At 44.7% G+C, this 72,089-nt stretch overlaps 4 protein-coding genes across 7 annotated transcripts in view; 2 read left to right on the top strand and 2 right to left on the bottom strand.

Annotated features, from left to right (window-relative positions):
* Positions 1-4,543, bottom strand: part of tmprss4a (transmembrane serine protease 4a) — an 18,487-nt gene extending 13,944 nt beyond the window's left edge. The window contains exon 1 of one of the 2 annotated variants that reach the window (XM_052525466.1): positions 4,307-4,543. Coding sequence is in view for 1 of the 2 variants with exons in the window: in XM_035772958.2 (XP_035628851.2) it covers positions 590-595 (6 nt within the window). In the remaining variant the exon portion in view is untranslated. Of the gene's footprint in view, positions 1-589; positions 1,155-4,306 lie in introns of those variants that run through there. The other variant, XM_035772958.2, reaches the window with a different exon arrangement.
* Positions 4,544-19,186: 14,643 nt separating this feature from the next.
* On the bottom strand, positions 19,187-23,466 carry il10ra (interleukin 10 receptor, alpha). Its single transcript, XM_035772964.2, has 7 exons — positions 23,225-23,466; positions 22,467-22,593; positions 22,087-22,262; positions 21,823-21,968; positions 21,506-21,674; positions 21,291-21,409; positions 19,187-20,909 (listed from the first exon to the last, which is right to left on the bottom strand). The coding sequence occupies exons 1-7, from the start codon at positions 23,277-23,279 to the stop codon at positions 19,950-19,952; spliced, it is 1,752 nt and encodes a 583-aa protein (XP_035628857.1). The 5' UTR covers positions 23,280-23,466; the 3' UTR covers positions 19,187-19,949.
* Positions 23,467-31,949: 8,483 nt separating this feature from the next.
* On the top strand, positions 31,950-49,462 carry LOC118385795 (transmembrane protease serine 13-like). The gene is made up of 13 exons (XM_035772970.2): positions 31,950-32,115; positions 39,210-39,384; positions 41,460-41,573; positions 41,920-42,096; positions 42,276-42,402; positions 42,773-42,868; positions 43,140-43,183; positions 43,314-43,476; positions 45,237-45,415; positions 46,266-46,364; positions 46,839-46,981; positions 48,608-48,763; positions 48,892-49,462. Exons 1-13 carry the CDS (start codon positions 32,098-32,100, stop codon positions 48,904-48,906), a joined length of 1,506 nt encoding a protein of 501 aa, XP_035628863.1. The 5' UTR covers positions 31,950-32,097; the 3' UTR covers positions 48,907-49,462.
* A 13,483-nt stretch (positions 49,463-62,945) lies between these two features.
* Positions 62,946-72,089, top strand: part of LOC118385806 (FXYD domain-containing ion transport regulator 6-like) — a 14,165-nt gene continuing 5,021 nt past the window's right edge. For 2 of the 3 annotated variants that reach the window (XM_035772976.2, XM_035772988.2), the window contains exon 1: positions 62,946-63,450. The gene's annotated coding sequence lies outside the window, so the exon portion shown is untranslated. Of the gene's footprint in view, positions 63,451-63,909; positions 64,327-72,089 lie in introns of those variants that run through there. The other variant, XM_035772981.2, reaches the window with a different exon arrangement.

A 72,089-nucleotide genomic window follows, 5' to 3' on the forward strand; every position in this document is an offset into this window, starting at 1 on the left:
CTTTAGAGAAGTTACTTGTGAGTTTTAATCTCCAGCAACAAACACAGAGACACATTCATGCATACACACGCAAATGCACGCCAGTTCCGTACACGAACTGATCGCTGATCACTTAGTCTTTCTGGCACCAAGGCACATCGTCTTCCCTACGTCCTACGTAATGCTGCAGGCTGACCACAAAAACTACAGACGTGTACAATCCCAATGACCCGAATCTACGTCTATTTCACACATATCGATCTCACAAGAATCTAGACATTGTCAGAACAGTCGCCTCAAAATGAGACTTTAAAACTTCAACATGGCAATACTTTAAAATGCACTTGAGGATCGCTTTGCTTTGCAAGGGACTATTTGCATATATAACAATTGTTCGCTAAACACACGGACTGTACATTCATAGACAGGTACACATGGCCATGTCATCCCATATGTTTCGTTTTTCTCTAAAGTCTCACCCCTGTGAACCTGTAATCCACTACCGTACAAGTCCACAGTAAGAGCTGAGTGACAGGTGATCGATGCTACTCCACCAGGCGATTGGCCTGATCCCCTATCTTCACAGACGGTGGTCTCCATCTCTACTCACACTCATGGTGCTGAAGTCCCCTCTCAGCTGGCCCAGACTCACAGGTCACAGGGTACAGAGGATGCACTGCCCTTCGGTCTCTGGAGCGAGTAGAACTCCCTTCGACAGTCTCCCTTCCCCTTCGTCTTGTGCCTCCTCTCCCTCTACCTCCACAGTTTTACCTCTCACAACTCTGTCCCAGTCCGTATGGTTGTTCTCTCTTCCTTCTCTCTCTCTCTCTCTTTCTATCTTTCTCTCTCGCCCTCTCGAAACCCTGTTCTTTGTCCCTCAATTCACCGGCGGTGAAACTCGATCTGTCCTGCAGGCTGCCTAACTTGCCCTGCTGCTGTAAAAGTATGCTGCTGTATTAGCGACTGCCGGTGTGTTCCTGTGCGTATCCGTGCTGCTGTAAATCCACAGGGATTTGTTGTGAGTGACCCAGCCCCATGCCCGCCAAACAACACCAAACCATTATCTGTAATAGGACACCTTATGCCCTCCTCTCTCTGCATGTGTACTTCCTCTATCTCTCTCCTCACACAAACTAGCTCGACTGATCTGGTGGCGCTATCTCGCTCTTTTTCTGTTCCCCTATCTCTCGTCCATGAATGTATGAAAAAATGCACGCGCACAAATAAGCGCGGACACACAGGAGCAGACACACGCAGACGGGCAAAGACACACGCGCGCGTACACACGCGCACGCACACACTCAAACACCAGCACCTGGTGTGTGTAATGAGTCGCCTTCAGGTCAGGGCGTGGGCCAGTCCTGTCCTGTTGTTTTGACTGAATAATTAGGAGTCTGTAGAATCAGTCGTAGTTCCAGTCCGACGATGCTCTCTGAGCCAGAGGACATATGTCTCATAACCCAGGAATGCATACGTGATCACAATCATATTTTGGGACGGAGACTTGTTTTTTCTACTGTAACAAAAAAACTCCTCACTCGGGAATTTGGCAATCGTATTGCCACAAAAGCTTGATATAATATCCCTCCACCCCTCAGGCTAAGTGTGGCACAGGGGTGACATTTCTGGAAATGTTTTAATTGTGTCACTGGAGTAAATAATCGGTCCGTTTCCTTCTGGGTTCTCAATGTTTCCTTCCTTCCAGTCAATGGTCAACAATAGGTCCATTTTTCTTTGATGTCAACTAACAGCTTGCATACTCTAAGTGATTCATAACCCAATAACTTACTTCACTGTGAGCCCGACTGTTTCCTCATTGAACAATGCTAACAAAAGAAACTCTGACTTCAATACAGATCTGTGGATTTGTGGTCATGCTACACAAAAGCATCAAGGAGTCATACCTAAGGTTGACAATGTACCCAAGGGATCAACACAGTCAAAACCAGTCTATGTTCGTGCAAATTGCCTGGTTTACTTTTGCAGAACCTTTGTGGTCTCGCGTTTTCACGAGAGGTTATGTGAGAGTGAGCAAGAGAGAGGGACAGTTAGAGAGAGAGAGAGAGAGAGACAAAGAGAGGACAGGATTAAAGAGAATGGTCCTCTGTTGAGAACAGAAGCTGATTGTAATCCACGATGACCCACGGTGTGACCCCTGGCCCTCTCATCACACTACTGTTTTCCAACTTCAGAACAAGGAAGTAATGCAAGTGCAGAGCTTTCTATTGGTTTCAAAGTTCGCCTCCGTTAAAAATGAGCCCCGCCGAACCCAAATATCTTCTGAATAAGACGTTAATATGTAGATAACAAAACACTGTTCCATAGTACAGTACGATCGACGTGTCACCATGAACTGTTCATGTTATTGCCACCCAACTGTGATTTAAAAAAAAAGTTCAGACACGGAAATAAAGAGTCTGAATGGAGGGAGACAGAGACAGTGAGTGAGGGATGCAGAGCGAGAGAGAGTGTGAATTTGTGAATTTGAATCGTCTCCACAGCAATGACAGTGTCTGACGGTGTCAAACCAAAGAGGATTTGACCGTCAAAAATACCCAGTCAACATATAGGAGCTATCCAAACCAAATTAGCTGCTTGTGAGTGTTCCTGACCAGTGGATATTTGCATAGCTAAATTACAACAGACACAATTTCCACGAGGTCGATTCATGGGATTTGGACGGCATTTTACAAGTACACTATGTATGCATAGTCTGTACAAAATTGTCTGGGATTGGTTAAATATTATCCAGACTGACACTGCTGAACTAACGTTACCCTCAGGGCTCTATCTCTGTGTGGAGTGGTTTATTACGTTTGCTTTAGTGTCCCAATACCTAACCTTGAGTATCTCACAATCACTATATTTAAATCTTAGTGCAAGCTCAATCAAAATGGACATTGACCATCCCTCTTACCGAATATAATTTTGATCAATGTTCTCTCCTGACCTGGCGTGGCTTCTGTTACAGACACACCAAACATCATGAGGTTCTACAGCCATTGTTCACTCTCAACACTGTCATATAGAAATACAAAAAAGCCTGCACAAGCAATGGTGCCCCCACATAATTGCATCACATTAAAATGCACAATAATGCACAGCCTGGCCTCATAGACTAGACGTAACATAGTAAATGTAAATCTGGGACACTCAAATTAGTATGATATGTTACGTTTGGTATGGTTACACGAGACAGAAGGTTACTTAATGCAAAATCAAAAGTGGGGTGGTTGAACGGGGTGAATGGGTAGGTGTATAAGTAAACATCTAACAAACCAAATGTTTTGTATTCATCAAGGACAACTTTAGCATTTTAGCTAATTACCACTTTTAGCTACTTTGCAACTAACCCTTCCCCTAAAGCCTAACCTTAACAATTGAACCTAACTCCTAACCCTAACCTTAACCCTAACCTTAACATTAATCAGCCACACAAATTGGAATACGGAACATATCATACATTTTGTAAATTCGTAACGTTTATATGAATTGAAATTCATAAACTATTGAACGAATTGCAAATCGTAACATATCATACGAATTGTAATTGTAACATATCATACAAAATGGATGTACCGTATGTACCATACGAAACATAACATATCACAATAATTGGAGTATCCTGGATTTCATTTTACTATGTTACGTCAAGCCCTGAGTCCAGGTTGCAATACACAACAATACACAACACAACGTGGCTTATTGAACCTCATAGAGCCTATTGACGTACCGGTGCATCAATCTAAGTAACATAATCAAAAGATCCCCATCAAAATCTGTCAGTTTACGCTCTAAATATCTGCAATCTGTGGCAGCCTTCTGCATTTGCGTGGAAGGTGGCTGAGCTACAGCGGTGTTTGTCAGACCATGAGACGTCCCAAAAATGTGTCTTCTCACAAAAAACATCTGTAGTGTCCGGACGGTTTGGCCTACAGATTATTATGTCCATTCTATGGAAAAGGGGGACTGTCAATAACACGACCCCCACGAGTGTGAAGGTAACCGGTACTATATTAAAAAATAATAATGGAAGTATGAAGTTAGTTCTGTGCCTACCCCACTGTATATATATATTCCTTTCTTATATTTCCTAAATATTGGACAAACACGTCAAAACCTTATTCCTCATTATTTCTTTTTTGACTGTCTTTTATGAATGTGCTATTCAACGCATTTCTATGGGCTATATATTTAATAAAATACGTTTTGATAATTATTTGCATACCTACAATTCAAAAATCAAATAGCTAAATGATTTTAAAACAAGATGGTCATTCCACGGTTTAGAATCGTAAGAATTAAATGATCAAATTGTGTCACTTACATGAGGTTAACCAGATTACTATTGCCTGTCAGTCTTTCACCCTCGGTCCTAATCAGGTGGTCTCTGGTTGTTGGAGTCGGTGTTTGCCTGGTGGTCTTTAGGGGTCCACCTGGATCCGTTATAGTAGGACTGCAGAGGTAGAAGTGAGGCTTTGAATATGCTTGCATTTCTCCACACCTCCTCTGTCCCTTTGACTACAATGTTGAATATAACGTTTTTACATGCCAGAATCTACTCTCTCTTCCTGCTTCCTTCCCTCTCTCCTTGTTTGTGTTGCTCAAGCCTGTGTACCTAGGGAGAAACCTTCATTTTATGCCATCCCGCCTCTCTCTCTCTCTGTTAAAAAAAAAAAAAACATATTCAGACTCGTTTCTGGTCAGTGTGTTGTGTCCTCTCACTCTCACGTTACACACCACCTCCCGTCTGAGTGCTTGGAGGTTTTGGATATGAGGAAGCAGTTCAGGGAAAATCCTGCTCTGTGAGGAAGATTTCAAATGGAATTGGATCGATAACATTTTATTAAGTTGTCGAACATCAAGGTTAAAATAGATAACAGGCAGGTCATGCACGATGCTCATACTCTCTCTGTGAAGCTTTTTTTCTGCGCCACCTCAAGGTGTCCCCTCTATACACAGCGGTGTAGGTGTATGTAGTAAACGGTCAGACCCCTACCCCCGATACCAACACTATTGATCAGTAACTATGGGCTCAGAGATGGGAACACAGTCTCAATAGTCTCATTTAACAGTCGTCAGCTCTGTGTAAATGCTGTGTCGACAGTGCCTTGTCTTTTTTTTTTTACACATTTTGTTGTGTTACAGCCAGAATTTAAAATGTACTAAATGTAATAAAATACTGTCACAGGCCTAAATACAATACCGCATAATGTCAAAGTGGAATTCTGCCCCCCACAATTTTTTTTTTTTTTTTAAATAGTACAAAATGTAAAGCTGAAGTTTCTTGAGTCAATAAGTATTCAACCCCGTTGTTATGGCGACCCTAAATAAGTGCAGGAGTAAACATTTGCTTAACGAGCCACGAGATAAGTTGCACGGTGTCACACCCTGATCTGTTTGAACTGTCTTGTAGTTACCGCCATCCTCCTCCAGGTTTCGCCCATTTCCCCCATCTTCCACTGTGCATTTATACCTGTGTTTTATGTTTGTCTATTGCCAGTTTGTCTTGTCTCCTCAGGCTTACCAGCGGTTTTCCCGCACTACTGGTTTTTATCTCTAGTCCCTGTTTTCTAGTTTTCTGGGTTTTGACCATTTTCCCTGCCCTGACCCTGAGCCTGCTGTTCTGTACCTTGTGACACTGCCCTGGATTACTGACCTCTGCCTGCCCCTTGACCTGTCGTTTGCCTGAACCCCTGTTTTTGTATTTAAAATAAAACCGTTCAACTGTCTGCATCTGTGGTCAATAATAGCTTTTAACATGATTTTTGAATGACTACCTCATCTCTGTACACCAAACATACAATTATCTGTAAGGTCCCTCAGTCAGGCAGTGCAATTCAAACACTGATTCAACCGCAAAGACCAGGGAGGTTTTCTAATTGAAGGGTACTTACTGGTAGATGGGTTTAAAAAAAAAAGAAAGACATTGAACGTCCCTTTGACAATAAATTACACTTTGGATGGTGTGTCAACACACCCAACCACTACGAAGACACAGGCCTCGTTCCTAACTCAGTTGCCAGAAAGTACGTAAACGGCTTTAAAACAGTTGCAGAGTTTAATGTCTGTGATAGGAGAAAACTGAGGATCAAAAACATTGTAGTTACTCCACAATACTAACTTAATTGCAGTGGTGGAAAAAGTAGCCAATTGTCATACTTGAGTAAAAGTAAAGAGAAAAGTAAAAGTGAAAAGACTCCCAGTAAAATAATAGAGTATGAGTCTAAAAGTGTTTCGTTTGAAATATACTTAAGTATCAAAAGTAAAAGCATAAATCATTTCAAATTCCTTATATTCAGCGAACCAGACGGCACAATGTTCTTGTTTTTACATTTACGGATAGACAGAGGCACCATTTAAATCTATTATTATGGTTAGTCAAGGGCACACTCCAACACTCAGACATCATTTACAATCAAAGCATTTGTTTTTAGTGAGTCCGGTAGATCAGAGGCAGTAGGCATGAACAGCGATGTTCTCTTGATAAGTGCGTGGATGGGTGCATTTTTCTGTCCTGCTAAGCATTCAAAAGCACACAAAAAATATATGGAGTAAAAAATACATTCTTTTCTTTTTGAATGTAATGGGGTAAAAGTTGTCAAAAAATATAAATAGTAAAGTAAGGTACAGATACCCAAACAAACTACTTAGGTAGTACTTTAAAGTATTGTTACCTAAGTACTTCACACCACTGCCTAATTGACAGAGTGAAAAGAAGGAAGCCTATACAGAATAAGCACATTTCAAAACATATATCCTGTTTGCAACAAGGCACTAAAGTAATACTGCAAAAAATGTGGCAAAGCCATTCCCTTTTTGTCCTCAATACAAAGTGCAAATCCAATACAACACATTACTGAGTACCACTCTCCATATTTTCAAGCATAGTGGTGGCTGCATCATGTTATAGGTATGCTTGTAATTGTTAAGGACTGGGGAGTTTTTCAGGATAAAAAATAAACATAATGGAGCTAAGCATGCAAAATCTTAGAGGAAAACCTGGTCATGTCCTCATTTTGCCAGAAACTGGGAGAATAATTCACCTTTCATTAGGACAATAACCTAAAACAGAAGGCCAAATCTACACTGGAGTTGCTTACCAAGAAGCTAGTGAAAGTTCCTCAATGACCGAGTTCCAGTTTTGACATGAATGATCAACTACCAATTTGACAGAGCTTGAAGAATTTTGAATTGGCAAATCTTTCACAATCCAGTTGTTGAAAGCTCTTAGAGGATTACCCAGAAAGAGTCACAACTGAAATTGCTGACTCGGTGGTGTGAATACTTATGTAAATGAGATACTTCTGTATTACATTTGCAATACATTTGTAAAAACAAATTGTCCTAAAAACACGTTTTCACTTGGTCATTACGAGGTATTGTGTGTAGATGGGTCGAGAGAGGAAAACATATGTCATCACTTTTAAATTCAGACTGTAACACAACCAAATGTGGAACTAGTCAAGGGTCATGAATACTTTCTCAAGGCACTGAATATCTCCTGGGCACTGAATGGGCTCGGGGCTTTGTGTGTAATCTATATTTGTGTGTCTTTTGTGGTTGACGGGAACCAGTTTATTGAAATCATTCATTACACAGCCTCGGTTTCGTGTGTCTTTCAACCCACCTTTCTCCATTATTATTGTATGTCATACATATCACATTGTCTTACCAAAAACGTCTCCTTCCTGGTGTGAGGTAAATCACTACTCTCCCTTACTGGCAGCCGTGCCTATCTTACCCAGAAATGAGCCAGAAGGGGAAATGCTCCGATGATTAGCATGTAGCCTAAGAGTCTTCCTGAGGGGGAACCGTTACCTCATTCTCAGGCTCGTCTCTTCACCCTTTCTATCCCTCTTCTTTCTATATCTATCCTCCCACTGTGCTCTACTGAGCAGCTCTTATTAGCAGAGGCAGCTGTGGTTGCCAAGGAGAATACAGCTCCACCAAGGCAATAAAACACAAAAGACTATGAATTCATTTTCAACTCTTTCCAATGGTGTTGTGCAATGATTAGTCAATCATTTGGGCCATGCTCAAGGAAGGATGTGATGATCACACAGCATTGGGGATCATTCTCGAAAGCTTCATGGGTTTGGTGAGTCGGGGTTGGTGACACAAAGGTTCCGCGGAGACAACACAGACAGGAGTAAAAAAAGACATAGAAGTTAACGGAGACAGGACTTTTGGGTTGAATTGTTTGGGTACAAATAAAAAATAATTTTTAAAAAAGCTCCAAAATGCATGTGTGTAGGTGGTCAGCATAGGAACTTGGTAATGAGGGGTTAAAGCCCTCTCCTCTTTGGGAAAACCTTCATTCATTACAGGGGTATGAGGGTTATCTCTCCTTTCTCCCCTTTGTGGGTTTAAAAGGAAATTACAGGTATGTGGAAACTCCCACTAGCCCAGGCCTACGCCAATGCAATGCTTCAACTGTGTGGAGCGCAGTGAACAAGTGCACACTTCAGGACAAAGGAGATATTATTGAGATGCAACAATGGAAATTCCGACATCAAATCACAGATGCACAACGTGCAGTATCACAGTCAGCCAGCAGGTGTCTCCCTTACATGGACTGTGAGTAAGGTGGCAGATACACCGCTGTGTGTCAAGCCTACCATTGAAGCCTCTTGTCAACGGAGTGTGAAATGAACAAACCCCAATGCTGCCCTACCCTTAAGACAAATAGTATATGCGAAGAGGATGTTAAGGGAATACATGCATGGGATCATTTTCAAGGCACGTTGTAATGTTCAAATTATTGCAGGCAAGGTGTTTCTGGCCTGAGTCTGAAGGCTACTCACAGCTCTAAGATGGCTGCAACGTCTTTGACATGTCAATGCCTCTGTTTCAGTGACGAATTTGTGGTACTCCATTTTAAAAAAATAAAACGTAACGTTTTTAAATGACCGCTAAAAGTGACCTGAACTTTTAGAGGAAGATAATGAATGCCAGATGGCATTGCTTACCCGTTCACATTGTCCCAAGTTCAAGAGTGAAACAGAGGACACAGAGGAGAAGGGAGAGATAATTTCTGCATGTGGTGCTGAATAAAGAGAGTGAGGATCAGGTGATTAAATGTCACATGCTAAAAGAATAAACGGATAATTGGATAACGATGGACCCGTTCCCAGGGGGATCCTAGCTGCGAAGGAGCTGGGAACTAATTGAAATACACATGACAAAACATTAGAGTCGATTCCCCGGTCCAAACGTCTAAGGACAAGGGTTTAATAAAGGACACGTGTGCCAAACGCGAATCAAGTGATTGACAGACCATTCACGAAAAGGAGAAGAGAGGAGAGGAGCGAGAGAGGGGGACATCCAAAATGAAAGCTTGGCAATTCAGCGATGGAGAAGAAAAATCTAAGCCACTAGCTTCTACTAAAGGAACATAATGGTTCAAATGTTGACTGTGGTGTGTGTTTACTTCCTTTACTACAGTATGTGGCCTAAAGTGCCCAGTATATTCAACTTTATTTCTGCTACTCTTAAAACTTTAAGTACGTTGTTTTCTGAAACTGTTGGTGATTTACTGCTTTTGAGTTGTCAACTCCACAGATGTTTAGTAATACCTGTAGAGTAGCGGAGAGAAGTTCCACAGGACACGTCTTTGCACTTTTACTGAGCGATTCAGATTGTTGGCTAATTGTTCTTTTACCGCTCGAGCACGGAAGCTTGAACTCTGTTGGTCAGGTTTCCGGGATTACACAGCCATTCATTGAGCTGCTGCTATTGTGTCTGTCACACATTAGCCTTGAAAGCTACTCAAACATAAACAGGTACATAAACAGGTACATTAACACTTAGCTGCCATCAGCTGATGTAACTCTTCATGTAAAAGTCAAACAGGGAAACATTGAGGGGCTCCTGGGATGTACACTGAGTAAACACTGTCAGTGAAGTGTAACTCAGAGTGCGTCTATGAGTCTTTCCCCATCTAGAGTTGTTGATGTGGGGATAATACATTTGTTGGGTGGTTAATATACTGCCTGTCCAGTGTTTCTCCTCTCAGACCCTGATGGGAGCTACGAAGATGGTGGTGTTTGGGTGTCCATTTGCTGGTCTTCCCAGCCAACTAATTCCGACCAGATTTAAATGTGACTGGGCTGTGTGTATGTGTGTGTGTGGGTGTGTGTGTGCGTGCGTGCGTGCTCAGCATTTAGCAAATGATTGATTTACCCATTCATCTTCAGACAGCTCGTTCTAAATCAATAAGAAAGTAGTTGAAGATTTGGGTGGTCAGGAAAAAATGATCCGTGACCTTGACTTGACCTTGTGATCGGTAGTGTGTGAGTAAGCAATAATGTACTGTTACTAACTGTAACTTTTACCTCCTCCACGAGATTGTTTGGCTCTGACCATCTCCACGAGCATGTCACAAGCATGTGGCATTCACCATATTCTCTCTCTCTCTCTCTCTCTCTCTCTCTCTCTCTCTCTCTCTCTCTCTCTCTCTCTCTCTCTCTCTCTCTCTCTCTCTCTCTCTCTCGAGCATCACTGAAAGACAAAGTGTTTACGTAAATGTGTTGACAACCAGTTTACTAATGGGGATAGTGATGGTGGTAAATCGTTCCTCTACAGAACGGCACTCCCTCTTGTGTGAGCGTTTGTGTGAGAGCTGTGTTGTTTATTAAATGACCTGATGTGTGTGTCCACAGGACGGTAGACCTAAAGAAGTCTCCCCCTCCCTTCTCCATCAGCGGCTCTATGAAGTTGAGGACCTGCGTCACACGGGAGAACATCTCTGTTGACTACAGTCTCTCGCTTTCTGTCTCTCGCACTCTCTTGCTCGCCGGTATTGATCTGACCGTCGTCGTGTGTTTGAACATAAAACGGTGTCTCCTGTGAATATGCTGCGGTACGCCTCTGTAGAGGGGGCAGCAGTAGCCTTGAGGTTAGAGAAGTGGGCCAGCAACCGGAGGATTTGCCGGTTCAAATCCCAGGGCTGACGGGGAGGGAGCTGGTAAGAAGAGGGTTTCTTTCTGGCACCAATATCTCAGGTGCCACCTACCGCTAATGTTCCCTTGGAACTTAACCCCGTAACTCTTTATATGGTTCCTGCGCTACGGTTGCCAAGTGCTCCAGCCTCTCTAGCCATGTGCACATATATCAAGGGGTTGGATTTTAAAAAAAGCAGATGACAAATGTTCGTCTCGTGTGGACCAATAAAGTTGACCTTGGACTTACATAGCATAACCTTTGTGTCGCTTGAGTGTGGCACTGTAGGCTGATGCAGAGTAACGGAGGAGGGTGTGTTTTAAAGCATGACCCCCTTGTACGCTCACATAAGACGGAGCATACCAGTTATCTCCATGTTCCTAATGCTCTCTCTCTCTCACTCATATCTCACCACACAAACCTCAAACAACCCATTCTCTCTTCACGGCCTACGCGAAGCAGAGTTAATACAAAACAGGGAGTTCATTTGAACTTTGGAGCAATACCACATTTTGTTTCCGTCGCTATACAAAAAAATAAATAATAATACATGTAACTACTATTCCACCGTCGCTTTGTCCTCTTTGGATTAACCCCCCCCCCCCAAAAAAAAAAAAATGTGTGGTTTCGGGTGTCTCTATTGATAGTGGGAAAACGTGGAGAAGTGTGAGACTAAGGGGTTGGTTGTGGAGGAAAGAGTGATGATGACGAAAAAAAGAGAATGGCGCCTCAGCTGCTCGTCAACAGGTTCACCACAGAAAGTCGCACATCTCCTTTCTTATAAGCCGGAGGTGACATTCCTCTGGAGTCTCCTATCAGGTCGGTTCGATCGCTTATGCATCATTCTTTGCCTTGGTTTTTCCCACGTACCTGTCTCTCGGAGATGTGTTTCCATACCCTGTTCTGTTATTTGGATTCAAGCGTATTCGTTAAGGACAGATAACACTCATTTGTAACACGCATTGTGTGACTGTGTGTGTGGGTAAAGCAATTAACGTGCTGAGGATATTTCTTTTGAAGTCTCGGCTCCTTTTGTTGTTGAAATATGTTTTGCAAATATTTCCCTCTCTGATATTAACTGGCTATCTCTTCCTCTAGGATCTTTTGGCCTGTCCCCTCTGTGTGTGACAGAACAGAGATCGGACTGGCTCAGAACATATGTACGGAACTTCATGGAACACTGGATGAGTGACGATCGGTGTCCACGGAGTCACAGTAGGCAGATCCTCAGTTTGCTCTGACGAAGGAGACGGTCTCTGATCTAAAAGCAACTTGTGCGTGGCAAATAGTGCACGACGTGTCACCAGTGCGTTTCCATACTCATGGCCTATCCCGATACCACATGATATATTTTAATCCGCGTGTTTCCCCCCCAACCCCCGCACACTCTGCTGGACCTCATAAGATATTGAAAAGAAAATAGTGTTTTTTTGTTTTGTCCTTAATCTGTGGTTGAGCTCGTGTTGGAGCGATATCCCTGTGATGGTGAGAGTTTAATGAGGCGGTGTTTACCATCACAGGTGACACTGCAGAGTGCAGGGTGATATATCAGGTAATCTGAGGAGGAGATTTAAAAAAAAAAAATTGGGGATCTCTGCTCCCTTTTAGAGCAGACAAGAGTTCCTCGGCCTCGTGGTCACAGATCACAGGTCACAGATAGCCCTGGTGGTTTTCAATATAGGTCCTATGGTTCTCAGTGTGTGGGACAAAATAAGAGAGAAATGATTTCATGTGTTTGATACATGTGAAATGATTCAATATTGAGTCAATATTCGGCATGTGAAAACTACATTGATTCTGATAATGTCAAGTGTCTTTTTTTTGGGGGGTCGGCTCTTGATTTTAGTGAGAACGTGCACATACCTGTACAATATTCTTATTTCAATAAAACTAGGTTATAATGTGTAAATGGTATTGCATGAAACTGTATGTTGGTTGATGAATACAGCTGGAGTTGTCTGCTTATCATTTGATAAGGTGTTCCCCTGATAAAAAAAAATTCTGAGTAGTGTTCGAGACTGAAAGAGGAAGTGGCTATCTATTTTGGCCCCCTTCTAACCGCCAATCTCGTTTAGAATCTAGTTTGGGAAACCACTAATCTAGTTAAGATTTCCCCAGTATCAATATTGGCTCAGGGGTGTCCTGATTTGGCCGTGGTAGGCCGTCAATTTGAATAAGAATTTGTTCTTAACTGACTTGCCTAGTTAATTCAAATCTTTTTTTTTATGATTAACCCCATTCACATATTGTTTGTCTGTTGAACTGTAAGTCTGTTTAACCCCATTCACATACTGTATGTCTGTTTAACCCCATTCACATACTGTATGTCTGTTTAACCCCATTCACACACTGTATGTCTGTTTAACCCTATTCACACACTGTATGTCTGTTTAACCCCATTCACATACTGTATGTCTGTTTAACCCCATTCACATACTGTATGTCTGTTTAACCCCATTCACATACTGTATGTCTGTTTAACCCCATTCACACACTGTATGTCTGTTTAACCCCATTCACATACTGTATGTCTGTTTAACCCCATTCACACACTGTAAGTCTGTTTAACCCCATTCACATACTGTATGTCTGTTTAACCCCATTCACATATTGTATGTCTGTTTAACCCCATTCACACACTGTAAGTCTGTTTAACCCCATTCACATACTGTATGTCTGTTTAACCCCATTCACATACTGTATGTCTGTTTAACCCCATTCACATACTGTATGTCTGTTTAACCCCATTCACACACTGTAAGTCTGTTTAACCCCATTCACATACTGTATGTCTGTTTAACCCCATTCACATACTGTATGTCTGTTTAACCCCATTCACATACTGTATGTCTGTTTAACCCCATTCACATACTGTATGTCTGTTTAACCCCATTCACATATTGTATGTCTGTTTAACCCCATTCACACACTGTAAGTCTGTTTAACCCCATTCACATACTGTATGTCTGTTTAACCCCATTCACATACTGTATGTCTGTTTAACCCCATTCACATACTGTATGTCTGTTTAACCCCATTCACATACTGTATGTCTGTTTAACCCCATTCACATACTGTATGTCTGTTTAACCCTATTCACACACTGTATGTCTGTTTAACCCCATTCACACACTGTATGTCTGTTTAACCCCATTCACATACTGTATGTCTGTTTAACCCCATTCACATACTGTATGTCTGTTTAACCCCATTCACACACTGTATGTCTGTTTAACCCCATTCACATACTGTATGTCTGTTTAACCCCATTCACATACTGTATGTCTGTTTAACCCTATTCACACACTGTATGTCTGTTTAACCCCATTCACACACTGTATGTCTGTTTAACCCCATTCACATACTGTATGTCTGTTTAACCCCATTCACATACTGTATGTCTGTTTAACCCCATTCACACACTGTATGTCTGTTTAACCCCATTCACATACTGTATGTCTGTTTAACCCCATTCACACACTGTATGTCTGTTTAACCCCATTCACATACTGTATGTCTGTTTAACCCCATTCACATACTGTATGTCTGTTTAACCCCATTCACACACTGTATGTCTGTTTAACCCCATTCACACACTGTATGTCTGTTTAACCCCATTCACACACTGTATGTCTGTTTAACCCCATTCACATACTGTATGTCTGTTTAACCCCATTCACACACTGTATGTCTGTTTAACCCCATTCACATACTGTATGTCTGTTTAACCCCATTCACACTGTATGTCTGTTTAACCCCATTCACACACTGTATGTCTGTTTAACCCCATTCACATACTGTATGTCTGTTTAACCCCATTCACACACTGTAAGTCTGTTTAACCTCATTCACATACTGTATGTCTGTTTAACCCCATTCACACACTGTAAGCCTGTTTAACCCCATTCACATACTGTATGTCTGTTTAACCCCATCCACATACTCTACGTGGCGCTGGAGGAGATGGCTGCCTTATTACAGGCTCCCAACCAGTTGTGCTATTGTGTGTGTTTTTTCTCGTTATTTGTAAATTATTTTGTACAGAATGTTTCTGCCCCTGTCTCTTGCGACTGAAAAGAGCTTCTGGATATCATGACAGCGATTACTCACCTCGTACTGGACAATGGCTTTTTTTATTTAACGAGTCAGACGCAAATCATTTATTTCAGACACCCGTCAAGGCCCAAATCCCTGTCATTCGCATGAAGAAGAGACGGAGATATCGGGGACATAGGTCGGGGTGCCTTGTAAGGATCCGACGGCGAGTCTGTAATCCCTCTCTTCCATCAGTCCTATTAGCCAACGTACAATCATTGGATAACAAAATGGATGAGCTCCGATTAAGACTATCCTACCAACGGGACATAAAAAACTGTAATATCTTAATGTTCACCGAGTTGTGGCTGAATGACTACATGGATAACATACAGCTGTCTGGGTTTTTGGTCCATCAGCAAGACAGAACAGACGCCTCCAGTAAGATAAGGGGTGACAGTCTGTGACGATTTGTAAATAACACCTGGTGCACGAAGTCAGAGGGAAAAAAACTCTACACCACCTATACTCCACACATAGAGATGCGTACAAAGCTCTCCCTTGCTAACAACATCAGCTGTTCCGGACGACTGTGTGGTCGAGTCTGTAATACCAAATACATTTCAAGCAGACCACAATTGCGAATAAAATACCATGTTTCTTCACTCTAGTTAGCCCTGAGGAGTCACTTACAGCAGTCACTGACAATGTCAACGGTTGATTACAAAGTGATGTGCGGCAGGACGAAAACAAGGGGTTGAGCTGCTTTTCAAAACGGCAGACAGCTGTTGCCTGCTGGCTGCTGTTGGTTGGTGGGTTTGAGCAGGAGGTTTGAGCAGGAGGTTTGAGCAGAAGGTTTGAGCAGGAGGTTTGAGCAGGAGGTTTGAGCAGGAGGCGGAAAGCCCCCTTTCTGACACCCCTTCACCCATTTCAACTGACAAGAAGCGTTTCACCACAAGTGAAACAAGTGTGGGAGGATAAGGAGAGAAACAGTTCTGACTTGGTAGACGGGGTTGATTATAATGACAACGCAAAGACGATCATTGTAAAGGACTCTCCATGCTCTCTGCGAGTACAAGTTACACACACACACACTATAAGAAGCCAACACTGTGTGCACCATAAATGAGAGGGCTCTTTTCTAACGGGTGGTTCATAGGTCAATTATTACTAAGAACTGCAGCTACTGAAAGCCCGAACAGAGTGTTGTTTGGCCTGTAGTCCACTGACCTTAGCTGTGAAAATGTTATTAACGTGTTAATCTGAAGTAATGTTCTATTTTGTCTTGTGGTCTTTTTCTGAGGAAGGATCTGAAATGTGTATATATTCATCTCAGTATGGAAAGATCATACACACAGTGTGTGAATGGGGTTAAACAGACAGACAGTGTATGAATGGGGTTAGACAGAGAGACAGTGTGAATGGGGTTAAACAGACATACAGTATGTGAATGGGGTTAAACAGACAGACAGTGTGAATGGGGTAAAACAGACATACAGTGTGTGAATGGGGTTAAACAGACATACAGTATGGGAATGGGGTTAAACAGACAGACAGTGTGAATGGGGTTAAACAGACAGACAGTGTGAATGGGGTTAAACAGACATACGGTATGTGAATGGGGTTAAACTGACATACAGTATGTGAATGGGGTTAAACAGACATACAGTATGTGAATGGGGTTAAACAGACAAACAGTATGTGAATGGGATTAAACTGACATACAGTATGTGAATGGGGTTAAACAGACATACAGTATGTGAATGGGGTTAAACAGACATACAGTATGTGAATGGGGTTAAACAGACATACAGAATGTGAATGGGGTTAAACAGACATACAGTGTGTGAATGGGATTAAACAGACATACAGTATGTGAATAGGGTTAAACAGACATACAGTATGTGAATGGGGTTAAACAGACATACAGTGTGTGAATGGGGTAAAACAGACAGACATTATGTGGATGGGGTTAAACAGACATACAGAATGTGAATAGGGTTAAACAGACATACAGTATGTGAATGGGGTTAAACAGACAAACAGTATGTGAATGGGGTTAAACAGACTTACAGTGTGTGAATGGGGTAAAACAGACAGACATTATGTGGATGGGGTTAAACAGACATACAGTATGTGAATGGGGTTAAATAGACATACAGTTCAACAGACATACAGTATGTGGATGGGGTTAAACAGACATACAGTGTGTGAATGGGGTTAATAAGACATACAGTATGTGGATGGGGTTAAACAGACATACAGTATGTGAATGGGGTTAATCAGACATACAGTTCAACAGACATACAGTATGTGAATGGGGTTAAACAGACTTCAGTATGTGAATGGGGTTAAACAGACAGACAGTATGTGAATGGGGTTCAACAGACAGACATAATGTGAATGGGGTTAAACAGACAGACAGTATGTGAATGGGGTTAAACAGACATACAGTATGTGAATGGGGTTAAACAGACATACAGTATGTGAATGGGGTTAAACAGACAGACAGTATGTGAATGGGGTTAAACAGACAGACAGTATGTGAATGGGGTTAAACAGACATACAGTATATGAATGGGGTTAAACAGACATACAGTATGTGAATGGGGTAAAACAGACATACAGTGTGTGAATGGGGTTAAACAGACATACAGTATGGGAATGGGGTTAAACAGACAGACAGTGTGAATGGGGTTAAACAGACAGACAGTGTGAATGGGGTTAAACAGACATACGGTATGTGAATGGGGTTAAACTGACATACAGTATGTGAATGGGGTTAAACAGACATACAGTATGTGAATGGGGTTAAACAGACAAACAGTATGTGAATGGGATTAAACTGACATACAGTATGTGAATGGGGTTAAACAGACATACAGTATGTGAATGGGGTTAAACAGACATACAGTATGTGAATGGGGTTAAACAGACATACAGAATGTGAATGGGGTTAAACAGACATACAGTGTGTGAATGGGATTAAACAGACATACAGTATGTGAATAGGGTTAAACAGACATACAGTATGTGAATGGGGTTAAACAGACATACAGTGTGTGAATGGGGTAAAACAGACAGACATTATGTGGATGGGGTTAAACAGACATACAGAATGTGAATAGGGTTAAACAGACATACAGTATGTGAATGGGGTTAAACAGACAAACAGTATGTGAATGGGGTTAAACAGACTTACAGTGTGTGAATGGGGTAAAACAGACAGACATTATGTGGATGGGGTTAAACAGACATACAGTATGTGAATGGGGTTAAATAGACATACAGTTCAACAGACATACAGTATGTGGATGGGGTTAAACAGACATACAGTGTGTGAATGGGGTTAAACAGACATACAGTATGTGAATGGGGTTAATCAGACATACAGTTCAACAGACATACAGTATGTGAATGGGGTTAAACAGACTTCAGTATGTGAATGGGGTTAAACAGACAGACAGTATGTGAATGGGGTTCAACAGACAGACATAATGTGAATGGGGTTAAACAGACAGACAGTATGTGAATGGGGTTAAACAGACATACAGTATGTGAATGGGGTTAAACAGACATACAGTATGTGAATGGGGTTAAACAGACAGACAGTATGTGAATGGGGTTAAACAGACAGACAGTATGTGAATGGGGTTAAACAGACATACAGTATATGAATGGGGTTAAACAGACATACAGTATGTGAATGGGGTTAAACAGACAGACAGTATGTAAATGGTTTTAAACAGACAGACAGTATGTGAATGGGGTTCAACAGACAGACATAATGTGAATGGGGTTAAACAGACAGACAGTATGTGAATGGGGTTAAACAGACATACAGTATGTGAATGGGGTTAAACAGACATACAGTATGTGAATGGGGTTAAACAGACAGACAGTATGTGAATGGGGTTAAACAGACAGACAGTATGTGAATGGGGTTAAACAGACATACAGTATATGAATGGGGTTAAACAGACATACAGTATGTGAATGGGGTTAAACAGACAGACAGTATGTAAATGGTTTAAACAGACAGACAGTATGTGAATGGGGTTAAACAGACAGACCGTATGTGAATGGGGTTAAACAGGTGTGTGAATGGGGTTAAACAGACATACAGTATGTGAATGGGGTTAAACAGGTGTGTGAGTGTGTTTAAACAGACAGACAGTATGTGAATTGTTTTTTTAACAGACATACAGCAAATAAAATAACACTTAGGGGCTCTCCAAAATAACATTTTATTTGTCACACGCACCGAATACAACAGGTATAGGTAGACCTCACAGTGAAATGCTTACTGACAAGCCCTTAACCAACAATGCAGTTTTAAGAAAAAAGTGTTCAAGAAAGTGTTTCCTAAAATGACTACCGGTACTAAAAATGACATTTTTAAATGAAGATGAAAAAAAGTATACAAATAAAAAATAATTTAAAGGAGCAACAATAAAATAACAGTAGCTAAATACAGGGGGTACCGGTTAGTCTGGGTAATTAAGGTCATATGTACATGTAGGTAGAGTTCGCGGAGAGAACAGTCAATGACTAGAGTAGCTGGAGTATTTGGCAATGTTTTGGGCCTTCCTCTGTCACTGCCTCGCATAGAAGTCCTGGATGGCAGGAAGCTTGGCCCCAGTGGTATACTGGGCCATATGCTCTACCCTCTGTAGTGCCTTGCGGTCAGAGACCGAACACTTTCGATACCCGGCGGTAATGCAACCAGTCAGGATGCTCTCGATAGTGCAGCTGTAGATCTTTTTAATTAAGGATCTGAGGACCGATGCCAAAAGGCTCCAAACAGACTTAAATAGCCACAAATAGAATTAGGATTTTGCTGATCTTTTCAGTTAGGAAAAGGAGTGTTTACTTGAAATTACATAAAAAGGGTTTGTAGACATATTGCATGACTCCCCGCAGTCTAGAGTGCTAAACAAACCCTTGTGTGTGTGTGTGTGTCTCACAGTGTCCTCCGTTTGTGGACCTTGTCAATCAAATATCACTTCCAAATCACCAAGAGAAGGAGGCATAGTGTTCACGCTGCAGTTCAGTCCTCCCTCCGCTAGGGGCAACTCTGATAAAGCTTCCAGGAGCGGAAAGGACTCCCCTATGCATGTAGGCAGGTAGGAAAAGGTTACTGAGTCCTCCAAGTTTACCACTGTGTCTATGTGGAGATTGTTATTTTTATAACTAGAGCTTGTAGATTCCATCTCACACATGTCTCCTGTGAGATTGCTGCAGTTTAGCTGCTCCTCTGTCAAACTAAACAGGGGTACAGACTGTCCATCGACACTCCTCTCATTGTGTCTTCTTGTCTGGCACCAAACACATTGGCTTGCCCCTAAACAAACACATGCCACGTGACCAGACCTGTATCCCACAACAGGATCAGCCATAACTGTTTCGCATGAGAGTTGTTGAAAACTCTGCTCTGTCTCAACAACATGGGCGTCCACCGAAGAGGGACTCTGGCTCTGGTAGCCACCCCCTGTGACCATTACCATCTCAGGCAAGATTCCACAGTCGTCCCCCTGTAGACTCCCAGCACACCTTAACTGGCAGCCCAGCCCCACCCCACTGTCCTCTTTCAGGTCGGTGTCGGTGTTCGTCTTCCCATCCAGCAGGGGTGGCTCTCCAGTTCCACTCCTGCTGCTGATGGCACTCTCTGGTGCTCCCATGCTTCCACAGCCACTGTCTTCTTGCTTTGCCGGACTCCCTCCATTTCCATTCCCAGAAATGTGTGATTCGGTGCAGGCCCCACTGTCCAGACCCGCTCTTCTGTCCTCTCCTTCTTCCTGCTCTCCCTTGCCTGCTGTAGTTGTCCTCTCGTCAGCCAACCAGACCATGGCATCAGTTCTTGCGGTGTTCATGAACCAGCCTTTGTCTGTGACTATCTCCACTGGGTCGCCTCCCACACAGAGAGGCTGCCAGCCGCTGCCTGAGGATTTCTGAGGTAAAAAAGGACCAAAAAAAGGAAGTGATTGATAACAGAAATAGAATGATAGTAGGCCCTTAGTTTTTATTAAGATCGTCAGGGTAAACAGACAGTTTATATGAAGACTTATTAAAAAAGCCTGGGTGTTTTCCATCTGTGGAGTTGCAGGAAATTAATATACTGTATGTGGTAGAACAAAGCACCACTGAGCCATTCACTTTGTGTTCGTATTCTTATATTTGATTATTGTGATTATTTCTTATTGTTGTTTGATTATAGAGAAGGAACCTGCAAGTAAACATTTAGCTGAAGTGTCCTTTCCCTCAAGTGTCTTTTCCCAGAAGTGATAGACATATTCAGTTCTGGATGAGTGAAACTGTTCAAAGAAACTTACCAGTGCAACAGGTATTTTCTCAGGGCGCCTCAGGAAGTAGCAAAGGCAAAGGGACAGGATGACCAGGACCCCCATCGCACTTAGGATGGAGAAGGACACCACAGCAAGGATATACCACTCTGATGAGAAACAGAGCATGTTTTTAGCCGCATGACACATCAAAATGTCGAGCCATATATGGCCATGTAGGGCTGTGTAGTCTGAGTTGTATTTACCTTGCTCCGGCAGCAGGAGGCACTGTTCAGGGGAGAGCTCACTGGTGAATTCTCCTCCGTTGCCTGCCACTTTGAGGCTGACACAGTACTCCTGTCCCCAGTCAAGAGACGCAAACTGAACCTCTGCCTTATCCTCGTCGTCTTCGTCCTTCAAATGCCGGATGACGGTCTGCAAGCCAATAAATGAAAAAGGTCAGTCAATAGAGTAACAGGAACAGATTAACTAGGATGAACCGCAGGTCATAATAAATGCTATTACATTAGAAGTACCGTTACTGGTATGTTTTAAGTGTGATCTGTGTTTTACTGTCCTTTACCTTGTGGCCCTGACCTTTTCCCTGTAGGTAGATAGTGTAAGTCAGGCCAAATGGGAAGATCTTTTTAAGTAATGGCTTCCTGTGAACACGGACTGTTACTGAGCTGGAGGTGGCCAACAGCGTACTGGAGGGATGCTGCAGTTTACCTGGGAGAACAGGGGTAGAGGAGAAAGGTAAGCAATGGACGAGCTTTTGGCAGTGTGTCACTATAAGGAAGAAATGAGCACATACCCGGCCACTAAAACGTCGCTGTGCTTGACTTACTTTCTCTGGGGTTGAACTTCTTCGACCGTGACCATGCAGAAATGCTGTTCTCGGTGACCAGTTGGACCCGGACCTTGTAGACCATGAAGAAGTCATCGATAAGGTAGGACAGGTCACAATATGTCAGCTGGGTCCTGTCACAGCTGGTCACGTTGGTCCAATTAATATTGCCATACCTGAGGAAAGACACATGAACGTAGCTAGATGTTTTTCAGATATGAGGAGAAGGTGGTATGGAGGAATGATTGAAAAGGAGAAAGGGGATTGTGCGGATCGGGAGGCCTCTAAGATGGATGCAGGCTGAAGTGAGGTAGCTAAGTGACACGTCTGAGGATGAAAGGATGAGTGAATTAGTCGGAGGTAAGGAGTATGGGTTATACCTGGCCATCTGCACCTGGTACTGAGACAGTGGCGGGGCCCCTTCAGGGGGGTCCCAGAGCAACGTCACCTCCCCGTCCCATATGTCCACCATCAGATTGACTGGCATCATCAGTAGGTCTTCTTCACCTGTCACAGTTAAAACATTCCAAATGTTAAGGAATATCCAGGCATATTTTTTTTATGAGATTTTGAAAGTACAAACAAATTTATAGGAAGACCGGGTGTACAGAAGACCAATAAGTTGTTGGCGTGTTTCCCAAAAAGGACAGAGTTTCATCAGGGGTTTTCTAAACCAGTTTCGGTATGAAATGTCACAATGTGTTTATTATTAATACATTGTCAAATTAGAACTACATCACAGGATGCCAATTGAACGACACATTTTCTCTGTTGACTCAAAGTTGAACTAGGTTAACATTGACTAATAATTGAATTATCAATCCCATTCAGAACTTAGTTCGTTGTTCACGTAAATGGGCATTTACACGTTTAAAATCGAAGTGTGTCCAGAAACATGTTCCATTTTGATAGGCAGGACACGTACACACTGAAATAATGTACATCATGCTGCGTCAAGCACTCTTGAAAGCCAGACTAAGATGTACATTTCAAAGTGCAATATTAAAGTGGAGACATGTTTTTAAATATATAAATGCCGCATGTGTAATGTTCTTACATTTAGAGAGTCTATTAAGAGAACGAGACAGCCTTAAGCCTTAACCAGCCATTTAAAATACCTGGTAAAAGCTTTCATTACCTGACACACAGTCTGAGATGACCAGGAGAATGGAAATCCAAAAGGTCCAATCCATTTCCAAAGTCTTTTTGGGTTCTCAGATAACCAGGGTCATACTACTGTAGATGATGTCAGCACACGTCTGGCGTCCCTCATCAGCTCAGCCTTCTCTCTGACTACAGGAGACGGGAAGGCTCAGTTGGACTCCTACGTTATGATCGGGGAGGCTTTACTCAAGCTACAGTTAATAGTTGACCTGATCTGTGTGACGGTGTGAGGAGGACGTGTGTTTTATTTCCCCTTATGACCTCCCAGCTCTCTCTCTCTCTCTCTCGCTCTCGCTCAGCTGACAACGGGCTTCCTGTTCTGACTGTAGCACGGCACTTCCCTCCTCTCGCTCTTCGCCCCCCTTTCTGATTTGTCTCTCCCTTCCTCCTTTCTGACAGCCACCTCTTCTTGTTTAGTAGCATACTGATGCCACATGGCTTGGGGATAGAAGCTGTTCAGGGTCCTGTTGGTTTCACACTTGGTGCACTGGTACTGCTTGCCATGTGGTAGCAGACAGAATCATCAATGGCCTTTGTGGCCGGAGTCTTTGACAATTTTGGGGACCTTCCTCTTACACTGCCTGGTAAAGAGATCCTGGACAGCAGGGAACTCAACCCCAATGATGAACTGCACCGTACACAGCACCTTGTGGTTAGATGCCGAGCAGTCTTAGATTCATTCTTTTAGATTAGTGTGTGTTGTTGTGAATTGTTAGATCCTACTGCACAGTTTTTTAAATAATTTTTATTTATTTAACTAGGCAAGTCAGTTAAGAACAAATTCTTATGTACAATGACGGCCTACCCCGGCCAAACCCTAACCCGGACGACGCTGGGCCAATTGTGCAGCGCCCTATGGGACTCCCAATCACAGCTGGTTGTGATACAGCCTGGAATCGAACCAGGGTCTGTAGTGACACCTCCAGCACTGCGATGCAGTGCCTTAGGCCACTGCGTCACTCAGGAGCTAGGAACACAAGCATTTCACTACACCTGCAACAACATCTGCCAAATATGTGTATGGACCCATGACAAATATTCTCCAGGATCCAGTTGCAGAAGGAGGTGTTCAGTCCCAGGGTCCGGAGGCTGGTGATGAACTTGGAGGGGACTATTGTATTGAATTCTGCGTTGTAGCCGATGAACAACCTTCTTACATTGTTTTTCTTTTGTTCAGGTGGGAGAGGGCAGTGTGGAGTGCAATAGAGATTGCATCATCTGTGGATCTGTTGCAGTGGTATGTGAATTGGAGTGGGCCACGGTGTTTAGGATTATTGTGAGCCATGACTTGAGCCATGACCAGACTTGTAAATCATTTCATGGCTATAGATCTGAGTGCTTTGAGGCGATTCTCATTTAGGCAGGTTACCTTGGCGTTCTTGGGCACGGGTACTACGGTGGTCTGCTTGAAACAAGTTTGTGTTACAGACCGGGTCAGGGATAGTTTGAAAATATCAGTGAAGACACCCACCAGTTGGTCAGCGCATGCTCTGAGTATGCATGCTGGTATTCCGTCTGGACCCGCGGTCTTGCGAATGTTAACCTGTTTAAAGGTCTTATTCGCATCTGCTACGGAGAGCGAGATCACACAGGCTATCGTCAGAGAGAGGATGCGAAGTCTGAGTTTTCTGACAATGTACAGAAGAGAGAAACTGCTTTCTCAGAATCAAAAGCATGACTAGAAAACAGAAGTGATAAGGGTGAGCATGTGGAAACTGAAATCCCCTGAATTTCCTTGTTCAAAGAAGTAAAACCATAATGGTGTGAAACTAAACATTGTGAGCTTTTTGGTGTATGATTCTGCATACAGCCGTGTTGTGGGGGTGATGAGTGGGTAGGTCTAGGGACAGTTTGGGCCCCTTGAGGGGACACAGCTCCAAGAGCGGACAAATTGTCCAAAAACCCCACACTGATTTTAACATGTTCAAATGCGTCAGGTACAGTTTTATTGCATAAGGGCCCCACCATGTGGGCTTAGGGAATACTACACCCCCTGAGAGAGTAGCAACCCAAGTAGCAACTCTCAAATCGCTTTCAATGGAAATGCACAGAACTGTGGTCCTCACATAAAGGGCCGGAGAGGTCATGACTGCCCAAACAGGCTTGTTGAGACTCGACGAGACTCATTTGGTGCATAAAGAAACACACTGCTTTCCCAATACAGAAAATACAAAAAAAACATTGTTTTTTATTTAAACCTTTTCTGGTGATCATGTCTGTGGGACACATTTTCAATGTTTACTACAAGAAAAAAGGATGCAATTAACGATGAATTCAACCTGAAACTCATTGGCCTTGCCTAATGTTCTGTGATGAACATGTAAAAGAACACCATTTCGTTGAGTGCATATGTGCATGTTCGGGTCCACTGGTAACAAAAGTGTGGAAAAGAGTGTGTGTGAAAACAATTCAACATTTCACAAAAATATTTGCTGTGTGTCTTCACTCTGTCTTCCTCCTCCCTGGGCCTGCCGTTTCAACATAGCACCAAGAACCTGTCTGCCTGTCTCTCACTTTTCTCACACTCTTTACCAACAGCTGCACCATTGAGAGCATCTTGACTGGCTGCATAAAATCAAAATCAATGTATTGGTCACATACACATATTTAGCAGATGTTGTTGCAGGTGTAGTGAAATGCTTGTGCTCCTAACTCCCAAGTGGCACAGTGGTCTAAGGCACTGCTTCTCAGTGCTTGAGGTGTCACTACAGACGATTCCAGGCTGTATCACAACCGGCTGTGATTGGGGGTCCCATGGGGCACTGCGCAATTGGCCCAGCGTCGTCCGGGTTAGGTTTTGTCGTTGTACATACAAATGTGTTCTTCATTGACTTGCATTGTTAAATAAAGGTAAAACTAAAACTAAAAACAGTGCAGTAGGATGTAACAATTCACAACAAATCTAAAAGGATGGATCTAAGACTGCTCGGCATCTAACTGCAAGGTGCTGTGTACGGTACAGTTCCTCATTGGGGTTGGCAAGTGGTACCAGTGCACCAAGTGTGAAACCAACAGGACCCTGAACAGCTTCTATCCCCAAGCCATAATGACTACTAAACAAGACTCCTTAAATGGCTAAAGAAATGGTTACCTGGACTACCAGCATTGACCCTTTTTTTCCCACTAACTCTCTTGCACTGACTATGTTCACACACTGGACTCTACTCACACACACACACACATACATACACTGACACACCAACACACACACAGACACACACACACATACACATACATACACTGACACACCAACACACACACAGACACACACATACTTACACTGACACCCCACACACACACACACACACACACACACACACACACACACACACACACACACACACACACACACACACACACACACACACACACACACACACACACACACACACACACACACACACACACACACATACTTACACTGACACCCCAACACACACACACACACAAACACTACATACACACACACACACACACACACACACACACACACACACACACACACACACACACACACACACACACACACACACACACACACACATACTTACACTGACACCCCACACACACACACACACACACACAAACACTACATACACACAAACACACACACACACGCACACTTTCACAGTCACCATATACACTGCTGCAATGGCATATTATCTCCAGTAGCAAGTAGCAGTAGCACTAGATACCAGCGCAAGCGGCGAGCGTGCAGTTTTCACCACCTGAATGGCAGAATGGCCAACGCTACCAAAAATGTTGTGGACGTTTTGCTGAAGAACCACTTTCATTCTCTGGGGTACACAGGACAAAGTGTGAATTAAAAGCGAGGGTGGACCTCTGCCTGAGATCAGTTTCATGAATAAGGGTGAGAAGGTGAGAGCGTTCAAGACCAACTGGTATCAAAAGGTGGTTAAACAGGGAGCCTTTCATCAAGCCGCCTGTATTGCTGGCCTCTCCTGCTTTTTGGAAAGTCTTGAGCTTTGGGTGAAAGAGGTGTACAGTAACCTGAAGAACATCGATCATTCAGCTAAAATGCATAAAAAAGCAGGAAGCATATAAATGCCCACATCAGAATCAAGCTTCTGGGAAAAAGCCGCATTGATCATAAACTCATATAATTTGTAAAAATCCAAATAACTTCACAGATCTTCATTGTTAAGTCTTTAAACACTGTTTACCATGCTGGTTCAATGAACCATAAACAATTAATGAACATGCACCTGTGGAACGCAGTCATCAAGACACTAACAGCTTACAGACTGTAGGCAATTAAGGTCACAGTTATGAAAACTTAGGACACTAAAGAGGCCTTTCTACTGACTCTGAAAAACTTCAAAAGAAAGATGCCTAGGGTCCCTGCTCATCTGCATGAACATGCCTTAGGCATGCTGCAAGGAGGCATGAGGACTGCAGATGTGGCCAGGGCAATAAATTGCAATGTCCGTACTGTGAGAGCGGTACTTGTGAGACGCTACAGGGAGACAGGACGGACAGCTGATCGTCCTCGCAGTGGTAGACCACGTGTAACAACACCTGCACAGGATCGGTACATCTAAACATCACACCTGAAGGGACAGGTACAGAATGGCAAGAACAACTGCCCAAGTTACACCAGGAACGCAGAATCCCTCCAGCAGTGCTCAGACTGTCCGCAATAGGCTGAGAGAGGCTGGACCAAGGGCTTATAGGCCTGTTGCAAGGTCTGTCCTCACCAGACATCAAAAGTGCTCTTCACTGACGAGTCGCGGTTTCGTCTCACCAGGGGTGATGGTCGGATTTGCGTTTACCATCGAAGGAATGAGCGTTACACCGAGGCCTGTACTCTGACCCTCCAGCATGACAATGCCACCAGCCATACTGCTCGTTCTGTGCGTGATTTCCTGCAAGATAGGAATGTCAGTGTTCTGCCATGGCCAGCGAAGAGCCCGGATCTCAATCCCATTGAGCAGGTCTGGGACCTGTTTGATCGAAGGTTGAGGGCCATTCCCCCCAGAAATGTCTGGGAACTTGCAGATGCCTTGTTGGAAGTGGGGTAACATCTCACAGCAAGAAGTGGCAAATCTGGTGCAGTCCATGAGGAGGAGATGCACTGCAGTACATAATGCAGCTGGTGGCCACACCAGATACTGACTTACTTTTGATTTTGACCCCCGTTCAGGGACACATTATTCAATTTCTGTTTGTCACATGTCTGTGGAACTTGGTCAGTTTATGTCTCAGCTGTTGAATCTTGTTATGTTCATACAAATATTTACACATGTTAAGCATGCTGAAATTAAACCCAGTTGAGAGTGAGAGGGATGTTTCTTTTTTTGCTGAGTGTATAATGGATGAAGGTCTGCTCATTCAAAATGTGCAACACAAGGAGAAAGTACGAAGAAACAGGGATGTTCTCAAGCGGTTGATCAACACCGCCGGGTTTTGGGACGTGCAAGAACTGTCAGTTTGACATGGGTTTCATCCTCCCCTGGGCCAGGGTTTTTTTAAAACCGTGTGACCTGATTAGGAAAAACTGCCCCCATCATAGCCCATAAGAAAGCCATTTTGCAATTGATTAATCAATGTCATCCCTTTATAGTGTCCAGAGTTTTCCTGGTTAGGTTAACAGACAAGGAAAAACTCTGGGCCCCAGGGCGTAACAATTTCCCCACCACTCTGGGACCTACGTTGCCACCGGTAATGGAATGTATCTGCCATTTGTAAGTCCCCTCCTGTTCCCTGAGTAAGAGGTGATGGCTACTCCACTCCACTACCATTGTCGACTTTCTTCTGACATGAACTGAAGCCACGTCTCATGTGTCCGCTCATCCACTGTTACATTTAATGTTTCCTCTCCAAGTACTGTGAGTCCCCCTATCAATTGCGTCTCATTAATGTATGTAGAGTCAATCACACACATGAACACAATCACATTATTACACATCAGTGATTTTACTCCTTGCTTGGACAAAATCCTTTTGTCTAACTGTGTAGTGTGTTGTGTGATTGTTTTTAGTCTTCCCAGTCAAATCCTGTCCTGCCCTCGGTGGAAGAGCTGAGCTCTTCTCTAACACCATCCGTCCACGATGAGCCTGTCTTGCACTGAAGCCTACAGTATGAGCACCTCAACCCCTGTCCTGCACTGAAGCCTACAGTATGAGCACCTCAACCCCTGTCCTGCACTGAAGCCTACAGTATGAGCACCTCAACCCCTGTCCTGCACTGAAGCCTACAGTATGAGCACCTCAACCCCTGTCCTGCACTGAAGCCTACAGTATGAGCACCTCAACCCCTGTCCTGCACTGAAGCCTACAGTATGAGCACCTCAACCCCTGTCCTGCACTGAAGCCTACAGTATGAGCACCTCAACCCCTGTCCTGCACTGAAGCCTACAGTATGAGCACCTCAACCCCTGTCCAGCACTGAAGCCTACAGTATGAGCACCTCAACCCCTGTCCTGCACTGAAGCCTACAGTATGAGCACCTCAACCCCTGTCCAGCACCTCAACCCCTGTCCTGCACTGAAGCCTACAGTATGAGCACCTCAACCCCTGTCCTGCACTGAAGCCTACAGTATGAGCACCTCAAACCCTGTCCTGCACTGAAGCCAACAGTATGAGCACCTCAACCCCTGTCCTGCACTGACGTCAAGCCTCTGAACACCTCAACTCAGGCCTCACACCCTCATTCAACCGCTGCTGTGAACTCTTCCCAACACAGTGTGAGTAGCCCTCTCATTCCCATTCCCCATCATTTTGTACTACAAATGTTTTTATTAAATTCCGTGGGTCTCCCATCCTCCTCAATTTTTCAAGTCACCAACCTCCACTGATGTACATACAGTAGATACCTCAACTTCCTATTATCCCCCCTGCACATCGACTCAGTCCTGGTACAAGTTATTTTTAGCCCTTATTGTTTCGAGTTATTCAATGTGTATTTATTCCTCGTCAAAATGTATATTTTTTTTATTTAATTTTGTATCTTTATCTTTAACTCTGCAGAAAAGGACCCGTGAGGAAGCATTTCACAAATCATGTGACAAATACAATTTCATTTCATTTGATGATTCTAACCTCTACTGTCTCTCACGCTCTGTCAACTCTCCACTTCCCTTTTCTAGTAATTCAACATCGGTACTATTTCTCAATCGGTCTCTCAATTGGTTTCTCTTCTGAGAATGGACACCACTACTCAAATGCAGCTGAGGTGAGTTGAGACAACAGTGGTCTCACCCATAACAATGAGCTCTCCAGCGGAGAGTAGCAGATTGAGAGATAGCAGAATGGAGGTACCATGCACTATCACCCTCTAGTGGCGATAAGTCGGTAATGTAAGTGAATTGTCAAGCTGAGGGTCACGTTTGCAATCTTTTGATACGCTTTTTAAGATGCACTCTCCTGGAATGTCTATGTCTATATGTCTATGTCTTGTGAACAGACACATGTTCACTTTTGATGGCTATTACATTAGCCAACCGGATGAACCCATCCTCAAGGTCTGTGTTCATTGCCTTGTATTAACATACTGTACTATTAGATCACAAATCAAATCAAATTTATTTGTATAGCCCTTCTCTTACATCAGCTGATGTCTCAAAGTGCTGTACAGAAACCCCAGCCTCAAACCCCCAAACAGCAAAGCAATGCAGGTGTAGAAGCACGGTGGCTAGGAAAAACTCCCTAGAAAGGCCAAACACTAGGAAGAAACCTAGAGAGGAACCAGGCTATCACCTCTGTAAATGCTGATTTGAAGTCTGCTTCATATTCTGCTGAAAGGTGTCATAATTTGTTATGGTGAACTTGACCATAGATGACGGTTGGAAGCTCTTCCCTTAGTGGAGACATTCAGAATCGCTTGTTTACTTTACCGGAGTCCGTCCTTTTCTGTTTGTTTCTGTTTGGAAAGGTGTAGAAGGAGGAGGTGGTTGATCCAATGAAAATAAGCAACCTTCTCGTCCGAGGATTTCTAGGTTGATCCTAAGATCATTTCACTTGGCAAGTTGTGTGTGGGCGCGCATGTATGGGTGGGCGTCTGCATGCCTGTGCTTTCTCTAGGAGAAGGAATGCAGTCCCAGCTCATTCGGTACACCTTGACCTCACGAATCAACTGTTTGATGCATAATGAGTAAGATATCGGGAAGGTCATGAACTTCGTCGACACGGCGCCATTCTATTTGTTTTCCTGAGCACGGTTAATTCCGTCGACATCCCTGTGTTACTGTACGTGACTATGAAGATGAAGTTTGTGAACGGGCAGCAAGATTTTGCTCCGTACATTTCTTTGAGTTTCATCGATGTTTCAACTCAATATTTCAATATAATGTCGACACACTTGATTGGATCCACTGCTATGTACTTGGAACAAACTCTGCATCGCACAAGTTGCGACTTTGCTGACTGACAGAATTTTTGAAACTGAAGACATGAGAAACATATCAGCCACCAATGTAATGTGGCTGTCTGAGAGGGCGCCGTTTTTTTTTTGTCCCTGGCTCTGATTGCCCAGCTGGTGTCACCTGAGCTGGAATGGAGCAGGCCACACTGTGTGAATCAATCCTTGTCTCTCCCTGGCTACAGTGAAACCGGTCTGGTAGGTGGGAAAGTAGCGCACTGGGACACACCCATTTCTGTGAAGAGGAGATGAGAGAGGGAGGGGCTGGATGGAGGGGGGGCAGTCCCACCTGTGCGGGCTAAGTTGGAGGGGGTTCAGGGACAGACAGTGAGAAGAAAGGAGGAGGGGAGTGTCAAATGTGGCGTCAGCATGCTCTGATCACTGTTCCGGGACTGTTTGAGTGGCCCTGTGAAAAGCCTCTACGACCAGGTCTCACCTCCACTCTCCTCACTGCTCCCCCAGCGTCCGATGGCAAAGCATGACCCGGTAAGTTCTTCCTTTATCCTCTCCTCCTTGTTCTCTGCTTGTCTGGTTCTATCACCTGCCTCCAAAACAACACTATTTTCTTTCTCAAACACACTGAACATACTATACTCGTACTCTCACTGTCAGGCTGTTTTTTTTGTTTTTTTTTTAAGTAAAAGTTTCCCTCATGTATGGCTGGTGTTCTCAAAGGTTGTGCTTTTTGCCACATCATGGACAGATTGCAGGTCATGTGAACGAATGCGTTGGTATGCTACTAGGAGCTAAGCTAGAGGCACAGGGTCAAGCTGGTGTGTAGCTGGAGCCCCATATGACCTCATTGCGGTGGCCTCCTGTCTCCGATCTCTACTGTGTTGCTTCGCACGGTGTGTTGAATGTATGTCGAAATCCCCCATGTGGAAAGTATTGTGTTGGACGTCGGGGTCCTTCGTCTAAATGGTGTGTGGATTTATGTCTCAAACGAGTCTATTCGCCCAGGTTTGTGGAACCAGAATACGGGGGCAGAGAGCTAAATAAGACTCGAGGTGAAAATGGCCCCCGATAGGCCCACTCCGCCCTGCTACTGTTGAGTTCCGTCTGCAACAGAGGATTTATCTGTCTCGATTAGTGGATCAACAATCAACGTGGGCTGGTTCCGTTTGACCTCTTTGTCTACTATTTTAAGCTCTAAGGGACTCTTTGGAATTGACGTTCAAAGTTACCGTATTTAACAACGTTATTGTTTATAAGTACAGTCTGCCATTTGAAATGTAACTGAAACCTAAAACCTCATCATTTTACAGTAAATACTGGAAAATGCCAAAGGGGGAACAATGTCTATTGACCTCTGTCGATTCCGTTGGGAATTCAGGCTAACCCGGCTCTTACACTAACTGAACATCCACGTACAAGTACTCTGGTTCATTTGCATTGGCGTTTTGTGCCTATGGTCATGAAACTGGAGCCGTTTACCAGAGAAAAGGTTTAGGTTATAAACCGGTATTACTACTGACTGAGCCAAGGAGTCTACTCTATGTCACCGAGACAGATAACAGTAAATCCCATCTTTGTTTATTGTTGTGCTTGGGGAGGTATCAGGTATATTGTATACATTTATGGAAATATAGGAGGAATGACCATGACAGCACACAGATGTATGTTAAACCGTCACATAGTTTGGGGGAACTAATGATAGAAGTTCATGAGAGGAACCCTTTCTGTGCATACTATGGATTCAGGTCAAATGGCAACTTCCATGGACTTCCTGATCAAATACAGCCAATGTTTTCAAATGGAGATGTAGGAGCTTATAAACCAGACAGTGGGTGTTTTGGGGATTTTCAGATAGAGAAGACACAATATGGTACATGCCAGCCTCTTGGCTTCCTATGGAGCGTGGTGGGTCTGTGTGACGGTTCTTCTGATTCGGGAGGGTGTTTCTGAATGTATTTATAGTGCCTCTGGTCCATTCTCTAGGGTCAGAGAGTTAGTGGGCTTGACCGAGATGCCCTGTAACTGACTGAGTTCTTCGGAAAAAAAAACAGTCAAAAATAATATTAGTGTTGACAAGTTACCATGGAAACCCCAATGTAGACACAAGTCATTTTTGGTTAGCACTCTTTATCCTCAACCAGACGAACACTTCAGTATGATCCAGACCAAGAGGATGTCATGACCTTTTTGACCCTTGGGATCATCACTACAGCCTAGCCCCTACGAAATCAAAACTCTGACTGCAAATCTTGTAATATTGTGTAAAGGTTGTGTCCCCACCAATCCTCAGCACGTCTAGATGCAGAGCAGAGCACACTACTAATCTGTTGTGGGAATCAGTGTGGAGGTCATGCATGTTGTACCAAGAGGAAGCAGATTCTTTCCATGTCGGTCATCGGAAACATAAACATAGCCAATGGCAGATCAGCCAAAGTCCCAACATCCGAACTAGTTAAACGCAATGTCATCCCTCCCAAGTGACACAGCGGTCTGAGGCACTGAATCTCAGTGCTTGAGACGTCACTGCAGACACCCTGGTTCGAATCCAGGCTATATCACAACCGGCCGTGATTGGGAGTCCAACAGGGTGGCGCACAATTGGCCCAGCGTCATCAGGGTTTGGCCCAGCGTCATCAGGGTTTGGCCTGTGTAGGCTGTCATTGTAAGTAATACACAATGTAAAGTGAGAAGCCATCAATGAAAAGAGAGACAGAACTCAAAACCAATATTGACACCCTGGCTATCTGTCATCCAGCCCCAGGGAGGGAAAGCACACTATCAGACTGACCGACCTGCACCTGTGTGGATGTGGGTTACAAATCAGCTGTGTGGATGTGGGTTACAAATCACCTGTGTGGACGTGGGTTACAAATCACCTGTCTGGATGTGGGTCACAAATCACCTGTGTGGATGTGGGTTACAGAACACCTGTGTGGACGTAGGTTACAAATCACCTGTGTGGACGTGGGTTACAAATCACATGTGTGGACGTGGGTTACAAATCACATGTGTGGACGTGGGTTACAAATCACCTGTGTGGACGTGGGTTACAAATCACATGTGTGGATGTAGGTCACAAATCACCTATGTGGACGTGGGTTACAAATCACATGTGTGGACGTGGGTTACAAATCACCTGTGTGGACGTGGGTTACAAATCACCTGTGTGGACGTGGGTTACAAATCACCTGTGTGGACGTGGGTTACAAATCACCTATGTGGATGTAGGTCACAAATCACCTATGTGGACGTGGGTTACAAATCACCTATGTGGACGTGGGTCACAAATCACCTATGTGGATGTGGGTTACAAATCACCTGTGTGAACTTGGGTTACAAATCACCTGTGTGGACGTGGGTTACAAATCACCACGTGGGTTAGACATCACCTGTGTGGATGGGTTAGACATCACCTGTCTGGATTGGGTCACAAATCACCTGTGTGAACTTGGGTTACAAATCACCTGTGTGGACGTGGGTTACAAATCACCTGTGTGGATGTGGATTACAAATCACCTGTGTGGACGTGGGTTACAAATCACCTGTCTGGATGTGGGTCCCAAATCACCTGTGTGGATGTGGGTTACAGAACACCTGTGTGGACGTAGGTTACAAATCACCTGTGTGGACGTGGGTTACAAATCACCTGTGTGGACGTGGGTTACAAATCACATGTGTGGACGTGGGTTACAAATCACCTGTGTGGACGTGGGTTACAAATCACATGTGTGGATGTAGGTCACAAATCACCTATGTGGACGTGGGTTACAAATCACATGTGTGGACGTGGGTTACAAATCACCTGTGTGGACGTGGGTTACAAATCACCTGTGTGGACGTGGGTTACAAATCACCTATGTGGATGTAGGTCACAAATCACCTATGTGGACGTGGGTTACAAATCACCTGTGTGGACGTGGGTTACAAATCACCTATGTGGATGTAGGTCACAAATCACCTATGTGGATGTAGGTCACAAATCACCTGTGTGGACGTGGTTTACAAATCACCTGTGTGGACGTGGGTTACAAATCACCTGTGTGGACGTGGTTTACAAATCACCTGTGTGGACGTGGGTTACAAATCACCTGTGTGAACTTGGGTTACAAATCACCTGTGTGGACGTGGGTTACAAATCACCTGTGTGGATGTGGATTACAAATCACCTGTATGGATGTGGGTTACAAATCACCTGTGTGGACGTGGATTACAAATCACCTGTGTGGACGTGGATTACAAATCACCTGTGTGGACGTGGATTACAAATCACCTGTGTGGACGTGGATTACAAATCACCTGTATGGACGTGGATTACAAATCACCTGTGTGGACGTGGATTACAAATCACCTGTGTGGACGTGGGTTACAAATCAAATGTGTGGACGTGGGTTACAAATCACCTGTGTGGATGTGGGTTACAAATCACCTGTGTGGATGTGGGTTACAAATCACCTGTGTGGATGTGGGTTACAAATCACCTGTGTGGACGTGGGTTACAAATCAAATGTGTGGACGTGGGTTACAAATCACATGTGTGGACGTGGGTTACAAATCACCTGTGTGGACGTGGGTTACAAATCACCTGTGTGGATGTGGGTTACAAATCACCTGTGTGGATGTGGGTTACAAATCACATGTGTGGACGTGGGTTACAAATCACCTGTGTGGATGTGGGTTACAAATCACCTGTGTGGATGTGGGTTACAAATCACCTGTGTGGATGTGGGTTACAAATCACCTGTGTGGACGTGGGTTACAAATCACCTGTGTGGACGTGGGTTACAAATCAAATGTGTGGACGTGGGTTACAAATCACATGTGTGGACGTGGGTTACAGATCACCTGTGTGGACGTGGGTTACAAATCACATGTGTGGACGTGGGTTACAAATCACCTGTGTGGATGTAGGTCACAAATCACCTATGTGGACGTGGGTTACAAATCACATGTGTGGACGTGGGTTACAAATCACCTGTGTGGACGTGGGTTACAAATCACCTGTGTGGACGTGGGTTACAAATCACCTATGTGGATGTAGGTCACAAATCACCTATGTGGACGTGGGTTACAAATCACATGTGTGGACGTGGGTTACAAATCACCTGTGTGGACGTGGGTTACAAATCACCTGTGTGGACGTGGGTTACAAATCACCTGTGTGGACGTGGGTTACAAATCACCTGTGTGGACGTGGGTTACAAATCACCTGTGTGGACGTGGGTTTCAAATCACCTGTGTGGACGTGGGTTTCAAATCACCTCTGTGGATGTGGGTTACAAATCACCTGTGTGGACGTGGGTTACAAATCACCTGTGTGGACATGGGTTAGACATCACCTGTGTGGACGTGGGTTACAAATCACCTGTGTGAACTTGGGTTACAAATCACCTGTGTGGACGTGGGTTACAAATCACCTGTGTGGATGTGGATTACAAATCACCTGTATGGATGTGGGTTACAAATCACCTGTATGGATGTGGGTTACAAATCACCTGTGTGGACGTGGGTTACAAATCACCTGTGTGGATGTGGGTTACAAATCACCTGTGTGGATGTGGGTTACAAATCACCTGTATGGATGTGGGTTACAAATCACCTGTGTGGATGTGGGTTACAAATCACCTGTGTGGATGTGGGTTACAAATCACCTGTGTGGACGTGGGTTACAAATCACATGTGTGGACGTGGGTTACAAATCACCTGTGTGGACGTGGGTTACAAATCACATGTGTGGACGTGGGTTACAAATCACATGTGTGGACGTGGGTTACAAATCACCTGTGTGGACGTGGGTTACAAATCACCTATGTGGATGTAGGTCACAAATCACCTATGTGGACGTGGGTTACAAATCACATGTGTGGACGTGGGTTACAAATCACCTGTGTGGACGTGGGTTACAAATCACCTGTGTGGACGTGGGTTACAAATCACCTGTGTGGACGTGGGTTACAAATCACCTGTGTGGACGTGGGTTACAAATCACCTGTGTGGACGTGGGTTACAAATCACCTGTGTGGACGTGGGTTTCAAATCACCTGTGTGGACGTGGGTTTCAAATCACCTGTGTGGATGTGGGTTACAAATCACCTGTGTGGACGTGGGTTACAAATCACCTGTGTGGACGTGGGTTACAAATCACCTGTGTGGACGTGGGTTACAAATCACCTGTGTGGACGTGGGTTTCAAATCACCTGTGTGGACGTGGGTTTCAAATCACCTGTGTGGATGTGGGTTACAAATCACCTGTGTGGACGTGGGTTACAAATCACCTGTGTGGACGTGGGTTACAAATCACCTGTGTGGACGTGGGTTACAAATCACCTGTGTGGACGTGGGTTACAAATCACCTGTGTGGATGTGGGTTACAAATCATCTGTGTGGACGTGGGTTACAAATCACCTGTGTGGATGTGGGTTACAAATCACCTGTGTGGACGTGGGTTACAAATCACCTGTGGATGTGATACAAACAGGGACAGGGGACAATCACAACTTCCTTTTGGAGTTTGCTGTTCCGTTGTCTCCATGGGAGCCACCCTTCTTCTCCGTGGCAACAATAGAGACTCCCGGGGCAATGTGAGCTCGGCTGCGGCCCTGGCGACTATGATTAGCTCTATTGTCTGAGATGCTTGAAAGCGCTATGGGGAGCAGATGAATATAAAGCAGAAATGAGAGCATGTTAAAGAGAGGAGGAAATGAATAAGGGGCCCTTTGGGAATCTTAGCACATTGTTGCCCAGAGACATGATGGGCACTTCTATTGTGCTTGAGTTGGTTATTCAAGTCTTGGGATCTCACACTTGCTCGATAAGGACGATATTATTATGGCCGACAATGAGTTACATCTAAACCTGAAGATACTAGAATGCCTTTTTCACCAATTATCAACCATCTGTAAGCCCTTTTCGCAATCAACGTGTATGCTCTAGGCAGCACCCCATACACTATTGTTTATGGAGGAAACAGGAGGTTCCTGCATGGGAGTTTTTACAGGGGATTTTCATCTCAATATCAAATCATTTCTGGGGAACATTTTAGTGTCTGAATGTAATCGTTTTTCCTTAAAATTGTCGTAAAATGAGCAAAAAAATATTTATCCCAAAATATATTTGCTAGGACTCTCTGGGAGTGGTCTGAGTGGGGAGGGGGAAATGCTGTTATTGCCAGAAAGGTTTGGAAAACTATTTATTGTTGGTATATTAATGAATTTACCACATGGTGATGTCACCAGGCAGGCCAAAACGTCATCCCACCAAAAACAATGACATTTCAGACGGTCTTTTCCAACAGCTCTTACATTAAAAGGGCATTATCATATTTTTCACAATGTCAAAGTATTATTTTATAAAACACAGAAAAATCACGTTTTTGACTGCACTGGGACTTTAAAACCTATACCGCCTGGTATGAAGGTCCTGTGTAGATTGTATTATCAACCAGCAACTATCAGGAAATAAAACATCACTTTTTTTTCAAACATTTATAGTGTTCATTTCATCCTTTTTTTGTACAATATGATACAAAACACTGGGCCTTTAAGTTGGGTGTTGGGTGTTAGATCCGAATATTCCTGAATGACTGACTTCTTAACGATCTCTGTTTTTCTCTGTGTTCTCCCCTCCAGAACGAGCTCCCTCCTCCATACTACTCTGTTGAGGTGCACACCCTCCCGCCCCTCCAGTCCTATGAAGAGCTAGTCTATGGAGCGGGTCCAAGGCACACTCCTCCCAACCAGCTATACTACATCCCCCAGCATCCCCCACCAGTGGCTGCACAGCATGTCTGCCAGCCCAGTATATGTGAGTAATACTCTCGATATACTGCAGTTCTGTCCCAGTCCAGTTTTCGCCACTCCCTGTTTGCTTTCAGGGGACTACAAACCATCAGTGAAAGTCGTGTAAATTAACACAAGTTGAAACAGATGTGTTTTATAAAAACATCCTTGTGAAGTGTGATTTTACCTCCCTCATTATGTCTCAGCATTATGTGGTGGCTATACACTGAGTGTAAAGAACATGTTTTTATTTATTTTACCTTTATTTAACTAGGCAAGTTACAAACAAATTCTTATTTTCAGTGACGGCCTAGAAACAGTGGGTCAACTGCCTGTTCAGGGGCAGAACGACAGATTTTTACCTTGACAGATCGGGGATTCGATCTCGCAACCTTTACGGTTACTAGTCCAACCCTCTAACCACTAGAGGCTACCCTGCCGCCCCAGGGTAGTAACATTAGGAACACCTGCTCTTTCCGTGACACAGATGGACCAGGCGAATCCAGGTGAAAGCTATGATCCCTTATTAACCTCAAATATCAGGTGGGAGTTCTGCTGGAATACGTTCCACCTCCTCACATTCTGTTTTCCTCTTCACTTTCCTATTCCCCCTGAGATCTGTCCATCAGACCTAGGACAGATGTAGATGATAGTTGACATGTAAAATAGGAGACTGATTTTATCATTACGGATCCAACACCTTTTTTATTTTTTGCTTGGAATGACATACCAAGATCAAACTGCCTGTAAGCTCAGGACCTGAAGCAAGGATATACATTTGCTTGATACCAATTGAAAGGAAACACTTTGAGGTTTGTGGTAATCAGAAATGAATGTAGGAGAATATACCACATTAGATCTTGTAAAATATATCTGGTAAAAGATGATACTGTCATCTTTGAAATGCAAGAGAAAGACCATAATGTAATATTCCAGCCCAGGTGCAATTTAGATTTTGGCCAAAATCAAATCAAATGTATTTATATAGCCCTTCGTACATCAGCTGATATGTCAAAGTGCTGCACAGAAACCCAGCCTAAAACCCCAAACTGCAAGTAATGCAGGTGTAGAAGCACGGTGGCAACAGTATATGTGCAACGTTTCAGACGTATATATGTACAAAGTTTAGTTCCAATGAACGCCTATCTGTTCAAAATGTTGTACCAAGACGGCCCAAATGTGCCTAATAGGTTTATTAATACATTTTCAAGTTCATAATTGTGCACTCTCCTCAAACAATTAGCATGGCAAGCTTTCTGCCCATATCAGCTATGTCTATGTCCTGGGATTTCTTTTGTTGCTTACAATCTCATGCTCTACGTTAGCTCAGCGGGGGGGACACCGATCCCGTAGAGGTTTTAAGCGGTTGCGTGTGGTACACTGAGTGTACAAGACATTATGAACACATGCTCTTTCCATGACATAGATTGACCAGGTGAAAGCTATGATCCCTTATTGATGCCACTTCTTAAATCCACTTCAGTCAGTGTAGATGAAGGTGGGGAAACAGGTTAAAGAATGATTTTTAAGCCTCGAGACAATTGAGACATGGATTGTGGTGAATTGGCAAGACAAATTATTAAAATGCCCTTGAACGGGGTCTGGTTTAAGTGTGTAAAGAACTGCAATGCTGCTAGGGATTTCACGCTCTACAGTTTCCCGTGTGTTTCAAGAATGGTCCACCACCCAAAGGACATCCAGCCAACTTGACACAACTACAGGAAGCATTGGAGTCAACATGGGCCAGCATCCCTGTGGAACGCTTTCGATACCTTGTAGAGGTCATGCCCCAACGCATTGAGGCTGTTCTGAAGGCAAAAGGGGCTGCAACTCAATATTAGGAAAGTGTTCCTAATGTTTTCTACACTCAGTGTGTGGTCTCTATATGGTCTCCTGAGTAAGATATATCTATTTGTGGTCCTTCTGTAGCTCAGTTGGTAGAGCATGGCGCTTGTAACGCCAGGGTAGTGGGTTCGATTCCCGGGACCACCCATACGTAGAATGTATGCACACATGACTGTAAGTCGCTTTGGATAAAAGCGTCTGCTAAATGGCATATATATATTATTATTGACGTGTATGCTGTGTGTGTTGTTCCAGCTCTTTCTAACAAGAAGAAGAAAGGCAAATGCTGCCACCGTAGTGCCAAGTGCTTTGGTGGGTCAGGAGGCATCGTTCTGCTGCTCCTCCTGGGCATTGCCATCTGGCTCGGAGGTAAGGCCAGGGTTGTCTTTATATTTATTCATATGTTGTTACTCATGTACATGTATGCCTGTTTATTCATTTATTCATAAGCTACTCTCTGATTCGGCAGGGGTTAAATGACACATTTTGGTTGAATGAATTCAGTTGTGCGACAGACTAGGTTTCCCCTTCCCCTACTGTATTTGTACAGGCATTGACAGTCTTCCTCTTCTATCTCTTCCTCCATCTCTCCTCTTCCCCCCACCCTTACCTGTTCTCTGTGCCCCCCAACCTAACCCATCCAACCCTTCCATCGTCTCTCTGCTCTTGGTCTATTTCATTTCATGTCTTTCTCTCTCTCTCTCTCTCTGGGTAGTGCGTTACGGTACCAGATTGGCAACTGCGGCTGTCACCCTCAACCACCATGACAGTGAGGATGAGGGGCACTATGAGAAGCAGTTGAGCGTGCCCGTTCATGACACCTGCTCCAACTCCACGGTCCAATGTGACGGTCTGCGAGACTGCCGACTGGGCACCGACGAGTCTAAATGTGGTAAGCACACACACACACACACATAACAGACAGACATAAAGACAAACATGCGTGCAGGTAGATGCGCAGAAAAGAAAGCCAGGCGGGCAGGTGGACGTACACTCAACATCTGCCGAGCGGACAAACATAATCCTTTCTTGTATCTTAGTATTCCATCCCTCCTCTCCTTCTCTCTCCAGTGAGGTTTGGGGCGGACGGTGCTCTACAGGTCAGAACGTCTCAGGACGACCGTTTCCTCCCAGTGTGTTACCAGGGATGGGACCAGAGCTACGCCAACCGAACCTGTGCCCAACTGGGCTTCAGAAAGTAAGATGACCTTGTTTCACAGCAGACATCTTCTGAGCTACCTCACGAAGTAACTCCTTTCTCTCACAGCAGCCATGCTATACGCTGCATTTAGAGAGTAACCACTTTCACTCACGACAGCCATTTGTGTACGCTACCTCTCACGTGAACCACTTTCTCGCACAGACATTTGCTCAGTGGCGTCTCATTTAGCTGCTGCCATTTTCAGTATTTACTCTCAGATTGAATCTCTGCGCTCCTCTCTCTCTCCAGGGTTGGTGTGCCTGTGGCAAATTGGGTTCCTGGGAATGCTTCATGGGAGGGGAATTGATTCTAGTATCGCTTTGGCAGACAGATTCTAAATGTGTTTGTGTCTGTGTCGACCATGCAGGTCCTTTGCAACCAAGGCCGTGAAATCCCAGCAGTCCATTGGTCTAACCCTGAACAACAGATCGTCTTTACCCATCCAGGGCCAGGTCAGCGTCGGGTAAGAGAGCTCAACTCCTCTACAAATCTTAGCACTTTTGTATTTACTCATTTGAGTCCCAGTAATGTTGAGGGAATGGTGGTGTTCAGTCATTCCCTGTCATTACCTGTCATGACTGGTTGGGATGTAATGTTATGTCATTATCATACACCGCATTATAAGCCTCGCGAAGGAGGTTTCAAATCAACTGTAACCATGCTGCCTGTTTTCCAACGTGGTTTAATGTTAGATCCTGAGTTGCTGACATGATTCATCTTGTGTTGCTGTGTAGCTCTTCCTGCCCTGACCAGAATACGGTCTCTCTGAAGTGTATTGGTAAGGAGCGCTCATCGGTTCATATTTCACATATTGCACTCAGGCAGGCCTATATCAACCTTCTGTTTGAAATATGACTTCTAGTTCAATTAGATACAAACTTTTTGACCACTTCTCCCCCTTTTCCCAGATTGTGGGCGTCAGCAGTTGACCTCCCGGATCATAGGGGGCACTGTTGCCAAGCTGGGCCAATGGCCCTGGCAACTGTCTCTACACTTTGGTAGATCACATATCTGTGGAGGGGTCCTGGTGTCCCCTGACTTTGTGGTGACAGCTGCCCACTGCTTCCCCAGGTTAGTGACTAGAGGACAACAATGCTCAGTTCCAAACGGATCCCTTGGCACTAATTCTAGACACGCTATGTAGTTCCTTGGTAATAGCTCCACCTTACCCTCTCTGCTGCGTTCATGACAAGTCGGAGTGGCATCCGACTCGTTTTGAACTCATTGAGAATGCCAATTGACTACCGACAAGCTAGCTACTCTAACCATGAACAGAAAGTACAAATATAATGCTCGTAAACAGTGTCAAGAAACAACAACATATAGATTGTTTTTTGATTAAATTACTTTTGGTTCTTGCATTTAACTGCCAAAAATGTTGTTGTCAAAGTCATTTCCTTAGTCAGAGTTCAGCGGGACAAGCATAAGGACAGGTGAAAGAGATCAGGGTGTGACACTCAGATGATGCGAGGGTCCCTAACTTTGAATTACTAGTCAGAGGACCGATCAAATAGATTTCAAGATTGTATTTCAGAGTTTGCGACATGTGGTTGACGCGTCATTAGCCATAAGTATAACGTCAGTCCTTTAACTTCTTGCGTCGAGCCAACCCGGATCCGGGACCATGACTTCAGCCTCAAGCCCATTACCATAATGCAACGTTAACTATTCATGAAAATCGCAAATGAAATTAAATCAATATGCTAGCTCTCAAGCTTAACCTTTTGTTAACAACACTGTCATCTCAGATTTTCAAAAATATGCTTCTTAACCATAGCAAACTAGCATTTAGCATTAGCATTAGCATTTAGCGTTAGCATTAGCAGGCAACATTTTCACAAAAAACAGCAAAAACATTCAATAAATAATTTACCTTTGAAGAACTTCGGATGTTTTCAATGAAGAGACTCTCAGTTACATAGCAAATGTTCAGTTTTCCTAAAAGATTATTTGTGCAGGAGAAATCGGTCCGTTTTCTGCGTCATGTTTGGCTACCAAAAAAAAAATAATTCATTCATCCAAACGCCAAACTTTCTTCCACATTAACTCCATAATATCGACTGAAACATAGTAAACGTTGTTTAGAATCAATCCTCAAGGTGTTTTTCACATATCTCTTCATGATATATCATTCCTGGAAGTCTCCTCTCTGTCTCAATCACATGGATGAATGCGAGCAACTTGGAGATTACGCAACAATTTCAACAAAGGACACCGGGCGGACCCCTGGTAAATGTAGTCTCTTATGGCCAATCTTCCAATGATATGCCTACAAATACATCACAATGCTGCAGACAACTTGGAGAAACGATAGAAAGGGCAGGCTAATTCGTGGCGCTTTCACAGCCATATAAGGAGACAATGAAAAACAGAGCGTCAAAAATCCTGCTCATTTCCTGTTTGAAGTTTCATCTTGGTTTCGCCTGTTGCATCAGTTCTGGGGCACTCACAGATAATATCTTTGCAGTTTTGGAAGTCAGAGTGTTTTCTTTCCAAAGCTGTCAATTAAATGCATAGTCGAGCATCTTTTCGTGACAAAATATTGCGCTTAAAACGGGCACGTTTTTTCATCCAATAATGACATAGCGCCCCGATAGGTTGAAGAGGTTAACTTACACATTCCCATGTAAAACACAGACTAGTAGTGGATCTGTGCAGCAACTTGCTCAGTGTGACTCATCACCTCAACAACCCTCACCTGGACAACCAATCTCCATAACTCAATTAAACACTGTATTACCATAATAATGATACCATATATGTCACACGCTACAGCCTTGGTTTGAGACGTGAATGAACATCTATTTTATTTTTTTCCTCACCAATTGAAGGTTGTTCCCCCAGTTTCTTGATGCCAGTAAGTGGCTTGTGTACGGAGGAGTGGTGTCTCAAGACCAGCTTCCTTCTCCCTACCTCGTAGAGAAGATCATCGTGAATGAGAACTACAACAACGTAACCAACGACCAGGACATCACCATTCTGAAGCTGGCCTCCCCAGTGCTCTTAACTGGTGAGTCCAGGTCTATTCCTTGTATATCAGAGAAACGCTAGGGAAACACTAGCATCAATGTTGGGACAGCACTGTAAAAACATTTGCCCTTTTCCTCTAAATGTCTGTGATGAATCCACTGTCAGAATGGTAATCTCATTTGCAGGGGTGTAAAGTACTTAAGTACAAATACTTTAAAGTACTACTTACGTCATTTTTTTGAGGTATCTGTACTTTAATATTTATATTTTTGCCAACTTTTACTTTTACTACATTCCTAAAGAAAATAATATACTTTTTACTCTATACATTTTCCCTGACACCCAAAAGTACTCCTACATTTTGACAGGAAAATGGTCCAATTCACACACTTATCAAAAGAACATCCCTGGTCATCCCTACTGCCTCTGGTCTTGATGGACTCACTAAACACAAATACTTTGTTTGTAAATTATGTCTGAGTGTTGGAGTGTGCCCTTGACTAACCATAAAAATAGATTTAAATGGTGCCATCTGGTTTGCTTAATATAAAGAATTTGAAATGGTTTATAATTTTACTTTTGACAATTAAGTACATTTTAGCAATTCCATTTACTTTTGATACTTAAGTATATTTAAAAACCAAATACTTTTAGACTTTTACTCAAGTAGTATTTTACTGGGTGACTTTCAGTTTTACTTGAGTCATTTTCTATTAAGGTATCTTTACTTTTACTCAAGTATGACAATTGAGTACTTTTCCCCACCACCGCTCATTTGTGTGTGTGTGTGTGTGCACACGTGTGTCATTTTTGTCACTGTGTGTTCTCGTGTCTGAAGCCTGTATGCCGCTCTGTTTGTCTAACTTCCTGCGTGTATGTTTGTTATTCAGATGCAGTTCAGCCTGCCTGTTTGCCAGCCTTTGACCAGACATTCCCCCGTGGAACCAAATGCTGGATCTCGGGCTTCGGAACAATAGATGCGGGATCAGGTAGGAAGAGAGAGACAAGGGAGTGGAGAGAGGGAGAGATGGACTAAACTAAAGGAAAGTGCATACAGAATGCTTATCTAGAGTGAGACAACAGGGACGGACTGGGAACAGAATTCGACCCCGGCCATTTCTAACACACTTCTATCCTCGAGGCCCCCACACCAGCCCTTTTTAAAATTATTATCAGCCAAATAATGATCATTTTGCACAAGAAACAACAACAATTTAGACAGGCCCACTAGGCTATAAAATGAACCAGCCCGTCTGGTATTTTCCAGAATAGCTCAATGGCCTGTCCAACGTGGAGAAAGGAGGCTACACATGCATCATTCATCCTATGTCAATGTCTTCTCATTGCAGGAATCTATGCTATATACAGTAGAGCAACGGTTTGCCTAGAGCAACTAGCTATTGTGTCCCTAGCTGAAGTGTGTGTTTGGAGAATGACTGTGTACTGTATGTGTCCCTTCACAGCGAAACTCTCCAAAGCCCTGATGCAGGTGACCGTTGACATCATCGACGTGCGTGTGTGTAACAGCTCCAAGGTATACTCTGGCAGTGTGTCCAACAACATGCTGTGCGCCGGTGATCTCAATGGGGTCAGGGACTCCTGTCAGGTACATGTCCACCTGCTGTAGTTCAGTTCACCCTCTATTTACAGGCCTGGGGACTCATTTATTAACCTCGCGTACGTACAAAATATACCCCAAAACATGAGTGTGGCAGTTTTGCCGCAAAAGTTGGCATTTATAAAAAGAAGAACATGAGAGCATGCTTACCTCCATGTAAACTTCAGGCCATGCTTACACACATTTTATAGTGGCTGAAGTGTTGTTTTGCAAGCATGTACAGTATTTTGTACAAACGTGGGATACGATGACACGCAAAAAAAACAAAAAAACATCACTATAAGATGCAGTTAGTGAGAAGAGCGAAAGTCTACTGAATGTGTTTCGTTTTTGGAATCTAAAATAATTAGACACATAAATCTATTTCCAATTAATTTTATTTTTAATAACCATTGCTGAAAAAAAATCCTCACCTTTTCTGGCTGTGGTGCATTCCCGAAGTAATAAAAAAAATACCATGCTCCTCTCTCATTTAATTGGGCCTAGTAAATAGACAGGCTATGTACTTCAAGTTTTGCTGTAGTCTATACGATCGCATAGGCGGCACGGTTTATAACATAACAGTTGAATTTAAGAGGCGAACAGACGGTTGATATTTTGCATTGAATTGTGAATGGAACTACTGTAAGTAACCTACTGTAATTTATATTTTTTGTTGTTGTTGAGTAGCCTAGACAATGTTTTAGAATTTGGAAGCAGTCCAGCATATTTAGGTTGGTGGGAAATGTCAAAGCAAAACTGTTGACTTTAAAACGTTCTGCTGACAGGTCCTCAACAATTAGCCATTGTTTTTTTCCTTTGGCAAATACAGCATAGGTTATTGCAAAATATTTTCATATTCTGTCAACACCTCCAAAAACATTTGATCAAATTTGCAATTGCTCTTTCTTTCCAGATTATACAGCAAATGAAAGGCGTTATTGTCACCATAAAAGGGTGAACGGGTTTTTTTTGTTCACACGCAGTTTTACGACAGGTCGGATTTATAACGGAAAACAAGTGTATGTATTTACGGCGCACACCAAGTTTATAAATCTCGATTCACGTAACGGTTATTTACGCAACGGTTTAAGAAGATGTGGCACCCGTGGTGGTACAATGTACCGCTGGCAGCATGGGTTCAATTTTGGCCCACTACTCGTTCAACGCTCTTTCTCCTACCTTTCACCGCTATTAAATTAAAAAAATATATATCTCTCTCTATACCATTAACATACAAAATATTTTGAAAATATATATATACTGTACTTTTTATTTTACAGCCATAGATGCAGAGATTGGTAAACTGTCCTCCCTATGGACACCAGATGTTCTACGACAGGAACATTCTGTATTCTTCCCAGAGTCTAACTAACTCACTGTCTTAGAACATTTAGTGCCAACATTATTCATGATATTTCTGAACTTCGATAGTCCAGAGCTGTCCTCTCCTGCACAAACGCTTGTCGTTATCTTAGCTGCCTTGGGGCTGATGAAAATTGCCTCTCCCACGACTCAAATTCCCTTCCACCTCATCGGCTATCCACCACTTTAAAACATACAGTGATATTGTATCAGGTGCTTTCCACACCTCGACCCCTGTTCACTCATCCCTCCTCTCCATTCCTCTCAAAGGGAGACAGTGGTGGTCCTCTGGTGTGCCAGACCAGTGACAACCTTTGGCAGCTGGTGGGCGTGACCAGCTGGGGCAGTGGCTGTGGGCAGAGTAACAGGCCGGGAGTCTACACCAAGGTGTCCAGCCTACTGCCATGGATCTACAGCAAGATGCAGGTGAGATGAAGAGAAACTACCTTGATTGCCTGTGTTCTATCAAACCACACCATGCAATACACACCTAATACCCAGCTCACCCTCCCTTGACTTACATGTATGTGAATTCTCATTGTTCCCCTCTGCAGCTGGAGAATCCGTGATGTCACTTCATTTCCATTGACCTCACCACATGCTCTCACCACCGCTCGCAGCCTGCTTTCTCGTTCCTCTCGGAACATCACACCATGAAGTCCTATACCAGGCAGACAGACAGGCAGACGGACGGACGGACGGACGGACGGATGACAGACAGACAGACAGACAGACAGACAGACAGACAGGCAGGCAGGCAGGCAGGCAGGCAGGCAGGCAGGCAGGCAGGCAGGCAGACAGACAGACAGACAGACAGACAGACAGACAGACAGACAGACAGGCAGGCAGGCAGGCAGGCAGGCAGGCAGGCAGGCAGGCAGGCAGGCAGGCAGGCAGGCAGGCAGGCAGACAGACAGACAGACAGACAGACAGACAGACAGACAGAGGTGGCCAATAGCTAGGGGAGTACCAGGAAAGGCCTATTGCACATTAACACAACACCATTCGTGTTACTTTACCGTACCTTGTAAAATCACAAAATGCATTACTGTATTTATGCCCAACGGCTGCTACACTGTGTATAATATGTGAATCTACACCAATACATTCTGTTCCCTGATTACAGTTTTGTGTTTGAATGATTTTAATTCCCACCGCATTTTTTTTAACCACCTTACAGTAAGTATGTTTATGATATTTACCTGAGAAAGGCGGTTCTACGATGGCTGGCTTCTCTTTTCTAAGTCTATGCAACCCTCATATCCACCATATCTCCAATGTTTAAAAAAAAATAATAATAATATTTTTGAGGGGAGACTGCATGCTTATTTCTGCTGCATCTATACGGAATTTAGCGGTGCTTGGAAAGAAAGGAGTTGAACTAATGTAATAATCTGTCCCTACTCACAACTGCGCAGGAGTCCTTTCGAGTCTCTTTCTTATTGTTGACTAATGTGGATATCACCTCTTAGTGCCATAGTCAAATATAGTTTTACCCTACCGTCCCTGAACGCATGAAAAAAGAAAACAAGTGACCCTCCCCTATACCCCAAATAATAATGAAAGCGTAAAGTGGATAGCAGAGAACATGCCTACCACATATCCTTGTAACACTTCAGGTGTCGTAGGTGTGTGGAGTCAAACGCAGGAGACAGTGAGTGCAAAGCTGTGCGTCTTTAATAGCGCCAACGCATCCCAGGGTGCTCACAATAGTAACGGCCCCAAACACAGGGCATGAGAATGTACAACGGAAAAGTAACGACCAGGCACTAACACGTACTTCTAACAACAGAGCCGAAGGTTACACTGCAATAATCCCGCACAAAAAACCAGGCGGGCCGGCTGTCTAATAAAGACAAACTAATTAGCTGATTTAATCATGAACAGGTGCTACCACTAAACATACAAGGAGGGAGAGGAAAAAACAATCAGTGGCAGCTAATAGGCCGGTGACGACGACCGCCGAGCGCCAACCGCCCGGGAAGGGGAGACACCCTCGGTCGGACTCGTGACAGTACCCCTCCTGACGCGCGGCTCCCGCAGCGCGCCGACACCGGCCTCGAGGTCGCCCCGGAGGACGAGGTGCAGGGCGATCCGGATGGAGGCGATGGAAATCCCTCAACATGGATGGATCCAAGATGTCCCTCACCGGTACCCAGCACCTCTCCTCCGGACCGTACCCCTCCCAGTCCACGAGGTACTGCAGGCCCTCACCCGGCGTCTTGAGTCCAGAATGGCCCGGATCGTGTACGCCGGGGTCCCTCGATGTCCAGAGGGGGAGGGACCTCCGGTACCTCACTGTCCTGCAGGGGACCAGCTACCACCGGCCTGAGGAGAGACACATGAAACGAGGGGTTAATTCGATAATAGGAAGGGAGTTGTAATCGATAACACACCTCGTTTATTCTCCTCAGGACTTTAAAGGGCCCTACACACTGCGGACCCAGCTTCCGGCAGGGCAAGCGGAGAGGTAGGTTTCGGGTCGAGAGCCAGACCCTGTCCCCCGGTACAAACACGGGGCCTCACTGCGGTGGCGGTCAGCACTCCTCTTCTGCCGTCCACTCGCTTGTCGTAGAGACTCCTGGACGGCCCTCCAGGTCTCCTTGGAGCGCTGTACCCATTCCTCCACCGCAGGAGCCTCGGTCTGGCTCGGATGCCATGGTGCCAGGACCGGCTGGTATCCCAACACACACTGAAAAGGGGACACGTTAGTAGAGGAGTGGCGTAGTGAGTTCTGAGCCATTTCAGCCCAGGGAATGTATCGTGCCCACTCCCTGGCCGATCCTGGCAATACGACCGCAGAAACCTACCCACCTCCTGGTTCAATCTCTCCACCTGCCCATTACTCTCGGGGTGATAACCGGAGGTCAGGCTGACAGAGACCCCCAAACGTTCCATGAACGCTCTCCATACCCGAGACGTGAATTGGGGGCCCCGATCAGAAACGATGTCCTCCGGCACCCCGTAGTGCCGAAAGACATGGGTAAATAATGCCTCCGCAGTCTGCAGGGCTGTAGGGATACCGGGCAACGGGAGGAGACGGCAGGACTTAGAAAACCGATCCACAATCACTAGAACCGCGGTGTTCCCCTGAGACGGCGGAAGATCGGTCAGGAAATCTATGGACAGATGTGACCATGGCCGCTGTGGAACGGGAGGGGTTGTAGCTTCCCTCTAGGAAGGTGCCTAGAGCCTTACTCTGAGCGCACACTGAGCAAGAGGAGACATAACCCTTAACGTCCTTAACCAACGTAGGCCACCAATACCTCCCCTGAAGGCTCCCCACTGTCCTCGTCACCCCAGGGTGACCCGAGGAGGGTAGGACGTGAGCCCACCGAATCAGCTTGTCCCGAACATCAAGCGGCACGTACCTTCGCCCCGCTGGACACTGAGGAGGCGCGGGTTCAGCCCGTAACGCCCGCTCGATGTCCGAGTCCACCTCCCATACCACTGGGGCTACCAGCTTAGAGGCGGGAAGGATGGGAGTAGGTTCGGTGGACCCATCCTCGGTGTCGTAAAGGCGGGACAGTGCGTCAGCCCTCACGTTCTGGGAGCCCGGTCTATAAGACAAAGTAAACCGAACCGGGTGAAGAATATGGCCCACCTTGCCTGACGTGGGTTAAGTCTCCTTGCAGCCCGAATATACTCCAGATTCTGGTGGTCGGTCCAGATGAGAAAAGGGTGCTTAGCCCTCAAGCCAGTGTCTCCACACCTTCAGAGCTCTAACCACCGCTAGCAACTCCCGGTCCCCCACATCATAGTTACGCTCCGCTGGGCTGAGCTTCCTTGAGAAGAAAGCGCAGGGGCGGAGTTTTGGTGGCGCACCCGAGCGCTGTGATAGCACGGCACCCACCCCAGCCTCGGACGCGTCCACCTCCACTATGAATGCTAGAGAGGGATCCGGATGCGCCAACACGGGCGCCTCAGTGAACAGCGCCTTCAACTTGTTGAATGCCCTGTCCGCCTGTGCTGACCACTGCACGCACCGGGCCCCCCAGCAGTGAGGTAATGGGAGCCGCTATCTGGCCAAAACCCCGGATAAACCTCCGGTAGTAGTTGGCAAAACCCAAAACCGCTGCACCTCCTTTACCGTGGTTGGAGTCGGCCAATTACGCACGGCCCTAATGCGTTCACCCTCCATCACCACCCCGAGGTGGAAATGCGATATCCCAGAAAAGAGACGGCTCGTTTAGAGAACACGCATTTCTCAGCCTTGACGTATAGGTCATGCTCCAGCAGTCTTCCAAGCACTTTGCGCACCAGAGACACATGCGCGGTGTGAGTGGCCGAGTAGATCAGAATGTCATCGATATAAACAACCACCCCTGACCGCACAGGTCCCTGAGAATCTCGTCTACAAAGGATTGGAAAACGGCTGGAGCATTCTTTAACCCATACGGCATGACGAGGTACTCATAGTGGCCGGATGTAGTACTAAATGCGGTTTTCCACTCGTCTCCCTTCCGAATACGCACCAGACTATACGCGCTCCTGAGATCCAGTTTTGTGAAGAACTGCGCTCCGTGGAACGATTCCACCGCCGTAGCGATGAGAGGTAGAGGGTAACTATACCCCACTGTGATGGCGTTTAGACCTCTATAATCGATACACGGACGCAAACCTCCTCCTTTTTCCTCACAAAAAAAGAAACTCGAGGAGACGGGTGAAATGGAGGGGCGAATGTACCCCTGTCCCAGCGACTCCGTGACATATGTCTCCATTGCCAACGTCTCCTCCTGGGACAGCGGGTACACATGACTCTTGGGAAGCGCAGCGTCTACCTGGAGATCTATCGTACAATCCCTTCCCGGTCGATAAGGTGGTAATTTAGTCGCTTTCACTTTACTGAAAGCGATTGCCAAACCGGCATACTGGGGAATGCACACCGTGGAACCCTGGTCTGGACTCTCCACCGACGTGGCACCGATGGAAACTCCCAAACACCTTCCAGAACACTCCTCTGACCACCCCTGGAGAACCCCTTGTCTCCACGAAATTTTAGGATTGTGCCGGGCCAGCCAGGGAGTCCCCAGCACCACTGGAAACGCAGGCGAATCAATAATAAAAAAACTGATACGCTCCCTATGATTCCCCTGCGTCACCATGTCCAGTGGGACCGTGGTCTCCCGACCATCCCTGACCCTAATGGCCGGCTATCTAGGGAGTGCACGGGGAAAGGAGAATCTATCGGCACCAGCGGAACCCCTAACTTAAGGGCGAGTCCGCGATCCATAAAGTTCCCAGCTGCGCCTGAATCGACTAGCGCCCTATGCTGGGAAGAGGGAAAAAAGTGAAGGAAAGAGATTAAGACAAACATATGGCCAACAAGGGATTCTGGGTGAGTCTGATGCTGACTCACCTGGGGTGACCGAGAAGCGTTCCGCCTGCCATCTCTACTCCCAGACGGACCCCCAGCACCGATCAGACGTGTGTCCTCTCCGACCACAGTTGGTGCAGGGAAGGCCTCCTCCTCCGGTACCCTCGGCGCAGCCCCTCCCAACTCCATCGGAATGGGAGCGGAGGGGCTGGGTGGTGGAACGCACAGGACCCTCTCTGAACGCCCGCGGGCAGCCAGCAGATTGTCCAGTCGAATGGACATGTCAATCAGCTGATCCAGTGACAGAGTGGTGTCCCGACACGCTAACTCCCGGCGGACGTCCTCTCGGAGACCACACCTGTAGTGGTCCATAAGGGCCCTGTCGTTCCACCCAGATCCGGCTGCCAAGGTCCGAACTCCAGCGCGTAATCCTGGGCGCTCCTCCTCTCCTGCCTGAGATGGAAAAGTCGTTCTCCCACCGCTCGGCCGTCTATAGGGTGATCAAATACGGCACGGAAGCGGCAGGAAAACTCTGGGTAGTGCTCCCCGCTGAGTCTGGGCCATTCCAGACTGCGTTCGCCCACTCCAGAGCACGACCCGTGAGGCAGGAGATGAGGACACTCACCCTCTCCGCTCCTGAGGGAGTGGGTCTAACGGTGGCCAGGTATAGCTCCAGCTGAAGCAGAAACCCCTGGCAACCCGCCGCTCCATCATAAGCCCTCGGTAGCGTCAGACGAAGGGTGCTGGAGTCGAGTGATGGGGAGTCCGGAGTCGGGGGTGCCGAAGGTGGAGAGAGGAGACCACTCCTCTCCCATCGGTCCATTCTCTCCATCACTTGATCCATCGCGGATCCGATCCGATGGAGAATGGTGGTGTGGTGGAGAACCCGTTCCTCCATCGATGGGAGAGGGTTGGCTGCTGCTCCTGCTGACTCCATTCGATTTTATTTAGGTGCGGGATTCTGTAACACTTCAGGTGTCGTAGGTGTGTGGAGTCAAACGCAGGAGACAGTGAGTGCAAAGCTGTGCGTCTTTAATAGCGCCAACGCATCCCAGGGTGCTCACAATAGTAACGGCCCCAAACACAGGGCATGAGAATGTACAACGGAAAAGTAACGACCAGGCACTAACACGTACTTCTAACAACAGAGCCGAAGGTTACACTGCAATAATCCCGCACAAAAAACCAGGCGGGCCGGCTGTCTAATAAAGACAAACTAATTAGCTGATTTAATCATGAACAGGTGCTACCACTAAACATACAAGGAGGAGAGGAAAAAACAATCAGTGGCAGCTAATAGGCCGGTGACGACGAACGCCGAGCGCCAACCGCCCGGGAAGGGGAGACACCTCGGTCGGACTCGTGACAATCCTCACTAATAGGACAGCGCAGAGCCTTAGATATGCGGTTTTATCAATTGTTCTTCGTGGATTCGCAGACCACCCCGGATAAGGGTAGCCATTATAATAAACGCATTACGTGCAATTCATTTTACATGACTGGAGACAAGCAGATACTTTTTTTAATACCACAGCAGAGCATGACAACGAATGAGTACATGCTGCAGCACAGGAGACGTTTTGATGTCTATACAGGATATTGTTTTTTAAAAAGAGGATAGTTTAGAACAGTGCTGAAGTTGTCAATCAATTGTATCAAAAAATTAAAAAAATGTAGCGCAACAGAACCAGTTACAACTGAAGTATCTGATCATCAATGACAGCAGCCGCATATCATCAGGTATGGCCTACAAGCACTTCGAACTGTTTTTCATGTGGGAAACTATCATTTTCAAACGTATTCTATTTTATTCCATGATATTGTTGTCACAAAATAGATTCGTGTTGACTGTGGCATGGGAATATATGAGCATCTGCTATGCTAAATGAATGAACTAGAAACGCATAGCTCACGGCATAATCCTCAAACCAAAGACGAGCTAAACTTGTGTTTCTAAAAGTTAATTCAAAGGTACTTTAGAATGAGTGTAACGCCTAATAAGGCATTTTTCGTTTCATTATTATTATTTAATTCTAAGTATGTTTTTTTTCTTATCTTAAACTAACAAGGGGTAAGCCTATGTTTTTAGCCATATTCTTTAACAAAAGCCATAATACCCTCACATACCTCCTCAATTCGAGCCCAGGTTATAACTCAACACACCAAGCTCTTCACTGACACTGAGATATTTAAGGAGTGCGTGGTAACTGAAGGAGTTGGCCGACAAAAACCTACATCTTTGGATAGTAGACTATAATTTTGTCTGTCTTGAATAGGAAGAAATAGGCTCCAACACAAAGCCCTCTTGTTATTAGTCTAAAGTCAAAATTAAAATGAAGACTTTTTGAATGAATTAGGCCTTCTCGAATTAGCCTACTTTCAGCACTCATATGCGCTGTCGATTTCCATGGCTGCCGCTTCATAGTAATGTAAATTATGTAAATTGCTCAAATACGGCTTATTGTGAGGTCAATAACTCTGATAAATGGCTTCATTATTGGCAACGGAACATATTGTTTTTACTATAATCAATTATAGCAGGAAACTTACCACCGGTCCTCCTTCTCTTTTTTTACGCTCTCCCTCTCAAACGGAACAGGACATCAGTAGGCCTAGTCTGCGTGGCCAGATATTGCTTTTTTCTTTTTTACAAATCAAAACATTTCTCTGGAAAGAAGCCTTTGACTCACCTTCTGAAGTGCCACCATACATAGCACAGTCATTGTTTAGGCAACACAAAAGGGTTTACATCCAGCCAAGTCACCCGTGATTACAATCAGTATCGACATCCATCCATGTCTGAAGATGTCGGGAGATGACATGGAAACCGGACACTAGAGGCAACAGTGAGTGCTGTTACCTTCAAGTATGTGAGCATCTGGCTCTGGTGCCAACTGTTGCATGATTCCGAAGCTTAACCCTAACATTAAAATGGCGAGTTAATGCCTAAATGTAACCTCAATCACTTTCAAATGTCACGTTTGAAAAAAAATTGAAAGTTTGAGAAACATGGATGAACATTAATTATGACGTGAAACTGTGAGAGCTAGTTGTTACATCAGCAAAATCAGGGCAGCCTGGCGCCTCACATCGCCTTCCTAGGAAACTATGCAGTATTTTGTTTTTTTATGTGTTATTTCTTACATTGTTACCCCAGGAAATCTTAGGTTTTATTACATACAGTCGGGAGGAACAATTGGATATAAGAGCAACATCAACTCATCGACATTACGACCAGGAATACGACTTTCCGGAAGCGGATCCTCTGTTTGGTCCACCACCCAGGACAATGGATCGGATCCCAGCCAGCGACCCAAAACAATGGCGCCGCAGAAGGGGCAGAGGGAGTGGGCTCCGTAGACAGGCACATCGCGCATCGCTCCCAAGCATACTACTCGCCAATGTCCAGTCTCTTGACAACAAGGTAGACGAAATCCAAGCAAGGGTTGCCTTCCAGAGAGACATCAGAGATTGTAATGTTCTTTATTTCACGGAAACATGGCTCACTCGGGATACGTCACCAGAGTCGGTACAGCCACCTGGCTTCTTCACGCATCGCGCCAACAGAAACAAACATCTCTCTGGTAAGAAGAGGGGCAGGGGTATATGTCTTATGATTAACGAGACGTGGTGTGATCATAACAACAAACAGGAACTCAAGTCCTTTTGTTCACGTGACCATGAATTCCCTACAATCAAATGCCAACCGCATTATCTACCAAGAGAATTCTCTTCGATCATAATACCAGTCGTGTATATCCCACCCAAGCAGACACATCGACGGCCATTAAAGAACTTCATTTGACTCTATGTAAACCACATATCCTGAGGCTGTATTTATTGTAGCTGGGGATTTTAACAAGGCTAATCTGAAAACAAGGCTCCCTAAATTTTATCAGCATATCGAATGTGCGACCCGGGCTGGCAAAACTCTGGATCATTGTTATTCTAACAAAGCCCTTCCCCGCCCTCCTTTCGGTAAATCTGACCACGACTCCATTTTCTTGCTCCCAGTTTATAGACAGAAACTAAAACAGGAAGTGCCCGTGCTCACATCTGTTCAACGCTGGTCCGACCAATCAGATTCCACGCTTCAAGATTGCTTCGATCACGTGGACTCGGATATGTTCCGCATAGCGTCAGACAATAACATTGATGAATAACGCTGATTCGGTGAGCAAGTTTATTAGCAAGTGCATCAGTGATGTTGTACCCACAGCGTCTATTAAAACCTTCCTCAACCAGAAACCGTGGATTGACGACAGCATTCGCGCAAAACTGAAAGCGCGAACCACTGCTTTTAATCAGGGCAAGGTGAACGGAAACATGACCGAATACAAACAGTGTAGCTATTCCCTACGCAAGGTAATCAAATAAGCTAAGCATCAGTATAGAGACAAAGTAGAGTCGCAATTAAACTGCTCAGACACAAGAGGTATGTGGCAGGGTCTACAGTCAATCGCGGACTACAAAAGGAAAACCAGCCACGTCGCGGACCACGATGTCTTGCTCCCAGACAAACTAAACAACTTCTTTGCTCGCTTTGAGGACAATACAGTGCCACTGACATGGCCCGCTACCAAAACATGCGGGCTCTCCTTCACTGCAGCTAATGTGAGTAAAACATTTAAAAGTGTTAACCCTCCCAAGGCTGCCGGCCCAGACGGCAACCCCACCCGCGTCCTCAGAGCATGCGCAGACCAGCTGGCTGGTGTGTTTACGGACATATTCAATCAATCCTTATCTCAGTCTGCTGTCCCCACATGCTTCAAGAGGGCCATCATTGTTCCTGTTCCCAAGAAAGCTAAGGTAACTTAGCTAAATGACTATCGCCCTGCAGCACTCACTTCTGTCGTCATGAAATGCTTTAAGAGACTAGTCAAGGACCATGTCACCTCCACCCTACCTGACACCCTAGACCCACTCCAATTTGCTTACCATTCCAATAGGTCCACAGACGACGCAATCGCAATCACACTGCCCTAACCTATCTGGACAAGAGGAATACCTATGTAAGAATGCTGTTCATCGACTACAGCTGAGCATTTAACACCATAGTACCCTCCAAACTCGTCATTAAGTTTGAGACCCTGGGTCTCGACCCCGCCCTGTGCAACTGGGCCCTGAACTTCCTGACGGGCCGCCCCCAGGTGGTGAGGGTAGGAAATAACATCTCCGCCCCGCTGATCCTCAACACTGGGGCCCCACAAGGGTGCATTCTCAGCCCTCTCCTGTACTCCCTGTTCACCCATAACTGCGTGACCATGCACACCTCCAACTCAATCATCAAGTTTGCAGACAACACTACAGTGGTAGGTTTGATTACCAACAACGACGAGACGGCCTACAGGTAGGTGGTGAGGGCCCTCGGAGTGTGGTGTCAGGAAAATAACCTCACACTCAATGTCAACATAACAAAGGAGATGGTCGTGGACTTCAGGAAACAGCAGAGGGTGCAACCCCCTATCCACACCGCGTGGCCGCGGCCACCCTAATCTGGTGGTCCCAGCGCGCACGACCCACGTGGAGTTCCAGGTCTCCGGTAGCCTCTGGAACTGCCGATCTGCTGCCAACAAGGCAGAGTTCATCTCAGCCTATGCCTCCCTCCAGTCCCTCGACTTCTTGGCACTGACGGAAACATGGATCACCACAGATAACACTGCTACTCCTACTGCTCTCTCTTCGTCCGCCCACGTGTTCTCGCACACCCCGAGAGCTTCTGGTCAGCGGGGTGGTGGCACCGGGATCCTCATCTCTCCCAAGTGGTCATTCTCTCTTTCTCCCCTTACCCATCTGTCTATCGCCTCCTTTGAATTTCATGCTGTCACAGTTACCAGCCCTTTCAAGCTTAACATCCTTATCATTTATCGCCCTCCAGGTCCCCTCGGAGAGTTCATCAATGAGCTTGATGCCTTGATAAGCTCCTTTCCTGAGGACGGCTCACCTCTCACAGTTCTGGGCGACTTTAACCTCCCCACGTCTACCTTTGACTCATTCCTCTCTGCCTCCTTCTTTCCACTCCTCTCCTCTTTTGACCTCACCCTCTCACCTTCCCCCGCTCGACCTCATCTTTACTAGATGCTGTTCTTCCACTAACCTCATTGCAACTCCCCTCCAAGTCTCCGACCACTACCTTGTATCCTTTTCCCTCTCTCTCTCATCCAACACTTCCCACACTGCCCCTACTCGGATGGTATCGCGCCGTCCCAACCTTCGCTCTCTCTCCCCCGCTACTCTCTCCTCTTCCATCCTATCATCTCTTCCCTCTGCTCAAACCTTCTCCAACCTATCTCCTGATTCTGCCTCCTCAACCCTCCTCTCCTCCCTTTCTGCATCCTTTGACTCTCTATGTCCCCTATCCTCCAGGCCGGCTCGGTCCTCCCCTCCCGCTCCGTGGCTCGACGACTCATTGCGAGCTCACAGAACAGGGCTCCGGGCAGCCGAGCGGAAATGGAGGAAAACTCGCCTCCCTGCGGACCTGGCATCCTTTCACTCCCTCCTCTCTACATTTTCCTCCTCTGTCTCTGCTGCTAAAGCCACTTTCTACCACTCTAAATTCCAAGCATCTGCCTCTAACCCTAGGAAGCTCTTTGCCACCTTCTCCTCCCTCCTGAATCCTCCTCCCCTCCCCCTCCTCCTCTCTGCAGATGACTTCGTCAACCATTTTGAAAAGAAGGTCGACGACATCCGATCCTCGTTTGCTAAGTCAAACGACACCGCTGGTTCTGCTCACACTGCCCTACCCTGTGCTCTGACCTCTTTCTCCCCTCTCTCTCCAGATGAAATCGTGCGTCTTGTGACGGCCGGCCGCCCAACAACCTGCCCGCTTGACCCTATCCCCTCCTCTCTTCTCCAGACCATTTCTGGAGACCTTCTCCCTTACCTCACCTCGCTCATCAACTCATCCCTGACTGCTGGCTACGTCCCTTCCGTCTTCAAGAGAGCGAGAGTTGCACCCCTTCTGAAAAAACCTACACTCGATCCCTCCGATATCAACAACTACAGACCAGTATCCCTTCTTTCTTTTCTCTCCAAAACTCTTGAACGTGCCGTCCTTGGCCAGCTCTCCCGCTATCTCTCTCAGAATGACCTTCTTGATCCAAATCAGTCAGGTTTCAAGACTAGTCATTCAACTGAGACTGCTCTTCTCTGTATCACGGAGGCGCTCCGCACTGCTAATCTCTCCTATCATTGCTATGCAGACGACACACAATTAATCTTCTCCTTTCCCCCTTCTGATGACCAAGTGGCGAATCGCATCTCTGCATGTCTGGCAGACATATCAGTGTGGATGACGGATCACCACCTCAAGCTGAACCTCGGCAAGACGGAGCTGCTCTTCCTCCCGGGGAAGGACTGCCCGTTCCATGATCTCGCCATCACGGTTGACAACTCCATTGTGTCCTCCTCCCAGAGCGCTAAGAACCTTGGCGTGATCCTGGACAACACCCTGTCGTTCTCAACTAACATCAAGGCGGTGGCCCGTTCCTGTAGGTTCATGCTCTACAACATCCGCAGAGTACGACCCTGCCTCACACAGGAAGCGGCGCAGGTCCTAATCCAGGCACTTGTCATCTCCCGTCTGGAGTACTGCAACTCGCTGTTGGCTGGGCTCCCTGCCTGTGCCATTAAACCCCTACAACTCATCCAGAACGCCGCAGCCCGTCTGGTGTTCAACCTTCCCAAGTTCTCTCACGTCACCCCGCTCCTCCGCTCTCTCCACTGGCTTCCAGTTGAAGCTCGCATCCGCTACAAGACCATGGTGCTTGCCTACGGAGCCTATCACCACCTTCCGGAGACACCTGAAATCCCACCTCTTTAAGGAATACCTAGGATAGGATAAAGTAATCCGTCTCACCCCCCTTAAAAGATTTAGATGCACTATTGGCTGTTCCACTGGATGTCATAAGGTGAATGCACCAATTTGTAAGTCGCTCTGGATAAGAGCGTCTGCTAAATGACTTAAATGTAAATGTTAAATGGGACAGTAGTGGAGAAGGTGGACAGTTTTAAGTTCCTTGGCGTACACATCACGGACAAACTGAAATGGTCCACCCACACAGACTGCGTGGTGAAGAAGGCGCAGCAGCGCCTCTTCAACCTCAGGAGACTGAAAAAATTTGGCTTGTCACCAAAAACACTCACAGACTTTTACAGATGCACAATCAAGAGCATCCTGTCGGGCTGTATCACCGCCTGGTACGGCAACTGCTCCGCCCACAACCGTAAGGCTCTCCAGAGGGTAGTGAGGTCTGCACAACGCATCACCGGGGGCAAATTACCTGCTCTCCAGGACACCTACACCACCCAATGTCACAGGAAGGCCAAAAAGATCATCAAGGACAACAACCACCCGAGCCACTGCCTGTTCACCCTGCTATTATCCAGAAGGCGAGGTCAGTACAGGTGCATCAAAGTGGGGACCGAGAGACTGAAAAACAGCACCTCTCAAGGCCATCAGACTGTTAAACAGCCACCACTAACATTGAGTGGCTGCTGCCAACATACTGACTCATCTCTAGCCACTTTAATAATGAACAAGTGATGTAATAAATGTATCACTAGTCACTTTAAACAATGCCACTTTATATAATGTTTACATACCCTACATTACTCATCTCATATGTATATACTGTACCATGTACCATCTACTGCATCATGCCTATGCCGTTCGGCCATCGCTCATTCATTAATCTTTATGTGCATATTCTGATTAATTCCTTTACACTTGTGTGTATAAGGTAGTTGTTGTGAAATTGATAGATTACTTGTTAGATATTACTGCATGGTCAGAACTAGAAGCACAAGCATTTTGCTACACTCGCATTAACATCGGCTAACCATGTGTATGTGACAAATCACATTTGATTTGGGAAGGCCTATCCAATACCGTGTGTAATGCAGTGTAGCCTAGTGTTTATATACACTATTCCAAGAGCGCAAAAACTCAGGAAGTACATTTTCTTAGAAATATAACTTGGCCCTGTGCTCCTCCGAGCATGCTCTTCGTATAGCCCATAGTATAGGCTATGGGTCATTTCATTGAGACCACACTAGGCGCACTTGATATTCCACGCCCAGCAAAGAAACAGGGACGAGGGTCATCATCAGGCACTCATCGAGATACTATAATAAGCAACTAATTCTCAAATCCTGAGCAATACAACATTTGATCAATTACAAATCACATAACCCTCCCCTGGACTAAATTTTAAAAAAAGACTAAACCCTCCCCCTGACTGAAATGGAAAAATCATGTCCCTCCCCCATTTTTCCTCCAGGTAACAATTGTGTACTTTTCTACTGCTCCCTAATGTCAGTCTCTCTCTCTCTCCAGTCTCCCAATACTGATGGTTTAACACAGACTACACTGTAGCTTACAACAAAAACACAATCAGTGTATATTTGTAACCGGTTGGCGCGCCGAAAGCTACGGGTAGATGGCTAGACGCTCACGAACATCAACAGTGGGTCGTGTGTGTGAGGTAGAGAGAGTGGGAGACAGACAGACAGAAAGAACGTGATAGACATCAAGAGACCTTTTGTAATCAATACAAACAGAAGAAACATTGAGATTCTCCAACAAAGATATTGGCAAACTATTTTTACGTTTTGCATTCTAAGTGCGCGAGACGATCAATAACCCTTCGTGGGACTGCAATTGAACAGTGAGTGAGAAGGCACATATTATAAAAATTGAAACAATAATTACGCTTTGCGAGAAGAAGCTGATCATTGTCCTGGATTGGATTGGGGTCAATCAATTTGTAGCTCAACGTCAAGATAATAGAAAGAGGTAAGAAGATTATTTGGGCATGTTTGTTTTTCGACATAATTCAAAAGGGGCGTGTGCGTTCTCATGTCTACAGTGTGTTATTGTCTGCCTAGTTGGAGCTACATATTTGGAATCTGGTATCTGATCAAATGAGTGGGGTGTATTGGCGAATAAATAATATAGGCAACATTTAATTTCCTGAAATATTGATGTGAATAATGTATTGAGAACTTGTCTCAATGTGTATAGGCCTATGCATGCATAATATCAGTTGCATGATGGATATAAAATATATATATATTCACTCATTGCATTTTATTTAGCAAAAATAACGTCTGTAAGAGCATTATTATTTTTTCAAATAGGCCTAAACTATAAAGGTCTCGACTTGTTTTTGTATGCAATAGATTCTAGTGCCGTGAGGGTGTGTCCTTTTCACAGTATGATGTTAGTTCAGCTAACTCGTCTCGTGCAGGGCAGACACACAATATTCAACCGTTTGTATAATTAGTCCTAGGCCAAATAGGTCTAAATGGTATGTAGAACGAATTATTTGAAGCGCCTGAATACTCCCATGTCCACAATACTGGCAAGTCTAGTGGTAAAGCCACAGGTTAGAATCGGTGAAAGTGGCAGACTCGCGGAGCTCGCGCCAGGCACGGTGTCCATGATCAGCTAGCGAGACTATCTCGCCTTTGCAAATTCTAAAACACACTCTTGCACAGTTACGCAAACTACGGCTATGTCGTAATGTAGGTAACGCCAGAGACACACTATAAACAATGCTATAATATACCAACAGATACAATTATTCGTGAGTTAGTGTCCCTCCCAGTCTCCATTTTGGGCAGTGGTCGGGTGCGCGAAAAAAGCTTATCTGTGGATGATGGATATGTGGTAAGTAGCCTACAATAATTAAACTGAGGCACTTGTGTTCGTTCATCTTGTTGTCATGAGCGGTAGGGGCGTTCCACCAAATGATTACCTTTTGGGTAGTGTAATTAAGTCCCAAAATGTTTTTATTTCACATTAGTTTAACATTATTTCAGAAACAACACATGTTCGATTTAATGTAAACGTAATGTAAAATACGTTTTAGCATTTCAAGAAGTTAAATTGAAAAATGACTATTAAGCGCTTATTAAGTGCCAAATAAAGTAACAGGGTTGATGATCTAATCTTAAATAAGCCATATATCCCCCTGTGACAGGGGGGAATTGAAGCTTGTTGTGTGCAACAGGGAGCGGCAGTTGAATGCAAGCTTCACAAAAAGATGTTCATTTTTGTAGCCGGTCTTTGTGGGTAACAGGGTTAATGTATTATGGTCGACCCGCTCAGTTTTCCACCACAAAATACCCGAAAATTGCCAAAAGGAGTAGAACCAGCTCACCTGCCTTAACACTATGATTTAATTGTTTAGATGTGCCATGTTTCTTTTGAAAAAATATTTTTAAAAATAAATGGTTTCACCATATTAAAACGAGAGTTCAGTTCACGGAGCAGGGTTGATCTCAAAGCAACAAAATAACTAGGACTTTACAATGATGGGGGAAAACCTGGAGAAATGTTGGAGTTCCGTGTTAGCAAATCTATTTTTTCCATGATAAAAATCTGATTTATGGAATTTGACATGTGGTCTGTATTAATTAAAGGGAGCTTAATATAATATATTTTTTTAATTAAATATTGGCGCACAATTTCTACTTCAAATATGAAAAGGCACGAACGACCCCATTGTATAAAGGTTTATGTTGAGCGTGAACAAGGATGAATTAACGCTTGAATCTCATCACTGTGTCCCACCCCTTTCTTCTCTTCTCACGTACTAAAGTTTTTCATGACAACACCATCTCGAGCCCACCTCCCTCCACTCGGCACACATCCCTCAGTATTTAGTACTTCGAATAGTAGTCAGCTGATGGAAACACTTGCCATAGCAATACCATGGCAGCAGGCACGTCCAATGTCTTGTTGTCATGGAGATTTACAATCACCGCGATGGCAAAGATGCTAAGCCATAAGGCATGGGTCTTGCTCCAGAAAGGATCTTGATGCCCTGTGTTTTGTGCTAATTCATCATTTGCTTGTTCAATTTGGGTTGTATTATAATACGTCTGGAACACATCATGAGAATGAGAAAGTTGTAGTAAAGCGACAGATGTGGCACGTACACACACGCCTGAGAGCTAATCAGCGGCAGCGGCATTGTAGAGAGCTATAGGTAACTGCCAAAATAAAGGAAACACTTGAGTAAATGAGAGTTCTGGAAGCTCTGGTGTGGGTTGCTTTTTCCTAGCATGGTAAACGGCAATAAAATCATAGCCATTCTGGTGAACCATTTCTATCCATCTCTTCCAGGATGATTATGGCTATGCCTCCATAGGATGACGATGCCCCCCCATCCACAGGGCACGAGTGGTCACTGAATGGCTTGATGAGCATGAAAACGATGTAAACCATATGCCATGGCCTTCTCAGTCACCAGATCTCAACCCAATTGAACACTTATGGGAGACTCTGGAGTGGCGCCTGAGACAAAACACCAAAAGATATAATTTCTTGTGGAAGAATAGTGTCGCATCCCTCCAATAGAGTTCCAGACACTTGTAGAATCTATACCAAGGTGCATTGTTCCAGAGATGCATTGTATACCAAGGTGCATTGTTCCAGAGATGCATTGTATACCAAGGTGCATTGTTCCAGAGATGCATTGTATACCAAGGTGCATTGTTCCAGAGATGCATTGTATACCAAGGTGCATTGTTCCAGAGATGTCTGTAAGTCTTTAGCTGACACTAGGCTTCTATTTAACCTCATTGAGCATTCTGCGCTGTGCTCTTGCAGTCATCTTTGCAGGACGGCCACTCCTCGGGAGAGTAGCAACAGTGCTGAAATTTCTCAATTTATAGACAATTTGTCTTACCATGGACTGATGAACATCAAGGCTTTTAGAGATACTTTTGTAACCCTTTCCAGCTTAATGCAAGTCAACTATTCTTAAACTTCTGCGATCTCTTTTGTTCGAGGCATGGTTCAAATCAAGCAATGCTTCTTGTGAATAGCAAACTCAAATTTTGTGAGTGTTTTTTATAGGGCTAACCAACATCTCCAATCTCGTCTCATTGATTGGGACCCCGGGTTAGCTGACTCCTGGCTCCAATTAGCTTTTGGAGAAGTCATTAGCCTAGGGCTTCACATACTTTTCCCCAACCTACACTGTGAGTGTTTAATTCAATATAGACAAGAAAGATTCAATCATTTGTGTGTTATTAGTTTAAGCGCACTGTGTTTTGTCTACTGTTGTGACTTAGATGGAGATCAGATGAAATTTGATGACCAATTTATGCAGAAATCCAGGTAATTCCAAAGGGTTCACATACTTTGTTTTGCCACTGTAGATATGGGAGCTTTTACATGAGTCTGGGTGTCCCAGAGAAATAGCGATCAGTGCCAAATTGACGTAGAAATAACAATAATGGGTAAGATCCATAGAGGAATCATGCTCCAGCAGTTAGATCACAATGCTCCCAAATATCATTTCACACAACCATACACTCTAAACTCTTAGAAAGAAAGTGCCATCTTGGATTTAAACGGGTTCTTTAGCTGTCCTCATAGGAGTACCCGTTGAAGAAACCTTTTTGGTAACAAGTAGAACCCTTTCGAGTCCCATGTACAACCCTTAACAGTTTGAGCTCCATGTAGAACCCTGGAACCAACAAGTGATCTACATGGAACCCTTTTGGAACCATTTTGGCCTTTTGACCACCAAGATCATGGCCTAGACACTCGCAAACAAAGGCGCGAGCGTTGAGGTGTGAAAAGATTCACACTCACACAGAGAAGGAAGATAAACAACGGGTCACAACACACGACAGCATTTCCACTATGACGTTCATTCCGATGTCTTCTTCCACATGCATAATTCATCATTCATGGTCTTGGGCTCGAGTCATAGCTCCCTCCCTGGGGATTGTTGCTTCTGTAAATGTCCACACCGACGTCACCCGAGGATGCCGCTGCTTCTGCCTCCGTTTCTGCCTGCCCTTCCCCCCTCTGCTCTACCCTTCCTCCTTCTAGCTCAGACAAAGCGAGGTGCTGGCAGCACCATGGGACTGAAACGTGACACATACAAACAATGGCGTGACAAAAGTGGGTTAAGGAGAGGCATAGAGGCCAGTGAATCGGGTGGCACTTCTCATTTCTAGCGAGGGAGTTGAACTCGAGTGTCTGTGTCACTAGCGCTGGCCTGGCTGGCGGTGCCACACCCCAACAGCAGCTTTCCCACAGGATTCTGAGAGATATGGCCAAATTGTCAACCTCTGATCTGAGAGGTAGAACTGGTTGAATTGCACTTTCCCACTGGGTGGAATTTCAGACTATTGACATTATGTTTTTCTTGCCCTCTGGTCCTGATCGTTAGACAGTGGACAGCAGGTCATTCCTCACTGTCAGTTAGGGCTAGGTGACGTATAGTATTAACTCAATTATTTAGAATGCATGTTTTAGTGCGATTCCAAATGCCTGTATGGCAAGATTCACATTTTTACATTTGTTCTGTTTTCATGAGCGTTTATGTCCGCTTGTTCTTACGTTGTCTTTTTGGTCTCGTCTCCTTCGCTCCTTCTGTGCTGTGTGCACCTTCCTATGTCCACACCCACACACCAAGTCCCTCCCCTTGCCACTCACAAAAAAACAAAGATGAGAGATCACTTCTTCCTCTATGACAAGCGGTTTCAACTCGCTATTTGCATTTGAGGTTTGTTCCAACAGAATCGGTCCTACGGACACCGCAACACATGGTCACATTATTTTACTGTAATAGAGGAGACGTTCACCTTTCTAACCAAAACTTTGTTATGTCTCACCTCTTCAAATTGCGCGCAGAGCAGACACTACTAAAATAGGAGTATCAATGAAGGTTGATTCTGGAAAATGTTGCCTAAGTATAATTTGAATTAGATTATTGCTGACTGTTTGAAATGCAGTGCATTTGACCGTGAATTGTGCAACAACGTTTATTGAGAGGTACAGTATAGATCGTGAATCGGCCATTAAAATAATTGGAAATATGATGTTTAGGCCATATTGCAGAGCCATAATATTCAACTCTGAGGTAAACACTACTGAATGGACCTCAGTGGCTTGTATTTGCTATCATGCCCCAGCCTCCTCCCTCGCCCCATTCGCTGTCCTCCTTTTCCTATCCCTCCTTATCAGCTTGTTGAAAAGGTTAAAAGGGTTTTGAATATAAATACTTAGTTCTGGTTGGACTAATAGCTTGTACTGTGCTGCTCAGTCCTGTGTTTTGATTGTGTCTAACATAGTGTAGACTAGTAGTAGAAGTCTGGAGCTTTGATAAGGGTGCCTAATCCCCCTAAATGTCATCCAATGTGTCACTTCGCCTTTACCTTCGCTATGTTAACGCGCTATCAGTATCATTAGTAGCGAGGTAGCTTATGTGTAAGAGTTCTAAGTGGGGTCCTCTATGCCTCCCTCTCTCTACATACATACATGCATACATGCATGCATGCATACATACATACATACATACATACATACATACATACATACATACATACATACATACATACATACATACATACATACATACATACATACATACATGCATGCACGCACGCACGCACGCACGCACGCACGCACGCACGCACGCACGCACGCACACACACACACACATACATACATACATACATACATACATACATACATACATACATACATACATACATACATACATACATACATACAGTTTAAGTCGGAAGTTTACATACACTTAGGTTGGAGTCATTAAAACTCATTTTCAACCACTCCACACATTTATTGTTAACAAACTATAGTTTTGGTAAGTCGGTTAGGAAATCTACTCTGTACATGATACAAGTCATTTTTCCAACAATTGTTTACAGACAGATAATTTCACTTATAATTCACTGTATCACACTAAGTTGACTGTGCCTTTAAACAGCTTGGAAAATTCAAGAAAATTATGTCATGGCTTTAGAAGCTTCTGATGGGCTAATTGACATCATATAAGTCAATTTGAGGTGTACCTGTGGATGTATTTCAAGGCCTACCTTCGAACTCAGTGCCTCTTTGCGTGACATCATGGGAAAATCAAATGAAATCAGCCAAGACCTCAGAAACAAAATTGTAGACCTCCACAAGTTTGGTTCATCCTTGGGAGCAATTTCCAAACGCCTGAAAGTACCACATTCATCTGTGCAAACAATAGTATACAAGTATAAACACCATGGGACCACACAGCCGTCATACCACTCAGGATGGAGAAGCGTTCTATCTCCTAGAGATGAACGTACTTTGATCTGATTAAACAAAAATACAACTGTTTGACCATAATGACCATCGTTATGTTTGGAGGAAAAAGCCGAAGACCACCATCCCAATCATGAAGCAAGGGGGTGGCAGCATCATGTTGTGGGGGTGCTTTGCTGCAGGAGGGACCGGTGCACATCACAAAATAGATGGCATGACGAGGAAGGAAAATTATGTGGATATTTTGAAGCAACATCTCAAGACATCAGTCAGGAAGTTAAAGCTTGGTCGCATATGGGTCTTCCAAATGGACAATGACGCCAAGCATACTTTCAAAGTTGTGGCAAAATGTCTTAAGGATAACAATGTCAAGGTATTCGACTGGCCATCACAAAGCCCTGACCTCAATCCTATAAAACATTTGTGGGCAGAACTGAAAAAGAGTGTGCGAGCAAGGAGGCCTACAAACCTGACTCAGTTACACCAGCTCTGTCAGGAGGAATGGGCCAAAATTCACCCAACTTATTGTGGGAAGCTTGTGGAAGGCTACCCGGAACGTTTGACCCAAGTTAAACCATTTAAAGGCAATGCTACCGAATACTAATTGAGTGTATGTAAACTTCTGACCCACTGGGAATGTGATGAAAGTAATTAAAGCTGAAATAAATCATTCTCTCTCTATTAATCTGACATTTCACATTTTTTTTAAGAAAGTGGTGATCCTAACTGACCTTCAGACAGGGAATTTTTACTCAAATTAAATGTCAGGAATTGTGAAAAAACTGAGTTTAAATGCATTTGGCTAAGGTGTATGTAAACTTCTGACTTCAAATGAACATACTGTATATTTATATATATATATATTTGATCTATATCTATATATCTATCAGATGGGTAAAAAGGACAGGATGTGATGATTGAATAAGGAAGAGGATATGAATGCTGTGTTGAACAACGAGAGGGTGTAAAGTCAAAAGTCACAACGGCGCTTGACGGTGTTGAGGTTGTAGCAGCTGTTAAGCCTCAATCACCACTCAGATGAACCCGCCCCCCTCTCGGAGAAGACCTCGGCCACATCTGTTGATTTCTATTACCCTTCACAACACATCCTCATCCACTCTGTAGACTTCCTCCCTGCCTGTGTATCCCCTGCTTATGAGTAGCCCAGGGTTATAGGGCCTGGGATGGGTGGTGACTGACTGAATGAGAGGATCATGAATGCAACATTGTCCTATTTAGTGCAGCTAGGGAGGGTGGTGGGAGTAGACGCAACATCACAGAGACAGACATAACAACCCACTAATGTTTGCTCTGTGGTGACTGGTGGTTGAGTGCTATGGTCCCAGTCATAACCCAGAACCTGTCTGGATATAGAAAACAGCAGGCATATTAAGCACACATACTGTTACCGGGTAGAATTGTGATAACATGCAACCAGGTAAAACATGCAGCCAGTTTACGGACTAAAATGAATCCACGTAACTGTGTGTAGAGACTTACTGTACTCGACTGAGAAGTCAGTTTGGCTTTTGCATGCGTTGCTCTTAATGCCATGAATGACAAACATGCTAAATGTGTAGATCAGTGAATAATTGCCTGCATTCAACATGACCAACATAATGTGTGCTCTGAAGCCACTCTCCACCAGTTCATTAAGCCATTTGTTACCCAATTACTAAGTGCCCTATCCAGAACATGATTTCCTCCCAGACAAAAACGTCAAACCTGTGACCATGGGGCTGGGCTCGCCACTTAAAGCTGTTTCAAGGGCAAGGTCTTTAAGGGAGTTTGGAGGTGAACAGTGGACAAGCAGCATCTGGACTGTGATGCTATGCTATTGGCTTGGGTCCTGTTTAGCCGAATGTGTTCTCTCCCCCGCAATCCTCATGGTGGTATCAATAAAGAATACGCTCCATGGGAAGTGGGGCACAGAACATGGAGAACATAGATGGAAAGAGAGATGGGAAAAGAGAGGAGAGGAGAGGAAAAACAATGGAGGGATTGGTGTCATCTCTTTGCCTGGAGGGCAAGTTTCTTTCCATAAAAAGCCTGAATCTACTGTGGTATTGTAACCATCTTGTCTTTTGTCTGTAGTGGGCCCATCTTCAACCCATCACTCTCATAACTCCGGCAGCTTGGCTACTTTTACATCTAGTTTCTATTCCCACCAAGATGTCTGTGTAGTACTGGTTTGAGAATGTATCTGAAAAATAGACACTTGATTGGTAAAAAAATGAATGGACCAATACCAATCTGTCTGCAGGCATTGGGGCTCACAGCTGCCTGATTTAGTATCATTATCTATCTACCAGTGTATGTTTCATTAAATGTTATGTCATAAGAATACAGTTTAGTGGGTTACACAA

The sequence above is a fragment of the Oncorhynchus keta genome, chromosome 1, assembly GCF_023373465.1.
Source record: "Oncorhynchus keta strain PuntledgeMale-10-30-2019 chromosome 1, Oket_V2, whole genome shotgun sequence".
In the NCBI taxonomy this organism is placed as follows: Eukaryota; Metazoa; Chordata; class Actinopteri; order Salmoniformes; family Salmonidae; genus Oncorhynchus; species Oncorhynchus keta.

Bases quoted from the DNA above. Each gene is read 5' to 3' on its own strand.
- LOC118385795 (XM_035772970.2), top strand. The intron at 45,416-46,265 runs GTGAGTCCAGGT...TTTGTTATTCAG, and splicing joins CTCCCCAGTGCTCTTAACTG to ATGCAGTTCAGCCTGCCTGT. The intron at 46,982-48,607 runs GTACATGTCCAC...TTCCTCTCAAAG, and splicing joins GGGTCAGGGACTCCTGTCAG to GGAGACAGTGGTGGTCCTCT.
- il10ra (XM_035772964.2), bottom strand. From the start codon at position 23,279: ATGGATTGGACCTTTTGGATTTCCATTCTCCTGGTCATCTCAGACTGT. The intron at 21,675-21,822 runs GTAAAGGACAGT...ATTGGCTTGCAG, and splicing joins GAAAAGGTCAGGGCCACAAG to ACCGTCATCCGGCATTTGAA. The intron at 21,410-21,505 runs GTAAATACAACT...GTTTCTCATCAG, and splicing joins CCTCCTGCTGCCGGAGCAAG to AGTGGTATATCCTTGCTGTG.